Consider the following 57448-nt stretch of genomic DNA (forward strand, 5'->3'; position numbering starts at 1 on the left):
AACAGACAATCAAAATATATTTATCAAAAACGAATAAAGCTCACGTACTAGGTTTTATGTTTTATTCTGTTTTACACGCTTGTCTTTAGACGGGACGTATTGTGATATGGCGCTGTCTTTAGGCGGGACGTATTGTGATATGGCGCTATCTTTAGACGGGACGTATTGTGATATGGCGCTGTCTTGAGACGGGACGTATTATGATATGGCGCTGTCTTGAGACGGGACGTATTATGATATGGCGCTGTCTTTAGGCGGGACGTATTTTGATATGGCGCTGTCTTTAGACGGGACGTATTATGATATGGCGCTGTCTTTAGGCGGGGCGTATTATGATATGGCGCTGTCTTGAGACGGGACGTATTATGATATGGCGCTGTCTTTAGGCGGGACGTCTTATGATATGGCGCTGTCTTTAGGCGGGACGTATTATGATATGGCGCTGTCTTTAGACGGGACGTATTATGATATGGCGCTGTCTTTAGACGGGACGTATTATGATATGGCGCTGTCTTTAGGCGGGACGTATTATGATATGGCGCTGTCTTTAGACGGGACGTATTATGATATGGCGCTGTCTTTAGGCGGGACGTATTATGATATGGCGCTGTCTTTAGGCGGGACGTATTATGATATGGCACTGTCTTTAGGCGGGACGTATTATGATATGGCGCTGTCTTTAGACGGGACGTATTATGATATGGCGCTGTCTTTAGGCGGGACGTATTATGATATGGCGCTGTCTTTAGACGGGACGTATTATGATATGGCGCTGTCTTTAGGCGGGACGTATTATGATATGGCGCTGTCTTTAGACGGGACGTATTATGATATGGCGCTGTCTTTAGGCGGGACGTATTATGATATGGCGCTGTCTTTAGACGGGACGTATTATGATATGGCGCTGTCTTTAGACGGGACGTATTATGATATGGCGCTGTCTTTAGGCGGGACGTCTTATGATATGGCGCTGTCTTTAGGCGGGACGTATTATGATATGGCGCTGTCTTTAGACGGGGCGTATTATGATATGGCGCTGTCTTTAGACGGGACGTATTGTGATATGGCGCTGTCTTTAGACGGGACGTATTATGATATGGCGCTGTCCATGCGGCTGTATGACTGATTGGTTGTCCGATGTCGTTTCCGGACTTTTTTTCCGTAACGGATGCATGTACAGCTTTGAAATTTGGTCACAACTTCTCCCTCAAGAAGCGTAAGGATGAATTTGCTTTTCAGTTGAATTGTTGCACCGTGATCTACTTTATGACTGAAAGTAGGCCAAACAGTTTTCCGGACTTCTTTCATTACGGATACAGGTACATGTATTGACCTGAAATTAGTCAAAGCCTTCCTCTTGGAGGAGTACAAGTTCAGTTGGTATTTCAGCTGAATTGGGCCGTCCGTCGGTGACCTACGTCTGGGCTAGAAGTAAGTCAAACAGTTTTCTGGACTTTTTTTTCATTACGGATACATGCAAATGATGCATTGAAATTTAGTCACAATCCTCCTTTCGTAGGAATATAAGTTCAGTTTGCATTTCCCCTGTATTGGTCCGTCTGTCGGTGACCTACTTTAGGGCTTAAAGTGGGTCAAACAGATTGCCGTACTTTTTTCCTTATGGATACAGATGTTGCACTGAAATTTAGGCACAAGCTTCCTCTTGGAGGAATATAAGTTCAGTTTGCATTTCAACTGTATTGGTCTGTCCGTCTGTGACCTACTTTAGGGCTAAAAGTAGGTCAAACAGTTTTCCGGACTTTTTGCATTACGGATACAGATATTGCCCTGAAATTAAATTACAAGCTTTCTCTCAGAGGAATGAATGTTCAGTTTACTTTTCAGCTGGATTGGTGCACATGACCTACTTTTTGGCTAAAAGTAGGTCAAGTAGTTTTCCAATTTTTTTTCATCGTGGATACAGGTATTGCTCTGAAATTTTGTCACAACCTTCCTCTCAGAGCAATACATAATCAGTTCACATTTCAACTTGATTGGTACTCCGTGACTTAATTTGGGACTGAAAATAAATCAAAAAGTTTCCTGGACTTTTTCTCACCATAGATACAGATATTGCAACCTCCCTCTCAGAGAAATACATTATCGCCTCATATGTCAGATTGATTAGTGCAGCATGACCTACTTTCAGGCTTTTCTATTCAGAATGTGCGTGATATCAATTCAGAGTGCACAATTTGCTTACAGGTTGATATTCACTGTTCGACGGGTGTATGTTGTACCGTTTGTTCTTAACTGAAACAGCTTGTTATTGTTTTAAGTGATTTACAAGAATACATTATGAAACATAATGAAAGTGTAATTTATTGAAAAAAACAAATGACGAAATAATATTGACAATAACAGTAAAACTTTGTTTGCAAGTTTGCTTTACACCCAAATTGGTTTGAATTGGTTCAGCCTTACTGGCTTGAGATATTAACTATATTTTACAGTTCTATCATACCCCCCCCCCCCCCCCCCGCAAACGAAGTTTGGGAGTAAATTGGAATCAGCATATCCGTGTGTCTGTCCGTCTGTTTGTAGATATGATTTTGTCCATGCATGTTTTAAGAAACTAGTCCATGGATTTTTCTGAAAATGTGTACACTCATGACTCACCATATGAAGATGTGCACGTGGTGTTGTCATATTGATTGAGCAATATTTCTTTAATTTAGCAGGCTTTTTTCAACTTATGGACTTTAAACTAAAATGAGTATATCTTAAATATTTATGAAGAAATTTGATTTGATTTAAATGTTGTAAATGCATTATCCTTAGACTGAAGTTATGAATTTTTACTTTACATTAGAATATTTAAAGTATTAGAAAGTTGTCCTAATTTCTATGTTGTTTAAAGGTGTCTCTTTGTCTGGAGAATATTAAAAGGTTTGAATCAGACCTTTTACATACATCTTTTATTAAAGTAAAATAACATTTATGTACCTTGCAATTTGATTTCAAATGAATCATTTTCTATTTGTCCATTTTCTGAAATAATAATAAACGATCGAATTCTCTTTCGCATCACCGTAACTTTTTTAAATGTTTGATTGATTCATTGTTTTTTTAAAGAAACTTTTTCAATAAAAAAAGATATATACTAGATGACCATTTGAATAGACAACTTCTGGTTTGATCTGAGGAAGTCTGTTTTTATTCATTATATAGTGTGTCCCGCGGGGGTATCATTCCCGAAAGCACGATTCTATTTTATACATGTTATCAAAATTCACATGTTCAAACATAAAACATTCAGCTTTATTCAACAAACCAGGAAAATGTCAGCCCATTTTGAACTGGAATTTTGCAGCAATGAAACAAATTGCATTAAAATGAATACATTCTCTCATCCATTAGTTTAAGTAAGTTTTATGGGCCTATTTAAAAGTTGTTATATGTAATTAAAATGTATGCAAAGAGAGAGAACTGTATTTGCAAAATTTTAATTCACCTGTACACCAAAAGTGCGCTATATAAGCTAATTTGTATGGTACGCCGTTATCATATCTATTTATCTTTAAAGATATCTTATAAATTTTATAAGATATCTTATAAAACATATAACATGTTATGTTTTATAAGATATCTCATAAACGTTACAAGATATCTTATCACTTTTATAAGATACACGTATCCTATAACTTTAGAAGATATCTTATAAAAGAAAGCTTTTAAGATATCTTATAAGTTATAAGAGATATCTTATAACTTTTATAAGATATCTTATAAAACACAGTTTATAAAATATCTCATTCATTTTATAAGATATCTCATAATTTACAGTTTATAAGATATTTCATAAAATATATAAGATATTTTAGAAACTAAATAAGATATCTCATAAACTTTATAAGATATCTTTTATAAGTTATAAGATATCTTATAAAGTTTACATGTACATGTATGAGATATATTATAAAAATTCTTTTATGAGATATCCTATAAAATACTAAAAACATCTTACAATTATAGTACATGTAACTAGAGTTGAACCAAATAGCGAGTTAAGTTGCAAGTGGAGATATCTACAGAAATCTATAAAGGGTACTTTTTTCTGTTTTACGTCATTTCATGCAACGATGTGTTTCAGGATTTTATATATATATATATATATATATATATATATATATATATATATCTCTATTTATCTATCTATCTATCTATCTATCTATCTATATATATATATATATATATATAAGAGTGAAATTTTCTGTACTTTATATTAAACATTTCTTCACTTAGGTCAGTTATGTTCATTTAAGAATTCATTGCTATTTCTGTGCTTTATATCTAAAATACTTTGTATGCAATGTGTATCATGATTTTTCTGTGATGTAAAGGAGAATGTGTTTTCATGAATTATATATACATGCATAGTTATTTTTTTTTCTGTGTTTATATATATTCATCACATATTTACCTCTATATAAATTCATTACATATTTACCCCTATATATATTCATCACATATTTACCTCTATATAAATTCATCACATATTTATCCCTTTATATATTCATCACATATTTACCCCTTCATATATTCATCACATATTTACCTCTATATAAATTCATCACATATTTACCCCTTTATATATTCATCACATATTTACCTCTATATAAATTCATCACATATTTACCCCTTTATATATTCATCACATATTTACCCCTATATAAATTCATCACATATTTACCCCTTTATATATTCATCACATATTTACCTCTATATAAATTCATCACATATTTACCCCTTTATACATTCATCACATATTTACCCCCTTACGCAGTGGTCGTACTCATGGTATGTTCTTACAGGAAATGAAAACTTGTCACTGCCATCTTTCATCCCTAATACTTCAATAAAAAGCAATATAAATAATTAATATGCATAGCTGTCTAAAAGATTTAACATAAATTATCAGCGTTTCATGTTTTAAGGCACTTTATGACAATATAGAGCTTTAAGCTAGTTTAGACAGAATTAGATTGAATTTCTTAGTGCAATGGCATAGCCAAAACGTAGCATAATAATTTTTGAACATGTTTATACTTTGAACTAACCACAATACTGGTCTATTTAGAATTCATAACACTGCTATGGGTATGTTGCTATAAGGATTTTCAAAATGAGAGAATTTTTTGTGTGTTGTAAACTGTCCACTACCCTGTTTGCATCGAAGCATACATATGAATGATAACTTTACAATGTGGAATCTGATTGTCACTCCATTATTTTGTTGACCGTGAATTGGCACGAATTGTGCTCCTTTGTTAGCTGACCTGTTTTTATATTTATATGAAGCATAATTTATTAAAAACCTTCTACATGAGAAGAAAAAATATCTTGATGTGGCCTTCAATTCGACATTTTGATACATCAATGACGTTTTATCTATTAACAATGACTTTCATTCATATGTCGATTCGATATATCCCTGTGAGTTGGAAATACAAGACACCAGAGTCGTCCACTTCTGCTTCATACTTAGATGTTTTATTGAAAGTAGATAATAACGGCAAACTAACAACTCAACTTTATGGCAAAAGAGATGATATCGTCAACTTCCCATATTTATGTAGCAATATTCCATTATCACCTGCATATGGTGTTTATATCTCTCAAATGATTCGATACGCAAGAGCTTGTTCTGCTTATGGTCAGTTTTTTTTAATCGAGGCAAGCTACTGACAAACAGGTTGATGGTACAAGGGCTTCAACAGTCTCGTTTAAAGTCAACATTTCACGAATTCTATGGTCGTTATAACGATCTAATTTGCCAATACAACCTATCATTGGGTCAAATGCTGTCTGATGTGTTTGGTAGGCCGTTTTGGGGACACTGATTTTGACTACGAATAACGCCGTTTACCAGATCAAGCTATAGGGCTCACGGCGGTTGTGACTGGTCAAAAGGGGATGCTTGCTCCCCTAGGCACCTGATCCCACCTCTGGTGTATCCAGGGGTCCGTGTTTGCCCAGCTATCTATTTTGTATTGCTTATAGGAGTTATGAGATTGATTACTGTTCGTTATCGTCACCTTTCATTGATAAAGCTACATATGGATATAGCTAAATATAGAGATTGTGTTGGACCTGCTAATACATACACAATTAATGAAATGCAAAGATAGAGTACTTGTAAGAAAAAAACTATTTCAATAGATAACATGTAAATTAAATTGTCCTGAAATATTTGACCTATCGAAACCGTCAATTTATGCTTTGAAGTAAGCGGCCTACGAAAATCGATTTTATAACCACATTCGCATGTTTGTTTTGTAAATGAAACAGCATTTAAAAGCAATGGTTTATGTCAGAGATGTTGTAGAATATCTATCATGAAAGGACGTACATGATCTGTTTGTCTAGAATGTACTTTCAGTGAGAAAAAAACCGCTAACAAAAAGATGATCATAACTAACGAAAACGACTGTCAAACTTTGCGCCATGTAGGAAGCAGAAGTTAAGGTGAAGGGCAACTTAGCGCATGTGCCTAGTCCTAAAGTTTCAAATAGTGAGATTCCATTTATATGATAGGAATCATTTTTACGAGGTCACGTAGTCAGTTTCAACTATCCATCGTCTAATTAAAATGACAAACTGATTTACCATGATTTTCATTTTACCAATTTTCTTTAGTATTACGACTCTTCCAACTCATCTCCGAATGGATAATGATAGATTCATCATACTGAGATCTGATATAGGATTTGCCCCTGTTAATTTTCAAAATGAGGTAGAAATTTGCCGATTTCTGATTTCCATGAACTCTAAAAATAGAGTAATGAGGAAATGTAATAATTTTTCCCGAAAAATAGATGTTTTTAACGAAGAGAAAACACCCGGCTCAGTTTATCAACATTGTATTATGAGTTTATTGTAATAAAATGAAAATCGGGTTACATTATGTATACAATGTACATGTAGGCATTCACCCGATATTTAGTAATCACACGTGTGTTTGTTTATGTTGACATCTAACTCGAAGAGCATTCCGGTAAGAAACGCTGATCCCGGTCTAAGTTGTTGACAGTTCAAGAAAATTTTCGATAAAGTTATCGTCATTTATCGAGAATATTTGACTTTCCTTTCGATTATTCAATTAGTAAAACGTAAAAACAAATTAAACATGACATATATCAGGGTCATTTGATGTTATTTTGAGCAATGTGAAGTAGGTAACTGTGTAATTTCAGTTGCATTATCTATTACGTAACGACATCGATTGTTGTGCCGAACTTGCTATCATGGAACAAAGCAGAAAAGTGCGTCACTTTGGGAAAAATTTTGGTTCTCTAGGAAGGATCTCAAAAAGAAATAAGTCATATTTTTTATTTGACATTTGAACGTTCTTAATTGTGGAATTAAAATAAAACAATTTATGTTATTGTACATGTACAAATGTAGTTAGTTAGTAGAGCAAATGTTGTAGGAAAAACACTTGTTCGGCTTGTGCATAATGTACAATGTATATATGATATGCAATTAAGAGATCAACAATTCAAGAGATGACAATTTTGCAAGTTAAAAGGTAATCGAAAACTGTAAAGAGATGACATGTAATTTTTGAAATAATTTGAGCATTATTTGCTTCGACGACATGGAGTTGTTTTTTTTAGGTCACCGGAGTAAATTCAGGTGACCTATTGCAACTGGTCAGTGTCGTGCTTAATAATTTAACTTTTTTAACTTCTTCAATTTTTGATAACTGCCCTTCCAATTCTTTTGAATTAATGAAAAACTTAATTGAAGAAAAACTAAATGCATTGTGATGTACACTGGTAAGCCTCTACAAAATTTGTAAATTTCATAATCTCCGGAGTAGATGTTTTCCAACTACAGGGCTGGACTAAACTTGGTATTATATAGTCTTTACCTGTAAACCATTTCAATGATATCTTCTTTAACATTATTGATATTAAATTGAAACTAAATGGATATTTTGAAGGAGAGATAGCCATTTATTAGAATTGTAAATTTCATTATCCCAGGGTTTGGTACCAAGGTGAAATCAGATTGGTCACAGTGTCTTTACATGTATCATTTAAAAGACTTCTTTAATTTTGCTGATTCTTTATAAAATTTAGAAAAGGCAGACAGGGATATACAAAAAGTGTGAATTTCGCAACCCAAGGGTGGATTCAAAATGGTCATATAGTGTTAATGTAAGATATACACGTATTACATTGTGTGAAGTCTTTCATCACTAGGAAAACTTTTGGGGGCCTTTGTGTGGCTATTTTTAAGGAACGCATTTTGTTTTATACTGCTGCTAAATATAAAAATTTAGCCCATATATACAGAGCAGGAAAATCATTGTAGATTTCGTAGCCCTTGGGACTAGTTATATATACTTTTGAATAATGCTCATCTGACCGATAAGATCTGTGGGCCTTTTGTTTGATGTTGTCTTGCGTGGAAAAAATCACTGGGAATTTCAAAAATCCCACCAATGTGCCCGATGAGTGAAGTAAATTTCAACCCGTTTTCAGAATCTTTATTCGGAAATTTATTCCGGTATGGCAATAACTCGATCCCTAGTTTTCTTTTTGCTATGGTTGTTCAGTTGATATTAAGTTTTAAAATAATGTCCTTAGAACAAAGAGTGAATGCTGTGAAAAGATACTTGATTGTACTAAAAATACTGAGACGAAAACACAACAAAAGTCTAAGAGAATTAGAAGGGAAACAAAAGGAGATTTCTGTAGAGAATGTGTAACTGCTAACATTCACCAGGGAATTTTTATACTTTGTCCGAAAGAAACTGTGAAACAAATTCACTTCTTTGTATTGCCCATAAAGAGATTAATGAAAATTCTCTAGCAGAGTGGATCGCTCCAAGAAAGTGATTTGTTGTACAGGTATGTCTTCATGTACATGCATTGCTTTTATCATTTCTACCTTCTATCAAGATCAATTAACACGTATATCAGTATCGAATATTTACACGGGTGGTATGATTGATGATTTTGAAGACAGTGATCCTTTCCTTTCTCTTGCTTCTATCTAAGTCTCTGCTTTGCAATCAATCAAAAGGATCGGTTCAGCTGCTATATTTACCATGGATTTAAAATTCTATGTATTTAATCCTCAATCCATTTACAGTAAAGCTAAATGCTAATCTAAACAATGACACCATGTGGATTTTCAAACTTAGATTTAAATCTGTTTCCTATTGTTTGTCTATTGTAAATGTACCTTCAAGGCATCAATTCTTCTCTAGGAACATAGGTTGATTGACTGATTGAGGTCTAACACTGTATTGGCAATATTTAAGCATTGTATTGGAAGTTAACTAAATAAAATATGATCGGTTTTGAAGAGTGTTCGAGCAACATAGGAATTAAACAGAATAGTTATACAATCTATACAGCATTAGTATCTTTGTAACATTTTGAATCGTTCCTCACCTCGTTTCAGTACTTTCAGTACTTTGATTTTCAGCTCTCAGCTACATTTGACATACATCCAAAATTATTTTTGCACATTTGTACGTTTGTAATATCATTTCAGATATTGGGTATCTCCATTTTTTAAGAAATCTTACCGGGCCTATAGTTCGAATAAGCCCTCGAACTCGCAGAAAATCGTACGGTGATGGACGATTTGACTACATTGCACCAACATATAACCATTCCATATATTTTCATAAAATAATGATATCATGAGATTGGTTTTCAATTGTATGTTTTTATGTGAAGTGCTTTATAGATATCAAAAGCAGAGATATCGGAAATGTAAATGTCAATAGAAATACGGTATTTTACAAAACAGCGAGTATATTAACATCGCAAAGATTTATTTAAGTTATGATAGTTTTGTGAAATTGTATACTGTTGTTTCTCATGATTGTCAAAAATCAGATCTTAAGACATCTTAATCAGAATCTTATACATGTCCATGTATATGATCTACTTTATAACAAATCCTAAGATAGAAGTGCCAGGTTTCTTTCTTGATAGAAGGTGGATCGCCCTGATCTATCAGATTTTTACCCCCGGGAGGCTCTAATTTGTTATGCAGCTACTTCACACAGAACATTTCTTGCCAGACGAACAAAAATTGCATTTAAATTAATTCGTGTTTTGTACATTGTACATATATACATCGCATTCACACGGAATTTGACGTTTAATGTCAATTAAATTTAAAGCGTAGCAAATTAATTCGTATTTTATTAAACATCTGAAAATGTAGCGTATGTTGTCATCTGCTCCCTTTAACTCTATGCAGATCCAAATTAATGCAAAATTTGCACTATTTGTGAATTCGTGAGATTTGGTTGTCGACTGCCTTCTTCACACGCAGGAAGACGGAAACCTCGGCACAGAACACCTTTCTCCCTTTCCAAAGAAGTATGAACTAACGTTGTGTGTATGTGTTTCATGAAACGAACTGTTGCTATCTTAAGAACATTTTCAGAAAAAGATTTTGCGCATACATGTGCATGTATATTGTTCACAGTATTCAAATACATTTCTTACCGTATGAAAACCCTAACAAAACCATCAAGCTCTACTCATGAAAATAAAATCAATACATTTCTTACCGTATGAAAACCCTAACAAAACCATCAAGCTCTACTCATGAAAATAAAATCAATACATTTCTTACCGTATGAAAACCCTAACAAAACCATCAAGCTCTACTCATGAAAATAAAATCAATACATTTCGGGGATGTTCAAACCCTCTCTTCCGAAGTTCATGTTTTGAAATAGTTTCGTTGACGAGTTATTTTCTCGTATATATTTGATACAGATGAAATGTACTTGAACAGTGACTGTTAATCAAGTACTTTAACAACGATGAATATATACATTGTATTTAATTAAAGGTGACACTTCGAAAGAAATGGTTCTGTCGTCCCATCGTTTAATCAGATTAGCGTGTGGACAGCAACAATGGAACTTCAGAATGAATTGTTTTGATATAAATAAAACTTCCTGCATTCTTTTTAAAAAAAAATCAAAATTGGTAAACATAGGCCTACATGTAACCCGGACAGGAAATGAGGAGATTTATTACTGTGCTTTTGGTACATGATTTTACCATATAACCCCACATATATTATACATGTAAAACTAAGATGTTATAATACTATATCATATTACTAAAATGTTTTCATATCTCAGTAATCATAAACATTTTGTTATGATCTATTGCAGGAACATTGTTCGTGATCTCACTGATTGGTTTACTTCACGTGTTCTACTGTTGGCTTTTGTAAACTGCAGGTGCCCGGCACAACTACATCAAGTCTGAAAACAATAAATAAAAACCTTGCATAAAAATGTCATGGAAACGTCTTACACATACAAAAAATAAATAAATATCTAAAAAACCTTTGTAAATCCAATGTCAGGGCCGTAAATTACATGGAGGCGGAGGAGGCAGCTGCCTCCTCCAACTTTTGAGCCAAAAAAAAATTAAAATTTAAAGTTCATTAGAATTTATGTTGTTTCCATTAACTAAGAACATGATACCTCCCTTAAAAAGCATTCCAAATCTTTCTTTTAAAATGAGTTAGTCAAGTAACATCTTAGAAGGCCCTAGAATCAAGGATTTTGCACGAAACGTGTTCAGTGTGCACAAAATGTGCTCAGCGTCTGGGGGCCTGGGCGGCCCCCAGACCCCCGCCTAATTTCCTGCCTCCTCCAAATTGAAGGTTAATTTACGGCCCTGAATGTAACATAAATAAATGGTGGCCAGCCTTTGTGTCACAACATATATAGAGATTATAAAATCTATTCCGGGATGATTCGATTGATTTATAGATAAGCAGATAAAATAGAACAGCAGTTTTACTTCCGCAAACTGATTCTGTTAAGAAACGTCCTGTGCAAGGTAAACTAACCACATCAAAGAACATTCATTCACGAATGTCATCTCTCCAATAGAATTAGGTCGTTTACATTTGGAGTTCGTATGAATAATGCAGCATCATGCATTTTAACGTGATAAGTGTGTTATGCAATCATTGGCAGTGTTTGAAAGAAGTGACGCAGATGACTTGGCAAACTGAGAAATCGGTGATTGGTCGTTTCTTGCGGTTTCTTTTCACCCCCTCGTAATTCAATAGAATGGGATAGCGTGGCATAATACAGGTAATTTTTGAGTGGACGAGTGAGTGTATGTGTTACAAGCTACCGAAGCTAATGACCAAAGGGGTCACCAGAGATATCAAGTTCAGTTAGTTTCAACGTATTTTATCTAAAAGGTTGAAGCAACTTTACATGTTCACAATTTAAATTATTTTGAATTAAAATTAAAACAGCCTCTTTGTTCGAGTGATAATCACAAATCATGAACACTGACCCCCGAACCCCGACCCCTGATTTTTTAAAAATTTCAGTTTAGTTAACATTTCATTTGTAATAGTGTTTGATGTTTGATGGCATGATCCTTCATGTTATCTCGAAGGACTGAACAATGAAATATGATATCAATCAACAAAAGAGATCTTTCAAAAATAATTATTATATAACAATATTATTATATGTACTGCTTAAAAGTATACTGAGACTCGTACTGTTTGTACATATGCTATGATCTATGTAGGGTGAGAGAAGAATATAGTTTTTCAAAACTTGTGCCTAATCTCATTGTATATCATTGATACAATAAAATATGTTCAAATTCAATCAACCGTGCATGCAATGTTCGGTTTCATTGATGATTTATTTATACCTATGGAAGTTTTATATGATTGAATAAAAGACGAAACGGTGAATATTATGACTTTTTAAACGCCCTTCATGAAAATTGGCTTAGATGCCTTATCCATAATTTTCAGAATTTAAGTTGCCTCGAGCTTGTTAAATGAAGAACAGTGATACATCTCACAAATCCCATAAGCAATACAAAATTAAGAGTAGAGCAAACACAGACTCCTGGACACACCATAGGTGGGATCAGGTGCCCAGGAGGAGTAAACATCCCCTGTTAACCAGTCACCTATATCTTCATCAGGTAAATGGAGTTATCCGTAGTCAAAATCAGTATGTAAAAAACCCCGGAATAACAGATGGTATTGTAGCGGTCAATATAAGAGGGAACTTATACTGCCTCGCTAGAGAGCTAGCTTTTCTAGTGATGTGGTAGAGTGTCTCTCTTGATCACGCAAGTTAAGCAACGGCGAGCGTGTTCAACACTTGGTTGGGTGACCGCTACACGTTACAAATTGGTGGCAGCGTAGTGACTCTGGTGTTTAGCGGGAGACCTGCTTCAGGTAGTCTCTTCGGAGCTCTGGGTACGGACGTGGATTCGTCCGGGGACGACGGTGGTTGTCGTCGGGAACGGCGGGTGCCGTTACTAAGCATGTGTCAAATACTTAGAGAGGACTCACACTAAGCTTCGGGACGAAGCTTCCCCGAATGGGGGGAAGTGTAGCGGTCAATATAAAAGGGAACTTATACTGCCTCGCTAGAGAGCTAGCTTTTCTAGTGATGTGGTAGAGTGTCTCTCTTGATCACGCAAGTTAAGCAACGGCGAGCGTGTTCAGCACTTGGTTGGGTAACCGCTACACGTTACAGTATAAAACACGTCAGACAGCATTCATGCATAACGACAGGTTGTATAATAAAATCATTATTATAATAATAACGATCATATAGTTTACGAATGCTGACTTTAAACGAGACTGTTAAAACCCCTGTAACATTACTTTACTTGTCAGTAGCTTTTCTAGATCTAGAAATTGATCATATGTTCTCGCGTATCGATCAATTGAGAAAAAATAAACACCATCTGCAGATGATAATCCAATATTGTTACATAAATATGGGGAGCTGTCGATGGAGAAGTTGAAATCCTCCCATTTGTAATAAAGTTGAATTTTCTGCTTGCTCTTAACACCCATGTTCAATGAAAATATACAAAAATGACGCATATATATGGAAGACTTTGTGGTATCCTTTATTTGGAGTTCACGTAGATACATGGAATCAACATGTGAATGAGAATGAACGTTATTAATAGCCGTCGTCAATATATCTAGATATTAAGTTAAACGTCACTAGAAGAGGTTTTTCTTCTCATGTAGAAGATTTTGAATAAACTCTGCCCCATAATAATATGAAAACAGGTCAGCTGATAAAGGAGCACAGTTAGTGCCCATGACATTCCAATAGACTGATTGTATATCTCCAAAGACCACGTAGATATTGTCAATGAGGACCTCTTTTGATATCAACTTCACAGTACTTGTGTGCAGAATCAGAGTAGTGTTGAACAAAGTTGAACAAAGTAACCTTTTGATTGACAGATCACTAGATATGAATATTTCCTTTTTACATTTTTATTAAAAAAAGCAGCCTTTTAAATTGTCAAATAATCTATTCTTTAATTTTTGTGAGGAATGGTCGTGTAAAAACTCATACGTTTTATACATTTACTAAAAGCTCTTTGGATTTTTTTTTATTTACACCACTTCTCGGATATGTCAAACAATACTGGAAATAGTCTGATCTTCTTTAAAGCGATTAATATTTCTGTGAGAAGCAAAGATGGATTAATATATTAACATTTACTGGATCCTGCCATGCATTTCTGTTAATAATGATATTGTGAAGCTTAGGAGTCCAATATAGGCACTGTAACTCATTCAATTCGTTCCATTGTCTGGGACATTAAATGTGCTGATGTATGAATTTGAAGAATTTCTTCTTTATAGGGGAACTTGGAATTTAAGTAGAATTGCCAAATGTGGAATTAAAAATCCAAGTTCGTTTAAAATACGGTTGTAATAACGAGCCTTACAAAAACAATATTGTTACAATCTTTTTCACATGTAACCTATCGATTTCTTTCATCCCTTCTGGCTTACTAAACACAGAAAGATAGATGGTACACACTTTTGTTTTAATGTATCTTTTACGAGCTTTTGATACTCCTCTAACAAGATGCCAAATTATCTCATTTCATATCTAGCCTAGTCTGACATAATCTTCGACAGGATTCATAATAGAGATGAAGTTATGTCGCCAATATAACAGTTTTCAGACATATCTATTTTAACAAGGGCAGACAACTCTAAATTTTATAAATTTCCAAAACAGGTTACCATAATAAACATCTACACCAAATTGATTTCCATAATTTCGCAAATTATCGCTTTCTTTCTGATTTACTGTCACGGGAATGGACGACTGCAAACGCCCAACTCGTGGCCGTCATTCGATGGATATCTCAATTTTAGGTATGAATTAAACAAAAGATGACAACAATTTGAAAAATATTCAGAATTGATATCGTGAATAAGAAGGGGACGACAACACTTAAACTTCAGAACTAATTTACACCAAGTGAAATTCGAAAGAGCTTGGGGCCCTATTTATGCCCAGTTTTCACCTAATGTTGTCCAATGGTGGATAAATCTAATTAATGCTAGAACATTGCACGCATATATAATGTTTTGGCACTTTCGTTGATTGTTTATATCATGCGTCACAAATTGCATCGTAACACTTGAATTTTGTCAATTCAATTATAAAAGTACAATGATTAGTACAGTTTTTATATGCTTTAAATTGTAACACATTCAAACAAGTCGAAATTCGAAATTTTGAAATTTGTAGCTGTTTTTAGAATTATTATCTTTTGTAAATTTTTGGTCTACTTGTTTTGATGTGCTCTCAGACAGTCTAGAAACCGCAGGAAATTACCCGATTAAAAAAGGGACGTCATTGGGAGAAATCTGATCATCTATCGATTAAATAAATTACAAGTAAAGGCAAATCTAAAAATGACCTGAAGATGAGGAATATTTTTGAGTTAATGGATAGTTGATGGTTCCAACTTAATTTTTTATTTGAACTTAACAACTGCATAATTTTTTTTAGGAATGACTTTCAACATTATATATGTAATGCTATTTTTTTTAAAAATCTGTGAAAGAATACCCAGCCCTAATTTTGGCTAGATATTCTGAGGTCCATGGACTACACCTCAGGGTATAATTTACATTAAGGAGGATTTATTATTACAATTTCGTGTAATGGTATTTTTGTGAGATACCGTACTAGTATCCTAGCCTGATTTCACGATTTGATCAAATATGTTAAAAGCCTGATGTCTTATAATTATGATAGATGTACATATTATGAAATGTGAAGATAATAAACAGTGATCAATCTAATAAATTCTATAAAGAGCACAAAATTAAGAACAGGGCAAACGCGGACCCCTGGAAACATCAGAAGAATCCCCTGATGATCAGCTATACCCGCCGTGAGCTCTTTGTTTTGATCAGGTAAACGGAATAATCCGTAGTCAAAATTAGTATATGTAAAGAACAGCCTAACAATTGGTATAAAACACGCCAGACAACACCTTATGACAGATTAAATCAAAGATGCCAGATTGTGGTTAATTTCTAAAATATAAATACAGCCAAAAATTTTCATTACCTCTTTGTTTGAAGTGTATGTAGAAAAGGATGTGTATACCGAACCCGATTGCCAAGGCCGAGCTCGAGCAAAATGCCAATAGCAGTTTTCCTCATAAGATAAAGGCATCTATATTGTATTTATATAGATGATTGGACGAATTTGGCTCCACTTTTTTGGCTATATTTAGCTCTAAAACTTCATAGTTATTTCGGATTTCAAACATTTCGGTTGAGCATCACTGAAGAGACATTATTTGTCGAAATGCGCATCTGGTGCATCAAAATTGGTACCGTATAAGTTTTACATTATGACTGACCCCTGGGTCGAGGCCTCTGCTGGTGGACTGTTAGTCCCCGAGGGTCTCTACAGCCCAGTAGCTAAGTAATTCGTTACTAGCTTGAAAATACGGATGTATATTTAATTGCTGTTATGAAATTTAGAAATTCATTTCAAAATTAAAGATTATCTCCCTCATGCATAGCTCTTATCCTTGGACGAATTGGCTCCACTTTTTTGGCTATATTTAGCTCTAAAACTTCATAGTTATTTCGGATTTCAAACATTTCGGTTGAACATCACTGAAGAGACATTATTTGTCGAAATGCGCATCTGGTGCATCAAAATTGGTACCGTATAAGTTTTACATGCTACTATAATAAGATCATAATAACGACCACAGAATATGCAAAATGTTGACTTTAAACAACACTGTTGAAAGCTCTATAGCCTGAACGTATTTAATAGTAGTCAGTCTCGGTTTAGGAATTGATTAGACGCAGATCATGCTCTTGCATATTGAGTCTGTTGAGAGATATAAACAAAACGTGCAGGTGGTAATGGAACATTACTACATAAATATGGAAAGTTGATGATAGAGAAACTGAAGCCGGAATTTGACCTGTTAGTTTACCATTAAAACACCCCAATATGAAACAGAAATGAAATATTCTGGTGCCATTACAACTGGTGCCTGTAGTTTAATTAGATTCATGGTTTTATATTCATTCTTTAAGTTGATAGATACCATGGTCAGGTTATAATATTCACTGCAGTTTCAATTTCACAGGTTTAGCGCACAGTGTAAAGAGCAAAAATTAAAATATTGTGGCAATGAGATTGTATGCATATACAGAATCCTTTTTCCTTGACCCTGGAGGTAATTATTTTCTCTTTATAAATTTCATCATACATTGTATACATATATCACTATTTTACGCGGTGAGTGTTATGTACTATGGAATTTCCATGTGAAAATAGTCGTACGTAAAGAATAGAGATGTTTCCAGCCTACACATACATCAAAATTAAATCATCTGACGTAAAACATTAAGTTTTTGATACAATCCAGACTCATAGTGGTTTGGATGATAAATTTGCACTGAATTCCGCATGGAACCCGCTAACAAGAGGACAGAAACTGTTGTAACAGCGTATAAAATGTCAGTAGTTACTTGTCAGCCTGATAAATCGCGCGACCTCACAGTGCTGAGAATGACAAATTCCTGGACAGTAGCATACCAAGACGTTGTTTACAATCACAGACATTGGTGTTTTCAAGCGACATGATTTATGAAACCAAAACACATATAACCGGCCGCATGGAGTCCGAAACTATGTAATTAGCGAACGGTAACTCAGAGACTTTTGGTGGTTACTTTTTACAATGATGGCTGTACGGAAGTCAGTGGTAAATAAGGATTCCTAGTGCAGGAATATTTCACGTAATATTCAGGCATTAATTCAAAATGACCAGCTACTCGTGGAGAACAAGGAAGCCATGTGTTATAACGTTCACCCGAGTCACCGTATTCCACAAACAAAGCACGTTACGGCCGAGAAAATTGACAATATTTTCAGTATGGTATTTTGTGTTTATCCACAGGAACCGGTAATTGTGCCTCTAATAATAACCGTACGGGTCTGTACCATACCACCCCTAAATAGATACACAAGGAATGAAACGAAATTTGTACTAAAAACCTCGATTCAAAATAGCTCTAAAGCTGTGCTTTTGTCATCACCCACCACAAAGTTCTTTCTGATCCAGTAGTTTATACCATTGATCCACATAAAAAAATATTCTTCATCGAAGCGTACAACTCACAGTATTCGATAGTTTTTTGCGACCACTTTTTGGCTCATTTTCTTGTTTGTCCTGGTGGTCATGTAACTATGCAGCATTTATAAATGAATACCGGTAGATAGACTCCTTAAGTCGTTTTTATTAAGAACACTAAAACCTTGGTTTTTTTCAGATTCATTATTAGCTGACCTGTTTCTATACTCATATGAAGCAGAATTTATTTTAAAAATCTTTTACGTGAGAAGAGAAAATCTCTTGCTGTCGCCTTCAATTCGACATTTAGATATATCGACGACGTTTTGTCTATTAACAATAATAACTTTCATTCATATATCGATTCGATATATCCCGGTGAGCTCGAAATAAAAGACACCACAGAGTCGTCCATTTCTGCTTCATACTTAGATATTTTATTGAAAGTAGACATTAAAGGCAAACTGACAACTCAACTGTATGACAAACGGGATGATTTCAGCTTCTCCATCGTCAACTTCCCATATTTATGTAGCAATATTCCATTATCACCTGCATATGGTGTTTATATCTCTCAACTGATTCGATACGCAAGAGCTTGTTCTGCGTATAGTCAGTTTTTAAATCGAGGCAAGCTACTGACAAACAAGTTGATGGTACAGGATTTCAACAGTCTCGTGTCAGCATTTCGCAAATTCCATGGTCGTTACAACGATCTAGTTCGTCAATACAACCTATCATTGGGTCAAATGCTGTCTGACGTGTTTCATACCGATTGTTAGGCCGTTCTTGGCACACTGATTTTGATTACGGATAACTCTGTTTACCTGATCAGGATATAGGGCTCACGGCGGGAGTGACCGGTCGACAGGGGATGCTTACTCCTCTTAGGCACCTGAACCCACCTGTGGTGTGTCCAGGGGTCCGTGTTTGCCCGACTATCTATTTTGTATTGCTTATAGGAGTTATGAGATTGATCACTGTTCGTTACCTTCGCCTTTCATTCATCATACAAGACATTTTAAAAAAATAAAATATCTTTACAATTGTTTATTGAACTGTTAAGTTCTAATCTATATAGAAAGGTCGCATCATCAGGCTCCTGTGAAACGAACATTTGTGCATGCTCAAGTTGACCTTTTCCCATAGCATCCGCTTTATCCTCTCTTATATATTTTCTGCGTGGGCCTCAGGGTCACAATAAAATGCTTTCTTTGTTGTTTTATCGGGTGATGAAGGTAGCATCCTTGCAGAAAACATTCATAACCAACGTTAGCGGTTTCCTGAAGAAAAAAAATTCTACCTTTATCACCCCATAAAACACCTAAGAAAGCATTTTATTGTTCATAATTCTATTTTCATGTATTTTTGAAAAATAAAAACTAGATTTAAGTGCCATGATATCACTTCGTTGACCCATTCCTTACTTTCAATGGAAATACACCATATGACCTTGACGACGCTCAATATACGGTAATGATTTCGTGGTGGTATTAAAAACCAAGATCGAACTAGTTTGCAACAAACATCCATTCATTGTCACAGGTGAAACAATGTCAATTTTAAAAGAATAATACGAGAAAAGATTTAGTGAATGCAAATATAAATATGACCAAATCTGAAAACTTGTATGGAAATGACATAATATTTGATATACCGTATAAGTTTTACATTACGACCCTTGGGTCGAGGCCTCTGCTGGTGGACTGTTAGTCCCCGAGGGTCTCTACCGCCCAGTAGCTAAGTACTTCGTTATTAGCTTGAAAATACGGATGTATATTTACTTGCTGCGATAAAATTTAGAAAATCATTTCAAAATTAAGGATTATCTCCCTCATGCATAGCTCTTATCCTTAGACGAATTTGGTTCCAATCTTTGGCACTCTGTTTTTCTTATTTGCTCTTAGAAGTTTATTGTTATTTCGGATTTCCAAAATCTGGGCTTGAGCATCACTGAAGAGACATTATTTGTCGAAATGCGAATCTGGTGCATCAAAATTGGTACCGTATAAGTTTTACATTACGACCCGTGGGTCGAGGCCTCTGCTGGTGGACTGTTAGTCCCCGAGGGTTTCTACAGCCAAGTAGCTAAGTACTTCGTTACTAGCTTGAAAATACGGATGTATATTTACTTGCTGTGATAAAATTTAGAAATTCATTTCAAAATTAAGGATTGTCTTCCTCATGCATAGCTCTGATCCTTAGACGAATTTGGTTCCAGTCTTTGGCACTCTGTTTTTCCTTTTAATTTTTTCAAGTTTATTGTTATTTCGGATTTCCAAAATTTGGGCTTGAGCATCACTGAAGAGACACTATTTGTCGAAATGCGCATCTGGTGCATCATAATTGATACCGTATAAGTTTTACACATAGTGAAGTCAGAGGTTTACATTATCATCTGCAAATGGTGCTTGTATATTTCAACTGATTCGATACACAAGAGCTTGTTCTGCGTATGATCAATTTTTAAATCGAGGCAGGCTCGACTAATGTATAATCAGGTATTATATGTTACCTGATAAAATGTTGAATTTATGAGGTAACAAGTTAATGGTACAGGAGTTTCACCATTGTGTTTGAAGTCAGCATTTTGCAAATTCAATGGTTGTTATAATTATCTAGTTTGACCTATCTTTGGGGTCAAATGCTGTCTGACGTATTTCAAACCAATTGTTAAGCCGTTCTTGGCACACTGATTTGACTACGGATTACTCTGTTTACCTGATCAAGATCACAATTTAAGGCTCACGGCGGGTGTGACCGGTCGACACGGGATATTTACTCCTCCCAGACACTTGATCCTATCTCTGATATATCCAGGGGTCCGTGTTTGCCCAACTCTCTATTTTGTATTCCTTATAGGAATTATGAGATTGATCGCTGTTCCTTATCTTCACCTTTCATTTCATCCGGGGTTTTTTCCAATGTAATATCAGTAGACTTAGATAAAATTAGATATTTTCACATTCACTAACCGCTTTCAAATCCTGCATACATAAAATGAACCTAAAGATCTTTTCCAATTGGTAATTTTGTGGCGGTTATTGCGTGTGAATTTAATTATTTCTATAAACAATGAGTCCGAAAATAAAATTGCAACGTTATCATTTGAACGTTTTACATAATGATATATTTTCGTTGTAAACGAACGCAGAACAGCTGGTGTTTTGAGCGATGAGAACTTATCTTAAAGAGTGAAGGCCCCAAGGTGGGGTATTGGCTGAAATATGCCGCATTTCAATACTTCATAAAACTCAATAGGCTAAAAAGTAACGAAGTTTGTGTGGAAACTTCCGTGTACATGTTGCAAACCACGACCCGGGACCAAGACGGGGCACGCTGGGGAGTTTAAACCCTCCTCACTAGCCACGCTTAAATAACTGAGTCCGGGAGTACCTACCTCAAACCGTGTCTGTATGATAAACGAATCCTCGATTTTCATGAATATTTATGAAGTGACACAATCATTAATTGACCAATCACATTTCCGATGACGGATTTTAATATTTTAATGCCTAAACCCACAGTTAAACCATGTAGCGTTTGCTTACAAACAATAACAAACAAAAACGTTTACAGATCATTGTTTAGAAGTAAGTTAAGGATATAGCTACAATGTGAAATAAAATCCGCCTATACAACAGAGGCTATGCTTGTAAATTCTGTATAAATAATTAAAACGTATTTTTGATTGTCGGTTATACTCAATCGGCAATCCTCGGATTATTCCACTACGAACCTCGCGATGATCTCGGAGTGTTTTTTTTTTAATTCCAAATTAAAATTAAACCATTAATGGAAGCTTCCCGATTGGTTGATAGATGAATATTCATGAAGTCGAGGGCTTTCAGGGCTATGACGTAGTGTGAACGGTGAATATAGGCGTGGTTTGCGACTATAGTTTATTAAATAAAGAGAAGAATATGTCGACATCAGCGTGATGAAAATACATTATAAAACTGAAAAAAAAATAAATGACAAAATGTAATAAGTGTAGAAGTTTGAAATAAAACCCGACTACTTTATAAATATATATGAATTAATTGTGAGTATCAGGGAAATAATTCTACATGAATATAGACATACAAAGAGAAAATACCTGAGTACTGACCTTGACATATTTAAGAATATAGATATTCGATTAGTTTTCCATGTATGTTTAGTTCCTTTGCTATGAAAAAATTATGAGAGATGTCTAGTCCCTTTACTATGGAAATGTGTCATTGATATTTTACTTTCTGCAGCAGCCATTTTTGAATGTACATGTAGTTCACCACTGTTGAGAGGTATATAGTGGGGTTTTTGTACTTTGATATTGGATGCTACTTCAGCGATTGGATTTTTCAATAGGTGCTTTTGTATGTACACTACTCTTCTTAATTGTCCTTTATTTATTTAATAAATGATTGTTTTTACCTTTGATAAGAGTTTGGCTTATTTGGGGACAGGCTGACATAAAATCGATTATTTTTTTTAGAAAACTTGAACTTTATCAGTATCAAATACATGTACACTGTAGATCAACGAATCTATTTTCGAACTTACCCAGTGAATAAAATTCCTACACACCATTTATTTCTATAATGCACAAATTTTAATTAATCAAAAGGTTTGCAAAAAAACTATGACGTTACATGAAGATAAAATTACCGTAACATTTTTCAAGACGTACTTGATTACAATTTGTCAAAATTCTAAATATGTATCGTAATTTCAAGTTTTTTAAAACAAAATTCTATTGGTTTTAATTCAGCGTTCATGAATATTTTTACTCTTAAGAACATAGCATCCTCGCGTAGTGTAGATTCAAGATTAATCAAACAATGACCCTGGGGATAGGATGGAGTCCCAAATAAGCTTTGATATCTAATGAGAATTTGCATAGTTGCGTATTGGTATCATTGATCTCATTTTGCTTTAATACGCAAGGTAACATACGTGATCAAACGTGTAAATTCTTGGAAGTTTTTGAAGATTATCAAAGGAGCAAATACAAATCGTGTTTATTTCCGCCTTCATTTGCATACACACGGCGGACCAAACCTCGCTATTTACAGGTCCTGTCGTTAATCAACAACTGCTGTAATTTGAATATTATGACAGCAAAAGTCGCCCTTTTTATGGGCAGCAATACACAGCACTATGATACGTGGATAACTTAATTAATTATTAATAAATCATAAAAAGGAATGAAAATAAACCATAGCACCAGATTAGTCACGTGATGAAATCCTGCCATGTGATTCGTGTTCTAACTTACAAATCGTGTTGACAAAAAAGAATTGACATGATTGTATCGATGAGCGTTGGTTTAGCATGATAATGAGGGACGGGAACTAGATATGGGGGTCTGGACTCGCAGCAGTATTCTTATCTCAGCATGTGGAAGAACCAGTTGACTGTTATCTTGTTTATCTTGGCTACCACCGCTCTCACTCAATCCAGGTAGGGTGTTCTTTATATCTATAACCTTATCATATTTCTGAGAGAGAAAAAAAGAAAAAAAAAAAAAAAAAAAAAAAGAAAGAAAACAAAAAATGAGGATAATAAACACATATGATATTACTGAAAAATTTCCAAATCAAAAGAAGCATTGCTATTAATTCTTAATTCAGTATGTACATTAATTATGCACTTCTAAATGATTTAGCAGCACGTGTGAGTGATTGAATTTCGTATTCCCGATCTTGATAGACATTGTTTAGATGAGACATTGGTGACAATATGATACATATAATTAAATTCTGTTTCCTGTGACTGGCATGTTTTCACTATAACTTTTATTGACAGATAATTATTGATACAGTAAACCGAGAAAATGTGTATATACATATATGATTTACAATGCGGTCATCTCTATGTAGTTCATGTCTAAGGGCCGCTAAATAGTAAAAGTAACCTTCTCTGCGCAAATAAAACAATAAGCAATAATTACTTGTTACATGTACATGAATTTTAATGAACATTTCTAAATAGATAAATAGAGGGCGTGACCTACTACATACAAGAGATTGATTATTGTCACGTGACCTACCACATACAAGAGATTGATTATTGTCACGTGACCTACCACATACACGTGATTGATTATTGTCACATTACTGATCTTAAATATATTTTAAGGTCAATGTTTTACAGACTCCGATATAAATCATTGCGTTATTGTAGCACGGTTTTAGCTCTTAGAAACCCACTTTTCACAAGATAACATGCGTGTATATACATGCGTGAATGAAAAAAAAAATCTAACCGGTTTCAACTTTTACTTGAAGTACTTTCATATTTAAGTATGAATTAGGTCAATGAATTCAAAAATTGTAACAACAATAAAAAATAAAGAAGATAAAAAAAAGAGAGAAAGAAAAGAAAGATAAAACGAAGATGAAGTGTACACACTTTTAGCGACTTACTGGAAATAATGTCACCTCAGGTTTTAAGGTGAAACAAATGTTTTAAAGAACACGGGGTTGCACTGACTCTTCATGGACTCTCATTGTTTGTCTCTATAATATTCATAATTAATGATGTATGAATTTGGCATTTTCATTTTTGGTACTATAGTGGTTTCCTTGTAAGTTGACTAAAAATGAAAGTTTTTTGTTTTTTTTTAATTTCCATTGGCTCTCTTGATTTGAGAGATGAAAATAAGTCTAATAAAAGATTTATATTTCGAAAATGAACCCAAGATATTTTATAATATATGCTTGTATCACTGCAAACCGACAGATCTGATAACTATAACGTGTAGATTGACTAGTGTAACAACTATTAATGGCGTCCCCATCAAATTAACATCCACTGACTGTCACAGAGGTCCTTAGTTTTATTTATTTCAAAACCCGTAATCAATCATTTGAAAACTATTATCAACCACCTGTCTAGTGATCTCACTCAGCCGAACACACTTCTAAAACAAGATAGGACGAAATTATAAGTCATATTACAGAAGCGCGTCTGAAAACGTTGACTGTTGGCCGCCGTCTTTGAATTGTCCGTTTACCTTGACCTTCTGACCTTAACATTTAAATTGTCTGTTCATGCTATAATAACCTTAGCTGCTGGCTTTACTCTTTAATTTGTCTGTTCATCCCGTGATAACCTTGACTGATGGACTTAACATTGCGACTGTGTTCATTCTCGGACAGCTTTTAAGTTGGCTGTTGAGAATCAATGTTCTGATGCTTAGGTGGTTGAGGCTCATTATGTACAATTTCTCATTGGGTAAATTCAGTTAGTACATGTAGCTGGTTCCCCGGCCTAATTTAGACTGAATAGCGATACCTGCAGACCATTTTCCTTGTTACTGAATTCGAAAACGCAAGTACGCAGTATCCATTTTTAGCACTACATCGTGATAACGAAATAGTTTGCCAGTACAACCTATCATTGGGTCAAATTCTGTCTGACGTGTTTCATGCCGATTGTCAGGCCGTTCTTGGCACACTGATTGTGATTACGGATATCTCCGTTTACCCGATCAAGATATAGGGTTCACGATGGGTGTGATCGGTGTGACTCCTCCTAGGCACATGATCCCACCTCTGGTGTGTCCAGGAGTCTGTGTTTGCCCAACTCTCTGTTGTATATTGCTTATAGGAGTTATGAGATTGATCACTGTTCGTTATCTTCGCCTTTCATGTAAACAATCCATGGCCCATGTTTGTAACGCTCTCTGACCATTTGGTTCAGAAAATAAAAAGCTCCCCTAACAGAAAGACTGGAGTTAAATACTATAACACATTAACAAATTTTGACATACCATATCGCGACACAATTTTGATATCAAGGATCGTCTCCTAAACACAATTTTAGATGTAAATGAATACGCTGAGACTTTTCATAGTTAGTATTTTATGTTCTGCTTTGTAGAAATGATACCCGCTGTGACTGGAACAGTCCTCCTTTACATGAAGGTAAGACACTGTTATTGTCGTTATCTGAAATATAACAATGTTATTGTCGGTATCTGAAATATAACAATGTTATTGTCGGTATCTAGAATATAACAATGTTATTGTCGGTATCTAGAATATAACAATGTTATTGTCGGTATCTGAAATATAACAATGTTATTGTCATTATCTGAAATATAACAATGTTATTGTCGGTATCTAGAATATAACAATGTTATTGTCGGTATCTGAAATATAACAATGTTATTGTCGGTATCTAGAATATAACAATGTTATTGTCGGTATCTGAAATATAACAATGTTATTGTCGGTATCTGAAATATAACAATGTTATTGTCGGTATCTAGAATATAACAATGTTATTGTCGGTATCTGAAATATAACAATGTTATTGTCGGTATCTAGAATATAACAATGTTATTGTCGGTATCTGAAATATAACAATGTTATTGTCGGTATCTAGAATATAACAATGTTATTGTCGGTATCTGAAATATAACAATGTTATTGTCGGTATCTGAAATATAACAATGTTATTGTCGGTATCTGAAATATAACAATGTTATTGTCATTATCTGAAATATAACAATGTTATTGTCGGTATCTAGAATATAACAATGTTATTGTCGGTATCTGAAATATAACAATGTTATTGTCGGTATCTAGAATATAACAATGTTATTGTCGGTATCTGAAATATAACAATGTTATTGTCGGTATCTGAAATATAACAATGTTATTGTCGGCATCTGGAATATAACAATGTTATTGTCGGTATCTGAAATATAACAATGTTATTGTCAGTATCTGAAATATAACAATGTTATTGTCGATATCTGAAATATAACAATGTTATTGTCGGTATCTGAAATATAACAATGTTATTGTCAGTATCTGAAATATAACAATGTTATTGTCGGTATCTAGAATATAACAATGTTATTGTCGGTATCTGAAATATAACAATGTTATTGTCGGTATCTGAAATATAACAATGTTATTGTCGGTATCTGAAATATAACAATGTTATTGTCAGTATCTGAAATATAACAATGTTATTGTCGGTATCTAAAATATAACAATGTTATTGTCGGTATCTGGAATATAACAATGCTATTGTCGGTATCTGAAATATAACAATGTTATTGTCGGTATCTAGAATATAACAATGTTATTGTCGGTGTCTGAAATATAACAATGTTATTGTCGGTATCTGGAATATTTATAGGTTATAGACTTTGTATGCGAGGTCCGTCCGCGACAAAAAAAAAAAAACGAGGTCGTCATATTTTCCAATACAAAGTCTATAACCTTTTTAATATCTACTTTCAATTTCATTTAGAAACTAACAATAATTTCATTTTTAACAATTTCTTTATTGGTTTAACTGAGTAAACGATAAAAAACACAAAAGATTTAAAAATTAAAGGCATAGTAATTTGTGAGTGTGATAAAAGCAACGACTTGTGTATTGATTGTGACGTAATGTTTGCGGGCCGGAATGTTTGCGGGCTGGAATGTTTGCGGGCATAATATCGTGTGATATATGCCCGCAAACTTTTAAAGAAAAAAGAAGAGATGAAATTGAAAGTATATAATAAAACAATGTTATTGTCGGTATCTGAAATATAACAAAGTTATTGTCGGTATCTGAAATATAACAATGTTATTGTCGGTATCTGAAATATAACAATGTTATTGTCGGTATCTAGAATATAACAATGTTACTGTCATTATCTGAAATATAACAATGTTATTGTCGGTATTTAGAATATAACAATCTTATTATCAGTATCTGAAATATAGCAATGTTATTGTCGGTATCTGAAATATAACAATGTTATTGTCGGTATCTAGAAAAATATAACAATGTTTTTGTCATTATCTGAAATATAACAATGTTACTGTCATTATCTGAAATATAACAATGTTATTGTCGGTATCTGAAATATAACAATGTTATTGTCGGTATCTGAAATATAACAATGTTACTGTCGGTATCTGAAATATAACAATGTTATTGTCGGTATCTGAAATATAACAATGTTATTGTCGGTATCTAGAATATAACAGTGTTATTGTCATTATCTGAAATATAACAATGTTACTGTCATTATCTGAAATATAACAATGTTATTGTCGGTATCTAGAATATAACAATGTTGTTGTCGGTATTTAGAATGTAACAATCTTATTGTCAGTATCTGAAATATAACAATGTTATTGTCGGTATCTAGAATATAACAATGTTATTGTCGGTATCTAGAATATAACAATGTTATTGTCGGTATCTAGAAAAATATAACAATGTTATTGTCGGTATCTGTTTCGTACACATTAAAATTTGGCACACTAAGAAACAGGACTTTGGAAGGTGAGAGACTAATGATACATACATGTACAAAGGTCACTGCCGCCCTCGCAGGTAACACCTGTTCTGTGAAGCGCTCTCCTTTTTTTATTTTAGGTTTACCTTCATGAATAAAATCTCGTACAATCAATTATTTTTATTAAACAGGAAATTAAAAAAAAAACAAAAAAACTTGGATGACAATATCTGATACTGATTTTAAAAATGTCCCCAGGGGATGACAATCTAAAGCTCAAACAGGTTGTAGGGTTTGTTCCCCATTCCTGGCTAACCGTTTTAAAGCAGTAGACTGTTAGGAGAAAACAAATCGGGGGGCGGGGGGATGTGAAATAGCGAAACTCTATAAGGAAAACACATTCTTACCATCCTACACAGAAACGAAATTCCCGAAGATTTTCCTTATTTTGAAGTGCTAGCGTATAAGTGACGAACGAAATAGATTAATTAAAATCTATTAAGGGGTGATATTTTATTCCTGTTGTTCAGCCGAAAAGATAAAAATGGAACCAAACTCTTTTTTCAATTATACCTCACTGCATAGAGTTTGAAGAAATTGGTGATCGTACGGGATCAAAATTGTTTGGACGGTCTGAATGTTGAAACAGGTGTCTAAAATAAGAGTTTTCATTCATAACAAGCTCATGATTATAATACATGTTTCACAAATGCGAAGGGAACCCCTGACTCTGCTAAGTTTATCATCTTCTTCCTTAATTTAGTTAAATTTATGTAAATTAATGTGAAAAAAATCATGGTTTAATTGTCAAATCAATTAATCCTTGTCCCTGGCGATATACATCAACCAATTACTTGCCTGTTTACCACAAGACGATGGTGACAAATTAAGCAGAAACCTGTAACGTTGTCTCACTCTCCCGGGCAGCCTGTGTTGTGGACTGGTAAATAGTATTGATATCATCCAATCAGGATTAACCATTTACGTATCTGTATGCTGGACGTCATGCCTGAAGTTTCAACCTACAATACATTAAACAAAATAGAAGTCTAATGCAGCACTGAGAGTAACGGACTGTAATGTCACGTAATGCTAATGTTCACGGTGTAGATGTGGCGGTGTTTGTCTCCAGCTTTGTAAAGTACCTTTATTTATTCAGTGATTTAAGATTACGCAATTTGCCAAAATTTTAATTCTTGCTAAATAATACTTATCACAAACTTTCGCTTTCATTTGAATGCAAAAGATCTAATACTGATCAAACTTCCGAGTGACATAGATTTCTAAAGTAACTGCTAGCGACGATTCCTTGAAGGTCATTGACATGTCAGATGAATTTACGATAGAATTTTATATGAATGTTTGTACAGGCATTTCAACTATTCATCTATTCATTATATGTTATGGTGCTTTTTCTGAAGAAACCATTCAAGCTTGTATCATCCACAGATTCTCATAAAACTTTCCTTACACCTGTAGCATTAGGTACAATGATATTTAAAGAATACCACTATAGAAAATCGTCAACATTATCCGTGGATAAATTGTCTGCCATTGTATCAGCGTGAAGTTTCACACCGTACAGTTTTCAGTACTTTCAATATGACCTGTTTATCATGCCTTGAGAATTACAAAAATGTACACCACTCGTACATGTGTACATGTACGTATTTCTATAAATATATTCCAAAATTAACTAGGGTTTAATTTATCATAGAGACACGATTTCGATAAAGGAATAATTTATATATTCATCAATGTAAATTACATGACATCAATAAATGTCAATGAAGGCTGACATCTGCTTTAGATTTATCAACATTTACAACTTCTTCCAAGAAATGTTATCTACAGTAATCTATTACAGAAGCACGTATTCCGAGTCAAGTCTATAGCCCCCCCCCCCCTCTCTCTCTCCCAGTAAAAATTCACAGTGTCCGGTCCATGCATATTGAAATTAAAAATAAAAGGCAACACAAATGTAAAAATTTACCGCTTTCATTAATATCTTCAGATGTTTAACAAAACAATTAGATAATAACACATTTTATTGTTTGTAAAACGACTGAAGATGTTAATGAAAGCGTTAACGTTTTTCTTTCGTGATACTTTTTATATATATTTATTGATAAAACTTTTTCGTTTGTACTGAGGAAGGCAGGAGTCGTCCCTGGGACTATCTCTCTCTATATCTATTTATCTATCTATTATGAAAGGTTATTTCCAATACCACAAGTCAATTAAACACATTAAATACTGAATGTAAATATTAAAGGAATTGCGCAATGCACATTTTTCTTTCCTGGTGTAAAGGTAATAACTATGACGTCACTAATGACACATTCGATCTATGGCAGACATTGCATGTTTCTGTATCAAGGTCTTGCTTCAGGAAATACATGTACTACAACGAAAACATTGCAACTAAAAATAAAATACCTCGCTCCATTTTTAAACAAATACCATAAAACACTTGTTCAAACTAAATACGGAATATTCATATCAAAACTATGAAACGGAAAAGTACATACAGTGTATATATGTAAATGTACCGTAAAATTTGAAACTTACGATGTATACATGTAGTCGGCATTTAACCTCTCTAATTTTTATCTAAGTTATTTCTAAACATTTAACTTCTCTAATTTTTATCTAAGTTATTTCTAAACATTTAACCTCTCTAATTTTTATCTAAGTTATTTTTAAACATTTAACTTCTCTAATTTTTATCTAAGTTATTTCTAAACATTCAACCTCTCTAATTTTTATCTAAGTTATTTCTAAACATTTAACTTCTCTAATTTTTATCTAAGTTATTTCTAAACATTTAACTTCTCTAATTTTTATCTAAGTTATTTCTAAACATTTAACCTCTCTAATTTTTATCTAAGTTATTTCTAAACATTTAACTTCTCTAATTTTTATCTAAGTTATTTCTAAACATTTGATATTTGTACATGTATAGTAAGACGGTAACCATTACTGTGGAAACTCATAAAAGTTTCACAAAGATTAGAAAACTATGAAAATTTGAAGACCGAAAGTTAGAAAAGACCTATGCATCGATAAATATATCACTGCAATTAATAAAAAGCAAGACAAAAGTCATCGTAACCTATGCATTTCTATCAAGGCGTATCATAGGCTACTTTGACAAAATACTTAGGCCGTACTTCCTGTTCTATCTATTGCGAATTTTCTCTATCAACAAATTGTGTGGACATCATCTCCATCATGGCATGTTAGAACGACAGTTCTACATCATGATCTTTTTGGCCGATTGCTGACGTGTTTTAACTGAAGGCAATGGTGTTCAAACTATCTCCGCTCCAAAAAATGATACTCATTGATGTTTTTAAAATATAAATTTAGGTCATTTTTGCTGTGTTCAATGGAACTTTATTTATCATGAAATAAAAGACTAACTCCTAATTGCTACATGTAAACATTATATATGAAAGTTTTGATTTAATTCAAGAGTATGACAAATAACTGAAAGTTGGGCCCCAGGTCCTTTTAAATCTTTCGCTATCAAAAAACTGTATATTTTCTTAATCATGCCATTGTTTTAATCTGACATTTTAGAATGCCCCGTCAGTCAACAAGAGCTGGACTACATGGCGGATCACTTAGTTGTGCAGGTTAACAGTGTAGACAACCTAAAAGATGACGGGAAAACTCACAAGATACAAATCCGCCTCCATAACAACGGAACGCGAGTTATTCGGAGGAAGGGGTGGGAATTGTTCTTTCATAGCTTCTTCATGGTAGAGCCCGACCATCTGCCAAAAGAAGAAGTATATATTGATGATGACTTCAAAGTCGGATATAAACACGTGACCGGAAGTCTGTTCTCTATGGTTCCTGCAGAGGGATTTAAGGATATTTTACCCAATAAAACCCGAACTATAGAACACAAAGCTAAATATTGGGCTGTGTCAAAATCTGACTTTTTACCTAATTGGTATATCGCGGCTCCGACCTTGCAGCCGCGACTCATCAAGTCCACAAACAGCAGTTCGTTCACTGGGGATATAGTGTCTGCCAAACAATGGAAAAGGTTTAAATATGACAGTTACAATCCGTATACCTCCCAGGATAGATATGAACGCTTTTACACACCTCACAGGTACACCAACGGCCCCTCTGTAATCCCTACTCCCAAGAATTTCTTTGAGTCCCGATCTTTTGGCCGCTTTACAGTAGACGACACATGGACGATCGGCGCCGACAAAGGAGCGCGAGCATCGGCAAAACTTCTCTCTGGTACGTCCAACAATGATAACACCTGTCTTTGAAGATTAGCTGTTGGCTATTTTTATAAACGTTAATTTCTTTTTCTTTTTCTGCAGGCGAGCTGAATCTACCTCTTGAGGAGCGTGTTAACGGTCATTCGATATCCCTTCGTCTGGTTGATAATAACGAGGGACCCGAGTGGTATTCCATAGAATCCAACATCAACGCCCCCAGCATAATCATCACCGCTAACTCACAAGCCGGACTCTTCTACGGCGTCCAATCTCTCCTAAGCATCCTCGACCGATTCAAAGAGACACGATCTAAATCACTGTATCCATTCTACTTGGAGGACGAGCCTCGGTATGAGTATCGTGGACTCCGACTGGATGTGGCGCGACACTTTCGTACAAAGGAGGATGTTAAGCGTTTGATTGACTTGATGTCTATGTACAAGCTGAACAAGCTTGGTCTCATGTTGTCTAACGATGAGGGTTGGAGGATAGATATTCCTTCCTATCCAGAGCTGGTTAAGGTATACTGGCTTATTGAAATTGAAAATAACCAAATTTTCTAATATGTCTAGGTTTTTTGCATATTTTAAAAGTGAAGAATGGTATGTGCAAAGGTTAGCAATATCCTTTTTGTCTATGTAGGTCGGTGCTAGGCGGTGTCATGATCCAGAGGAAGTTGTATGTCTGTTGCCACAGATCGGAAATCCCATTAATACTGAGCCAGAATTCTACACTGGCTCCGACTATGTAGAAATCCTCTTGCATGCCAAGCAACGAAACGTTGAGATCATACCGGAAATCAATTCCCCAGGACATGCGTATGCGTTAAAAAGAGCCATTGAATCGACTTATAAAAAGAATAATGCCACCCTTTGGTCCCCGCCCGGTAAATCCCAGCTATCTGTACAAATGTTTGACGACAACATGCTAAACCCATGCTCAGATGCAACATACGAAGTTCTGAAGACAATTATTAACCAGATTGGTTCGTATCACTTAAGCGCAGGAGTGCCGCTCCTTCACTTCCACACAGGCGGAGACGACCATTACTCAATGGAACGATGGGTGAATTCCACCGATTGCTTAAAACTAAACCTTCGTAATCCTCAGGCAATACAGAACATGTTTGACGATAGAGTCTCCAGAATGATAGAGAGTAGCGGCGCCAATGTATCAGGTATGATATTTGTATCTAATGAGAAATTCACACAGTAAAATTGCATCTACTAAGGAATTCCTTGTCGCAACGCTATTAAATCACTCACACACAATACTTATTGGACTTGTAGGTTTTGCTGATGGTTTCATGAACGAAAATGGTGCTCCACAGGACATGAAGCTTTTCCACACACCGGAAGTGACAGCACATTACTGGAAAAATGATCTCCGGTCCGACTTTTCTAGGGTCTACAAACTCGCTAACGCCGGATACAAGGTGATCATTGGGTTTTGTTTTTAATTTTTAAGATTTAGCGCATGTGGAAATCGTAAAACTTCTATCCAAAGAAATTGTTATGAAGAATACTAGAGCTATAGTGTGCTTCTCGGTAGTGTTGTGGGGCTGTTTTAAAGCTATTCCATGGTATGTGATGCATTATATTACGTCTAACAGTCATCTAGTTTATTCAATATTACCCTGTTAATAAGTTTAAAAAACCATGATGTAATGTAGAATTCTAATTACGAGTTAATCGTTCGTATTCAAGGTGGTTCTAGGCCCCGCCTCCCATTTGTATTTTGACCACCCCTATGAACCAAACCCAGAGGAGAGCGGGCTCTACTGGGCCACGCGCTACACGGATTCCAGGAAGGTCTTTTCATTCGAACCGGAAAACATTTACCGGGACATCACGGAGAAAAAGACTGGCGAGTCGATAGATCAAGAGGAACTGTGCGGGGAGTTCCGAGAGAGATGTCCGCGCCTACAGCGACCGGAAAATGTCAAGGGTACGTATCTGTTTAACGAAAAGTTTTTAAAATTCCAGCCTATCCAATGATGTGATAAATGGTAAAAGGTTTTGGCTTCTTAGATTGTTAATTGTGTAGTAAACTTTACAGGCGTGGAAGGAAGTGTGTACGGAGAACTGATTAGCTCACGTGACTTACTGGATTACATGCTGTTCCCTAGACTACTGGGTCTGGCAGAGAGGGCTTGGCACAAAGGCGTCTGGGAGGACATTGAGGACGACAATAAGCGCAACAAGGCGATGAATGACGACTGGCAACGATTTGCCCGGATCGTGGGCTCACAAGAGCTTAGACGACTGGACGATCTCGGTGTTAGGTACCGCATTTCTCCAGCGGGGGCGAAGTGAGTAAAGATAAAGGTTATGGATGATGAGAAATGAAAACAAGAACGCAAATCTGAAAAGTTTTAGAGAATATTGAGGTAAATTGTGTTTTCTTGGGCAGATCTGACGGATTAAAGCGGATGTACACTAACACGGAATTTCCGGATCAGATCGTAGAATATAGCACTAACTCTGGGGAGAAGTGGAAATTGGTACCCGAAGACTGGCTAATGAAGTCATACAACAGCAGAATACTAGTCAGGGCTGTGTAAGTACCATGTCATGGCAACCGGTACAACACAAATATAAATGATACCTCACTAAAAGAGTTAATGAAATATTTTGTAGGCCGAAGGATGGAAGGTTTAAAACTAACACAGATCATTTGACAGAAAGAATGGAATACAGTGTAAACCAAGGGAAGTCATGGAAGATGGTACCGGACACGTGGCCACTGGCCAGTTACAACCCAATCCTTCTCAGAACAAGGTCAGGATAATGCTTTTGAATTTCCATAGAATATGTTTTTCAGACGTTTATTTGTGAGAATTCAAAGTAACGTTATAATTTAACGTGATTGTGTATAACAGTAGGTAGATTTTGTTGTATTTCAAAGGTCTGCGGACGGAAAGAGACTCAGCAGAGAAACCGAGTTTGATCCGCGTAAGTGTTTGAAAAATTTCCAAACATGTTAAAGTTTTAAATGGAGTCATCTGAAGGAGTAAACATTTCCAATGTTGTTTTAGGTGGTGTAAATCCTATTCCAAATCAAGCAGACGTAGAGAAAATCGCCAGGAATCTGCGTGTGACCTATGAACTGGAGGATAACCTTGTGGATCAAGAAGATAGTTTTCTGCTCCGGGTGACCTTACAGAATACTGGGAATGAGACACTGGCATATGGGAACTACAGTATTTATATGTACAACATCCGTCTGTTGCAGCCGAAGCAGAACCCCTATCCAAATGGCTACAAACTCCATGACTGTAGTCTTTGGCTGCATCATGTAGGGGGCAGTCTCTACAGGTAGGCGTTTTGTACAGGTAGACAGTATAGGTACATGTACTTGTCAATAGTGCAGACAGTTTGTACAGGTAGACAGTATAGGTACATGTACCAATCAATAGTGCAGACAGTTTGTACAGGTAGACAGTATAGGTACATGTACTAGTCAATAGTGCAGACAGTTTGTACAGGTAGACAGTATAGGTACATGTACTAGTCAATAGTGCAGACAGTTTGTACAGGTAGACAGTATAGGTACATGTTCTAGTTAATAGTGCAGACAGTTTACACAGACATGTAATCTGTGCCACGAAACAGTCTTCTTTTTTTTCTTTTTCTTTTTTTTACGTCCCTTCGGAATTTTTTACTCATATTGAGACGTCGTGGGCTTTAGGTAAAGTACCTCAAAATGTTTAGCGCTCAGGGCCATAGCAGTGAGAGTTCTTTAACGTGCATCGCCTGCCGCGGCCTCCGTTTTTAAAATCATATTCGAAAGACTCGTGATTCTCACTTCCAAATATCAAGCTTTTGGCGACGAATCACTACCTATTTTAGCGTCTTAGGTTATACCCGGTCATGTCATGAGCAGGACTCGAGATCACGACACCCCGGTCAGGATGTACAGGTTGATACACGTAGTATGACAACAACAGAAGTTTCCTACAGTAGAAAATTATGATGATTTATATAAAAAAAATCTACGTTTCAAGAATTGTTTGTTTGACACTTTTTGCCAGATTGTACCCTAAAATCAATTTCATTACCATCTCTAGTATCAACGTCGTCCATATCTATGATATTGAACCAGCAAGTATGATTCTTTGAGAAACATTGGCTGTGATTTTGAAAGGATCTTTCTTGAATTCAAAACAATCTTTTATGCAGACCACCCTCTATTCAAGAAAGATAGTAAATTTCATGGTAAGATTTTCTGTTATTTAGATTAGACCCAGAGCAGACAGACTTTAAGATTCTCCCGGGCCAGTCGCTGTCCTGTCTAATATCAGGGCAACACTGGCAGGTCTCACGGACGGACTCCATGCCTAATTGGTTCGTGGCAGCTGAGGGAATGGATCCAGTGGTCATTGATAACACTGCCTCGGAGAATCTTACATACGTCAGTCGATTTGACACGTCTAATAAATGGAAAAGGTACCCGGATGATCAATACAACCCATATTCCCCTCCCACCCGCTACGGGATCAATAAAGACATCGCCGATAGAGGGCGCGCCATCAAACCCCTCATTCCCTCCCCAAAGAATATGACCATCAACACAGAGAAACAGCTCAGAGTAGGTGGACCAAACAACAAATGGTATATCGTGCGCAACCGGAGATTCAGGAGAGCTTATCGAGACCTGGCTAGTAGGTGTCATTCTGTACCTCTTAATACATACAAAGTCATCATCATCCAAACTGATTTTTCTCCTAAGCATCGGTTCACTCTCACTCTAGATGAAGGATATTGCCTTGATTACTAGCACTGTGTGTGTTTCACCAGGGTCCAATTTAACTGGTCTATACGTCCCTGATTCTATTTGTAGAAGAATAATTATAATCATTAGATAGTAAAGAGTAAAATGATATTCATTATTTCTTTTAGATCATTTTGGTGTGGTTAAAACAAATGTCAATAAACGGCAGAATATTATACGACTGCAGAAGATGCCGATGTCAAACAATAAAGAGGGTTACAAGATGGAGATCGACCCGGCAACTAAAACGATCACTTTGATGGCGACGGATGACCCAGGAATGTTTTATGCCATACAGAGTCTCAAGGCCTTGGCTCAGAAAGATGGTGACGCGTTTGTCCTCCCGGAAGTGAGTGGATCTGATGCTCCAAGGTTCCCGTACCGAGGCATGCACTTGGACGTGGTCCGAAACTTTCAACCCAAAGAGGAGGTAAACAATCATTTATTATAGAGGAGGTTACTGATGATTACAGAGGAAGTCACTGATAATTATAGAGGTCACTGATCGTTGTAGAGGTCACTGTTCATTACAGAGGTCACTGTTCATTACAGAGGTTACTGATTATTACAGAGGTTACTGATTATTACAGAGGTTATTGATTATTACAGAGGTTATTGATATTTACAGAGGTTATTGATCATTACAGAGGTTACTGATTATTACAGAGGTTACTGATTATTGTAGAGGTTACTGATTATTACAGAGGTTATTGATTATTACAGAGGTTACTGATTATTACAGAGGTTACTGATTATTACAGAGGTTACTGATTATTGTAGAGGTTACCGATCATTATACAGGTTATTGATTATTACAGAGGTTACTGATTATTGTAGAGATTACGGATCATTACAGAGGTTACTGGTCATTACAAAGGTTACTGATTATTACAGAGGTTATTGATATTTACAGAGGTTATTTATCATTATAGAGGTTATTGATCATTACAGAGGTCACTGATTATTACAGAGGTTACTGATTATTATAGAGGAGGTTACTGACAATTCATTACAGAAAAGGGTTTCCGCCCTTTGGTGGCTCATTGATACTTGGCTCCAAATTATAAAAAATTGTCACAAGAATAATCACTAGGACCAATATTTCTGATACTTGTGAATAGGAAAAATATCTGAAATTTTCCTGTAGATGATAGTTAATTTGACCAGGATTGAATTGTACGTAATCTGCAATGAAATAAAAAAGATTAGAAGTAATGTTTTCAATTTAAAATGCTGATTTCTCTGCTTTAATTAGAGTTATCGTTCGCTTCACGAAAATCTCTCTACATAAATTGGAGTTGACGTGAAAATGGTATAAATGTTACGTGGGGAAGAGCATGAGCGATTTGACACATGTAAAACTTGTGCAACAAACATTTATCGACACCATGGCTCATCACAATCATTAACATTTGTAGAATTTATATAAGTATTTCTTTTTTGGTATCTTGCCTAAAATTCCAGTCAGCTTTATCAGATTAGTTTGCTCATAGTCTGTCTACTTTATTGTCTTTCACTTTCAACGTTTTAACTTCTTTTGAGACCATAAGGTCTCAACAATTTTTAAAACACTCTTAGGTATAAGAATTAAGAAGTCCCTTGTCAAAGTAGTTTTATCTGTTATTGGAGTTATTGTTCGTTTCACGAAGCGCTGTCGATAAGAAAATGGTACCTGTATTACTGGCACGTTCTCTGTTGATGTGATGTTTAACTACCCTCAAATAAAATATCCATCGAAGTCTGAGGGTGAAGTAAATATTGCATTTCGAGGGTTGCTAAAGCGTCTTATTGATTGGAAACATGTCAGTAAGTGTTTTATTGTATAATTGAATAATTCAAAACAACTAAACTTGCTATTAGAGTCTACAAAACGATATCTGGTCAACCGACTAGACAGCTATACAGCTAGAGTGCAATTAATACTCGGTTGAATAAGATAAGAAAAATCGAAACCGGCTACTAAAGCTCACAAAACTATACCTTGATTGGCCATCTTTAAATCGGATTCGATTGATTGATCGATTATTTGTGGTTTTACATCATTTTGACAATATTCCAACCATTTTGCGGCGGTTAACTAAATGAATGATGTGCAGTTTTGAGTTTTGTAGTTACTCTGGCGGCTCTCATCGTCGGAAACCCACGGTCGGTCGCACTTATTGTACCTCCCGTGGGGCACAACACCGATATTTTCGCATAACTCATTTAAATGCATGACCTTGCATGACCTATCGAGGACCAATGGGAATTGCCGTTAGTATTCCCGAAACTCTAAGCGTCAGTAGTAATGCCGGCGCCCATGAAAGTGTGTGTGTTTTGTTGTGCTGCCATCAAAGATCAGGGTTACAGGGCGCTGTCGTCAAAAACTTCACTTGAACAGTACACTGAGTACAGCTATGCAACTTTCATCCAACAGACGCATCATTTGCGTGCAGCCTTTGTACAAATAAATTAAATCGAGTATGCAAATTCAATGAATCAATGGTCACGATAAGTTGTTAGGTATGTTTGTTTTTTAATAGAATTAATTTCTAAACAAACTGACAAAGAAGGTGTAAAGCATCTCACTGAAAGCTTTGTAACTTGTCAAAATCTTCGCTTCGAAAGCCATGTTTTTATATGCTCTCGAACACTGAAAGAAGGGGGCTTTTTCATTGGTTGAATATCGCAATTAGGAATGGTAAAGCGACCAATCGCATAAAGAAGCTGAGACACACCTTCCAGCGAAAATATCGGCGTTGTGTCGCAGGGGGGGGGGGGGGGGGGGGGGGGGGGGGGGTAAAAGAAGTGCGCCCGACTGTAGGTTTAGACGATGGCCTGCTTCCAATGAAAGTATTATTTTTCGAAAATCAGGGAAACAATCTTTTGCGTGCAAAGGGGGTTGACACAAGGCACCCTTTAATATCCTACCCGACGGACATATAAACTCAGGTTTAAATACGATTGATATCATCGTGTGGTTTATAGAAAATCTTAATGAGAATTCCAAAAAACGTGATACTTTCAATGAAAGATACCCATCCTACATGATTTTTTTTTCCAGTAGTCTAACTAGTTTGACAGTGACCGAAAACAAACTTCTGGTTCTCATAGCAAATATACATTAGATAATATTGTTGTTATTTGCATATCATAGCACAAAGTATGAAAGATACCCATCCTACATGATTTTTTTCCCAGTAGTCTAACTAGTTTGACTGTGACCGAAAACAAACGTCTGGTTCTCATAGCAAATATACATTAGATAATCTTGTTGTTATTTGCATATCATAGCACAAAGTATGTGACCAATACCCCATTTTAAGTCCAGAGCACACTCAAGATTACGGAACAAAACATACAAATGTATTCTGAATACCCTATATCTGTTTTTAGGTGATGAAATTGTTAGATCTTATGGCAAAATACAAACTGAACAAGCTACATCTCCACCTAACGGATGATGAGGGCTGGAGGCTGGAAATTCCTCAGTTACCGGAACTCACTCAGGTAAGACAGATTCACACAGGTATATGATATATTGATTAAATCATTCACAAATGATAATTTGACAAAGGTATCGGACCTCTGGAACCAGTTGTGCAAAGGTTAGTTAACTTTAGCTAACAGTTAGCTTGTCATTAACTCTTACATCTATATAACATTAACTAGACTTTAACTGTCAGATAAAGTTAACTAACTTCTGTACGGGTCCTGATCCCTCCGATCCCAGAGCATGCCCCAATTCAGGTGTTCAATAGAACAAAATGCCGTCTGCTAACTAATCAGTTGATTTAGTCTACATTTGAGGACTAAAATTTAGTAGATACTTAGAGGCGGTCTTATATTTGAATTTTAATATGTAGAACTGTAGCTCTCTGGGAAAAATCGGGGTAGACCAGAGAGCTATATGTACACATCTGCTCGTTATAGATACCACCCATTTCGAGGTGACATAGCTACATAAACATGTGAACTCTCTTGAATTGCAATCGTTCAATATGAATGGGGCTTTGTTGAATCTGCAATCTTTTAATATGAATGGGGCTTTGTTGAATCTGCAATCTTTCAATATGAATGGGGCTTTATTGAATCTGCAATCTTACAATATGAATGGGGGTTTGTTGAATCTGCAATCATTTAATATGAATGGAGCTTTGTTGAATCTGCAATCTTTCATTATGAATGGGGCTTTGTTGAATCTGCAATCTTACAATATGAATGGGGCTTTGACAAGTGTTTGAAAGTATGCCCTGTCACATATGTGCCTTGAAAATACGATTTTGTTTTAATCATAATACATGTTTGAGGAGGATATATGAAAATACAAAGGTATAGGACCTTAATCGCGCACAGATAACGTTGTGCTGCAATCAAAGTTTGTTTTCTAATAGTTGGATCTGTAGCTTAATGGTCTGTCCTAATTTTTCCTAGAAAGCCACGCTTTCTCCTCTACTTGAACTGTTTAAAAACACAAGGAAGGAATTGTTAAGTGTCACATGATTCACAAATAAATTCCAAATGCTAAAAAGCGTTGAAAGTCAACTTTATGATAATGTAAAGTGAAAAGGGGTCTACCATTTATCACAGTTAAAAATGTAAGTTTTTAAAGGAGAAAGTACAGATAATAGCCATTTATGGTCTCCATTTTGAACATCCCCTTGTATAAAATGTTTATTATATTTAGTAACCCAGGTCATACATATCTTAAAACAAAGACGTTTGCAAAGTTATTAATTATTTTGTGGTCAAAATAACACAGATGAAGCATATTTTGATTCAGAAAATATAGAGCGCACACTTGCTTTCCTCTCAAACTATTGTATTTTTGTACAACTGTCTTCCACTGCAACTTTGGTATGAAAGTTTTATATGGGTAAGCGTGTGTACATGTTTTCGATAGCAAAATGTATCCAAAATTTCAGAGAAAAACGTGTCATTTTTTGTAAGAAAACCCGAAATTTGCTCAAATCTCTAACATTTTTGCGACTTTAAACACTTACATTTATGATAATAATTATATATTTTTACTGAAACATCATCTTGAAATATGTTTGTACAAGGATTCACGGTTTTGAGGTTATTTTGAGATAATTTAAGCGAAAATTGGGGCCACATGGGGTCCATACCCTACATATACATTGTCCAGTATAACAGTTTTTAAAATAAATTAGTCTGAATTTCTTCTGTCACTCTAACAAAAAGGAAAAGTAATCACTTTCATCACATACTATCGAAATTCTGTAAATTATCCTTTATTTGAACTTCAATGTCGGTAGTATACCAAGGTTATCTGACATAGAAAGCTAAGATCACGTAATGTTTATTTCTGAATTCAAAGGCATTAAGAACGGGTGGGGGTGTCCTTCCATGGAGACAAATATCATATGAAGAACTCAAGCCCTTTCCCAAGTGAGGCGTTTTCCGCTTATCATGGATGGCAACCACTTCGTTACCCCACTTTTTAAAAACAAATAAACTGGATTTTGACGACCATGAAGATCACTTTATTTACAAAAAGTTCCTCTATAAATACGAGGCCTAACTAATTCTTTAATATCTTGAATCTTTCTCATAACAATGTCATCCATACTGTGGACTTTAGTGCCTATACAAGTCTTTCATATTTATGCAATAGCAAGGTTGTTTTATAATATAATTCAAAGGAAAGAAAATGTCTCAGGTTTTTTTTTTTCTTTTTCTTTTTTTCTTTTTGGTGTTTGACCAAACTGTAATAATAATGCTAAAAACACCCAACACTCCTGTACAGCATCTGTTGAGCTCCCATTGAATATGGTATTAATTGATGTTTAAACAACGTTAATTATATATAATATCACGTTTTATCTTTATACGAGTTAATGATGTTTGTAGCTATTCTCACTTCTAACATGCTATATACATTATCTGAAACAATTGCATCATTCCTTGAAAATACTCTCACACGGGGATACAATTACTATACATAATGTACATAGTAGCGCCAAGGCTAATCGAAAAGCCATTAGTCACATTTTCAGAAAAGCGCTAGTAATGTATGATTACAATGTTATGAGATTTATCTTCACCTTTTAGATAGATGTAAGAAAATATTGAATTACACAGAAAACGGTATTTAGCTTTCGTAGTGAATAATTTGAAGCTAAAAACTCCAAATAGCCCTTTGAAGTACCTTTGTTTTTGGAAATAACGTAATTTAAATTTTCATTGAAGTTTCCTTAAAACACTTTGTATTTTTGTAAAGTGTTACATGTAGGTGTACCTCAAATATTGGTACATGTATATTCCTTGTCCGGAGAACATACTGAAATTGAACTTCACACCATTATCGAGAACCGGTCCAACCTATGAAGGATGCATGTATTCCACGATGAAACATCAGTACTAAATGTACATTGCAATGCATTCAAAATGAATTCAGATGTAGATATGCAAAATTTCTTTCATGATTCTATTTTTGGCTTGTATCCCTTTTTCCTCTGTATCGCTTGTCCTACCCATGCTATTTTATTACACACTCTTATCATCAATGTCTCATTTCTAGCGGTCCTAAGCTATCGTTAGATAGGGTTGTCCTTACTAAAAGTTAAATCAAGGAAATAAACGCAGGTTTTGGAGCCCGGGTAGCTTTTTGAAGTTTAATGTATTAATTAACAGATACGGTCCTGTGCATGATTAGTTAATCAGTGAGCTTGCCTAGCGCTTCTTTGTTTCGATTACATGTTTTGGTCCTATATGGTAATTATAGCTTTAATTCCCGCAGTCGTGTCAGAATTGGCGTGTATTGAACATCATCATAACTCCGTATTCCTCACCGTGCATTTTGCTGGCAGCTCCCACATAATATGTTTCAAATTCGTATGACGTTTTTATGTCATCACTGGAATTATCTTTAATTGTGTGTAGTGGTTTCTAATTGGCTTATTGATGGAGAAGGATGGTCGGGTTGAAAGAATTAACTGATGACAAACGACTGCCAACAAACCGTTCCAATCTGTGCTTCTGACAGGCTTCTATTTGGCGCTACAACCCACAATGGCCGCTGACGAACGAATTGACAGTGTGGACAACACTTACAAAGCGTTAAAGGATTTGATTAACTTTGTTACCGCTCACAGTCAGCCAACATTCGATGTCATTGATCAAGTATATCAATACATTTTAAAGACTCAACCATTCAGAGAGGCATTAAACAATCCGCCATGTTTTACACCCGGCACAAAAATTACACCGCTTCTGTATATAACCGGTACCATGAACAACAAACAGGTTTTTTTTCGCTAAGTTTGACACTTTGATATCTTTACCAGCTATTTCTTCATCGATTTGAACAATGTACGTATGAATGTTGATGAAAAATATACAATGTAGTACGATTATTTTAACGGCTGGGAATATTCCGACAGAACAAAAAGTAAAATGTAAATGTAAAAACATAATGATGAGGGTATGCACAGCAATGCTGCAGGCCAGCATACTTTTCACGAAGCTACCATGCTTCATGATGTATGCTGGCGTAAAGCGTCGTAGTGTGTGTCCTCATGTATTTTCAAAATTGAAATTTATTTCTTAAATAATATAATAAAGGTAAAAAATTAAGTTTGACGTATCGGGAGAACAAACGCTAACTTTTCATTATCATCTTTAAACCGAGATAGAATTAGTTAAAAACATTATTCATTTGAATTTTATGATAATAAGATATATATACAAAATATATGTAATAAATATTTCCTGTCTTTTCTAAAAGAAGGACATTCTAAAACGTATTGAAACTCATCCCCAAGATATTTTTTTCACACCATCTACATATTTTTTCAAGGCATCACCCAGTGTCGATTGGTAAACAGTGATTAGTTGTTCTATATTTAGACAACAAAATGCCGACGTCCGTGGATTCTGAAGAGCCAAACCAGTTTTAAAAATTTGTAACTAATACATTTTGAAGATTTTTCTACATTTCTGATTCTCTCCTCCTTCCCTACTAGATAAATTGACACACGTGTGTCTATGAAAGATCACACTCTGATAGCACTAATCCAACAGCTTGTGTAAACTTAAACCATAAGTGCACAAATGACCCGTCATTTAATATCAGTGCATTGCGTTTACTATGGATACATGTACTTATATTAGATTAAGATATCTGAGCAATCTTAACTTCGGTCTCGACTTGAAACACCCGGCACATATACAAAACAACAGCAGAGAATAGCATGCAATCAGCATTAGTACAGAAATCAGTGGTACATTGTATTCTGTTAGTACAGAAATCAGTAATATATTGTACAAAATGTATTTAATGGAGTAGAGAATAACATCGCCAGTGTTTTAAATATACACAAAACAGCTTCTCACATCATTCCCGTTGTCATAGCAACCACAATGCGATTATGCCAGCTTTTCATCAGAATGTATTCCCATTAGCAGTGTTTATCGCATTTTGAATTTAATTTATCTGTATTTCCTGCACAGTAATGAAAATTTGCTCCTTTTTTCAAATGAACCAGTATTTCTGTCAATTTTGATATCTGATCAAACTGCTACCATGGTAACATTAATCACTCATATCAGTGATGTTCAGTTCTGGACTTCGGATATTTGTTGTTTTTGTCACTGCAGAAAAATCACAATGGGGAATGAACATATATCTTATAATTTGTATTCGTTTCACGTTAAAGTTAACAGGCGTGGCTGTATACCTGAAGTTGACGATTTTCAATCTTTTTTTTTTAAAAAGTCATACTATCTGTCTTCTTGTGTTGAATTTTTGTTGCTGTAAAATTGTGATTTGCTATTTCACTGACAGACAAAAATAAGTTTCATAAACTTTTGTTATTAACATTTGTGTTACAAAACCTATATGGACGGCGGAAAAAGCAAAAACTACAATATAAGAGAAAATAAACACTTAATTTCAATGATCATAAAACAGTGTACGCATCCGTTCATTAGGGTTTATGTCTACTCACCGCGTGTTTATGTATCTTAATTTATATATATATATATATACATGTATATATATATATATAGATAGATAGATATATAGATAATAGTTACTTTCGCAATGATCGGTAAAAGTATAGGTAAAAAATAAAAATGAAACACGAAGACGTTTATTAAAGCTTTAGCGCTTTCATTTCAAATCTTCAGAAGCTTTACATTTAGTAAAGATTTGAAATGAAAGCGCCAAAGCTTTACTAAACGTCTTCGTGTTTCATTTTTATTTTTTACCTCTCTCTCTCTCTCTCTCTCTCTCTCTCTCTCTCTCTCTCTCTCTATATATATATATATATATATAAAAGCACTAAAGTTCCAACAACACCCGATACCTCAGAGTGTCGGATCCACAACATGGATACAAGGTCAAATACAAAAAATTACACAAAGCACTAAAATGACCAACGACACGAACAACGAGATTGTCAAATTTTCGGGACCCCCCGTCCCTTCTTCAGGACAAACGAAAAGAATTACATAATGTGGTCAATATCAACAGAGCATAATAACAAAAACTACATATAAATACATCTAGCACTACAACTACACTAATCTACAAACGTATTTACAACGCAGATAATAAATATATGCTACATATATGTAAAGCTATATATATATACCGGTGTATATGGTGAGGAACCGTTTATCTTAATTTCATTGTCATTTATTTGCAAAATAACGCTATTTATTCGGCATATTATTCGTTTGCTGTATTAAGTGAATATTTTTATGTATTGTTAATTTTGCAAAGGTAACCGTTCGTTTTGCAATTTCGTCTGTTTGTTACGTTTTATGTATATTTGTTTTGCAAGAACTAGAGGCTTTCAAGGAAGCAAAATGAATTACATTATTGTCCTCCCGTACAAAAAATTATATCTGTATAATGCTATATATTCAATAAAACTTAAATCTTTATTTTGATAAAATCTTAAAATTCGTCTGAAGTTAATTAATGCTAATGGTTAGATTTATATACAAAGCCATCAAAGCTCATTTTTACAACAAAAATAATATTTTCAGAATCAGAGCTACAATGTATGTGTAGCATATATTTGTACGAAAGAAAAATATTTATAGTATATACGTGGCAAATATTTTAGAATGTCGGGTTTTTCTTGTCAATTTGAAATATTTATATGTTCATTTTCATAGAAACAACTGCATTATATAAATATTCACATTTCTATCGTAACATAGTGGTACGAAGTGGTAGATATCAAAGAACAGTTGGTGGTCCACGCATTTACGCTGCTGCAAAATCTCACTTCCAAGTAGGAAAATTTAAGATAGAGTGTATATTAATAAGCACATTATCTTATAAATTCCTTGCTATGGCAACTAAGTTGCATAGCAACGTAAATGAGGTAAACAGTTGTTTCAAGCAAAAATTTCTCACGCTGAATCATGTGTGAAGAAAGTGGAAGGCTGTGTGTTGCACATTCTCTGTACAAGAAATCAGAGTTTTAAAGAAAAAGCTTGTTTTAAAATATCATCCTCATCGCATCATTATCACAATATATTTCAATTTCCAACTGTATCCTTTATAACAATCCTTATATACAACAGGATGGAAATTTCTCATTTGCATGTAAATGTAGGACGTCAGAGAGCGGGTAATACGAAAATTGACATAAGATGTCATGCATATTTTAATTTCTATCAAGCAATATTTTTATATGTCGATTTCATATTTTTATATTTATTAAGATATAATTGTAAGGAATAACTCTAGTTTTAGGGTATTTGAGGTGTTTATATACAATGAAAATCGTGATATTTTATACATAATGGCTTCGTCCTTTCATGTACACATGTACTAATTACTCTTGTATGTTGTATTCGAAATCACTCACATTAATCCGATTCGATGAAAATGCATATTTTTTGTAAACTTTGCAACTGCCTCAACTGAGCTTTTTATTTTATGGCATTTACAGCTAGCAATCAAATGATTCAAATACCTAATTAACGTACTTTTATATATACGTAAATTTATGTTTGGTGAAAATATATAGGTGGCGATATCGTGTGTGTGATTGCTTTCATGACGTCAGAAAAGATAATTTTCTCGGAATTTCATTAAAATGCCACCAAAAGTTCTAAATGAAAAAATGAAGATCACACATTTTGTTTTAAAAATAAAACAGCAAAGGCGGGATTAGACACCGTTTTCTCACAACTCTAAATCATATCATCACGTTACAAATCATATAAGAAAACAGCGTCTGTCAATGCTTGTGTAATACAGCTTCAGAATTGAAATACAGAATCTACTCCTAAAAGTGGACCTTTTCAAACATTTAAAAACAAGTATGCTCTGGATTTTCCAAAAACTTTCATTATTTGATGTTGGTTGATTTTCACTAGATTTGCACAGTTAGCATTGATTCGTTAGAGCATGTAGAGACTCGAGTAAGTTATGCCGTGTCGTAACTTTCATCCCCTCTAACCAGCGATGAACACGTCCAGATAGTGCCTAGCATCAAGTAGTTAGAATAATGATGACGTAACGTCAAGTAGTTAAAATAATGATGACGTAACGTCAGGTAGTTAAAATAATGATGACGTAACGTCAGGTAGTTAGAATAATGATGACGTAGGTCATGTAGCTATAATTATCTTATTCATAAATAAACAATAAATGGAAAAACCGTTTATTCGTTTCATATGATACTACTTACATTTAACAAAATTTTCTGTATTGGAATTGAGTTTTGAACGTAGAAGTTACTGACGTCCGCCGTCGTCCGCCGTCAGTTAACAATTGAATATTTTCAACCTCTAGATAACTATCTTTAAATGTACTTATATGTATATTCTCAATATCTTTGTACTATTGGTTAGGAGAATATTGAATTGAATTGAATATTGTTATAAAGCAAGTTTTGGGACAAGGGGGCATAATTTTTAAATTTCAGGATTCCTGCAAACCTGGGGGTTTTAAGATGGAGCAAAAACTCCCCAAAATGAACCAATTTCGAAAGCTCTTGTTTGTTTTAGTGGACGCTTGTATCGTGTATGTTCTGTATCAAAGAGCAATATATCCAAGTGCACTGTACTCGATGTACTAAGTTCAGTTCCCTAAAACGGTATTTGCCAACGCCTGTGCCATGCTTATACAGAATATCGGGTTTTTTTAAACAAGAGAAAATTTCGTAATGTTCGTAACGTTTTCCGATGTCATAAAAAGTTTTAATAAATGTGCTATTCCTAAGTTTTAAATAGCAATTACACACTTCTATCTTAAAATGTAAGGTAGCATGAAACAGTGCTGTGTATAGTCTTTGATAGAAAGGTTGAAACGGGGTATGTGATAAAGGACACATACATGTATTTTGTTTTACCTAAGGTGATGATCTGTTAAAAGTGACAAAATGTATTATTTGTGTTTTACGCATTAAAATTAGTGTAGCTATGTTTTAGTATAGAACCAGGAATATATTTTCTATTTCTAGATTGGTTCACAGCGATGCTATGATTTAGATGAAGAGGAATGTATCCTACCCCAGATTGGATCCGCCCCAATGCGTCCTAACACGGGATCCGGGTATTACACAGCAAAAGACTATCGTGATATACTTCGCTACGCATCGGACCGCCATATTGAAGTTATTCCGGAAATAGATACCCCCGGTCATTCCCGTGCCGCAATAGTGGCTATGGAGGACAGGTACAAAAAATTCATGAAGAGTGAGAACGTGGATGAGGCTAAACGTTTTTTGTTGAGTGACATGGACGACAGTTCCCATTTCCTGACGCACCAGACCTACAAACACAATGTCATGTCGCCATGTCTTCACACGACGTTCGATTTCCTGGAGGTAGTGGCCAATACTCTTTACGACATGCACAAGGACATCCAGCCGTTGAAAATGGTACACTTTGGTGGCCCTGGGGGTGATGAATTCTCCTCCAATGTGTGGAATAACTCCAAAGCTTGCCGAGAATTGTCAGAAGCACTTGGTGTCAACATTGTCGGCCAGCTCAAGGAGCAGTTTGTTGATAATGTGGCACAGAGACTTCCGGAGAAAGTGGCACTGGGCGTGTGGGAGGACGCTGTGATGGACGCCAAGAGACCTTTTTATAGATACAGCAAAAATATGGGCAGCAAGTAAGCTCGGTTTTATAGATACAGCACAAATCTAGACAGAAAGTAAGCTCGGTTTTATAAATACAGCACAAATCTAGATACAGCTTGGTTTTACTGTATGTTTGAAACGAAGTTGAATGAAACCACATTAGATTAAAAATTATCTATCTATCTACAGTATATATATATATATATATATATATATATATATATATATATACGTATAACTGAAGCTATTTTTGTCTGTCTCCAAAATCCATATCGCTATTCCCATCATTCAGCGCCACGTGAAGTCAGGGTCCACCATATATAGCAATGGATGGAGTGCATACTGTTCGTTGAACGACCTTGGGTATGGGCATTGAGCGACCTTGGGTATGGTCATTTCACTGTTTCACACAAGTGCTCTTTCAAGAAGGTTTATGTAAAGGAGAGCACACAGGAGTAGGTCGAAATTCACACAAATCGAATATCTCAGATGTTTGGTGTCACATTATCGCATCAGTCATGTGACACAATATTTTTTTACGTTCCTAAGTTTCTATGATAAATCCTTTCAACGCAAATAGCTATGGAAAAAAACGTAATTAGAAAGTGCTTGAAAATTGCCAGGGAATGTTACAGAAACCACACTATTGTTGTCAGGGAGTGTTACAGAAACCCACACTATTGTTGTCAGGGAGTGTTACAGAAACCCACACTATTGTTGTCAGGGAGTGTTACAGAAACCCACACTATTGTTGTCAGGGAGTGTTACAGAAACCCACACTATTGTTGTCAGGGAGTGTTACAGAAACCCACACTATTGTTGTCAGGGAATGTTACAGAAACCCACACTATTGTTGTCAGGGAGTGTTACAGAAACCCACACTATTGTTGTCAGGGAGTGTTACAGAAACCCACACTATTGTTGTCTTGTCAGGGAGTGTTACAAAAACCCACACTATTGTTGATATTTGACCAAAAGTATCAAACATTGTCATAAATCGTCCCTTCTCCTAGCAAGATTCTTGGAATCACACAAAATATTAACAAACAATACTCATCATCAACTTGTGCCAGGTAGTTGTTTAGGTACGCTTGACTGTCTTATTTCGACTGCCTGTTCAATTTTGTTTAGCGCATTGCTTATGCTTTTTATGTTCTAGGGATGTGACTGTATATGCCTGGAACAACATTTGGGAGAAAGGACAAGGGGACAACGCCCACATACTGGCCAACAATGATTACAAGGTAGCTATATAACAGGGCAAAAATCGCAGGAGAAGAACGCCCCACTCTTTCACAATCTGTAATCCTTGTTTTGTATGGTAGGTTGTCATTGCCCACGCCACGGACCTATTCTTTGATCACCCTAGTGAACCTGACCCAGAAGAGCGTGGACTATATTGGGCATCTAGATTTACGAACACCAGGAAGGTCTTTGGTTTCACTCCTGACCATCTACTACACAATGCACAGGTGTCTCGTAAAGGAATACCACTGACCAAGGCAGACATTTGCCCGGTGTTTGGATGCGTGGAATTAGCACACCCTTCAAATGTTATTGGTATATTGAATTATATATTTCTTCTGCTGTAACATGTATATTCAATAGACAACACGGTAACTATAAGAAATATACTTACCATTTGATCAGACGTATTTCGATTCTGACCACTAGTCACTACTTGCGATTACTTTGAATTCATTCCATGTTTTTTTTAAACGATTTCTCATCTAAATACTTTTTTACGGTTTTCAATCTGTCCAGTGTATACATGGGATAGCTGCAGTTGCAATTTTACAACTGGGGCCTATAGTGAAAGTAGCAAAGATCGACCTGCATTAAAAAGAAAATTATGTACATTACCTAACCTTTCTACTCGAAAACTTTCCATCTATTGTTTACAGCACACTTTTCTAAAATGCAATTTTAGCATAATGACTGTTTATGTAATCAATCATTTTATGCTTGCTCATTTTTTTAATTCAATATTTCTCGTGAAATGTACGGTTGATACTTGGTTTTTTCACCGGCAAGTGTTCAGAGTGTGATATTGAGTCTGCTCTGGCTTAACAAGACCTGAGGGTGTTTGTCTCTCACCAGAATCTCATGGTATTGAATACTTCCGTTTATAGATCATTTCACCTCAAAGTTTTCATTTCAAAATCGATTACTACTCGGCGTAACTAATGAATAAGTGTACATTCTCTACAACTAGTATATTTTTGTTAAAGTCATGTATTCAATTCTTTACCGCATATCTAAGTGAGATAAATATGAATAGGTGGGATAAGCATAATCACGTGCTGTTGTAGGACAAGATTTTAAAAAGCATATAATTATGCTAGTCTAAGACCAAGAACGCCACATTGAAGAATATGACGTAAAAACACTGCTGACGTAAAAGCGCTGATGACGAAAACATCAACACCAATTTGTCGATGTCGTAAAGTGTATAGCTGCAATAATGTATTTTATTTGACCACTGTAGGTATGCAGGGACAGATCTGGACAGAGACAATTCGGACTTCCGATCAACTAGAGTACATGGCAGCTCCACGGATACTGGCTCTGGCGGAGAGGGCATGGCACCGGGCAGAGTGGGAAGATATTGAAGATCAAATCACACGAGACCGTGAACGAGACCAGGACTGGGAGGAATTTGCAAACACTCTTGCTTACCGGGAGCTGGGTAGACTAGACAAGATGGACATAAAATACCGCATTCCTCCACCTGGTGCCGAGTAAGACATGTTGAGCTTTTATGCTAGTCTCCGTTTCTCTGGTGTAAAGTTTTTAGATATTCTCATATTTCGTTTTCTGAAATTGTTCAGTCAATTTAATCAAACCTTGCGTAGAACACATTAGAATGTGGGGGAAATGAGGTTTTCAAGGTCATCATTCCCTCAGAGCAGTAGAAGAAAGGTCATCTAGAACATCTAACAGTCATGTCACGTGGCTAATTACAAGCTTGTATGAAAATCGTAAAATCCTTGCCTTCGTGGTACACGAAGTTGAGTGACGAAGAGGAACTAAATTAACTGTTTTTGGCATTCATTTACTCTTTGGAACTCGTCGTTTATCCTGGAAATGACACATTGACGTTGAGAGAAATGTAGCAGAGAAATTTCTACTTTCTCTTTTTCATAATGAGTTTCTTTTTACAGAATTAAAAGCAGAAAACTGCATACAAATAGCGAAATCCCTGGTCTTCCCATAGAAATCAGTCTAGACAACAAGCGAACATGGCAGCCACTGAATAACAGCATACCAGTCACGGACAACAAACTGATACATTTACGGACAACGTAAGTTATACACAGAATAACGTACTTCTAAATATAAATTTTTTTCATGGGGCCAAAATTTTTTGTGGTTGAAGACTTGTCATGATGTTTGTTACTTGCGCCTGTCCGGGGGTGGGGGGGGTGGGGGTGGGGGTGGGGGGGGGGTGTCATGTGTAGTTCCGTACACTACGGAAGACGGACACCGACAACAAAGCTGTGAGTTTATAGAAACGATTGTCGTCGTGGTGTGTTGTGATGTAGGATCAACAATTAATGAAAAGTATAGGTGCTTTTAGTGTCTAACTGTTCTATAGTAATGATAAAATTGAAGTCAGCAAGGGAGTTTAGCTCCAGTACAGCTTGTTAAGTCGTCTGTTATTCTCGTGCTATGTCTGTAATTCTCGTGTTATGTCTGTTATTCTCGTGTTAATTCTCGTGTTATGTCTGTTATTCTCGTGTTATGTCTGTTATTCTCGTGTTATGTCTGTTATTCTCGTGTTATGTCTGTAATTCTCGTGTTATGTCTGTAATTCTCGTGTTATATCTGTTATTCTCGTGTTAATTCTCGTGTTATGTCTGTAATTCTCGTGTTATGTCTGTTATTCTCGTGTTATGTCTGTTATTCTCGTGTTATGTCTGTAATTCTCGTTTTATGTCTGTAATTCTCGTGTTATGTCTGTTATTCTCGTGTTATGTCTGTAATTCTCGTGTTATGTCTGTTATTCTCGTGTTATGTCTGTAATTATCGTGTTATGTCTGTTATTCTCGTGTTATGTCTGTAATTCTCGTGTTATGTCTATGAGCAATGTTGATCGCTATGAAGCTCATTATGGCACTGAAACCAGATTTATTAGATATTTGTCGATTTCAGGTCCCCGGATGGAAAGCGGCATTCTCGAATTGTGACGGTGACCCCTGCTATATCCCGGACCGAGCAGAATTCCGTGTATAGGATGGCGTTTTTGGAGCGCTTCCTTAAATACCTTGGCTTGTCTCTCATCCAGTAAATGAAATTCACCACGTCTACTTACAGTCCCAGGCTAAAAATAGCATTCATTCGCCACACATCACATATATTTCATAATCATCGCATTCATGGATGTTTATTAAATTTTTTGATAATTCGTATTCGAATATTGCATGACAGTATTCGAATATTCGTTTAAAGGAACACGCCTTGTTCTACCCTTCTAGGTGTGGTCACCCTGAACACATTAAAAATGCATTTATATCCCATTTGTTCAACTATGTCGAATATTCGATTTTAAAAATACTCTCATCAATGACATATTCCAATATTCGTTAACACCTGTACTGATGCTTCAGGTGCATCACTTTACAATAAATGAAATAAATCACGATAAGCATCATATTATATATTGCATCCTTTTGTACTTAATTTATATATAATATAGGCACTTGTTATTGTTGTATATTATTTGTAAGTAAAAAAGACTTTGTACGTATACTTGGCCTCTGTCTTCTTTTACACTGGGAGCCTCCGTGCCCGAGTGGTTAGAGCATCGCGCTCAAAATCACGCGGCCTCTAACCTCTGTCGGCGCGGGTTCGAATCCCGCTCGCGCCGGTAAGTGAGAAAGTTTCCCAGTTTACTTTCGGAAGGTCGGTGGTCTCAATCCAGGTACATTGTATCTGGGTTCTCTCTTCCACCAATAAAAACTGGGCGACACCAGATAACTAAAAAATTGTTGAGTGTGGATGAAAACATCAATCATTCAATCTTTTACACTGTGCCACTCTTTGATTTGATATGACAAGAAGGATTTACCCAGAAATCTAAGAACCAACAACGTTCTGTAATATAACAAAATAATACTTGTTGACTTATTGTAGTATACGAACTGATATACATATTGATTGACATTGTATATGACATGGTGTACTTTGTTTGTCTTTATGACATCATGCGTTCTTAACTTCTGGAGACAAACAGCTCCTCCACAAGACACAGGGTCATGCACTGAAAAGAGCTATGGAGAAACAACAAGATTGTTTACCCACTATCGTCATAATTGCTGCGCAAATGTCATCAGTTCATCGGATAGATAATGATACAAAGATTTAAAATTAAATTCTAGATAATCAATACAATAAGTGAAATGAAAACCTTCTCCATGGTTTTGATATTTATGACTGTTAGAAATGTAAATATGAATAGACGTGGAATAGTCTTGAAAGCATTAAACAGGTTGAGTCCGATCGCCTTAGAATCTTTTATTTTATCCTACAAATGAGAGATTATCGCCCAAATGGGATATGTGGAAACTTCAATTCTGAATGTTATAAAAATCTAATTAATTTGCGGTATTCCAATGCTAGAATTGAAATGTAAACAATTTCTTAATTTGATTTCCAATGTTGGAGCCAAAGGGACCAGAAAGTCTTTAAAACTAAGTATTTCATAGATTACCACGCCTACATCCAGCATATTGTACAGAAACAAGTTTATTCGATTCATAAAGACACACAAACGTATTGTTTTACTTAAGTCAGAAGTATTTCAAAACAAAATGTATGTTATGATAAATAAACGCTACATTCTGAGGGGCTGTTGTCTATATCTGCAATATACTATTCCGATGTTGTTAACATGGAGAGGAAAATTCGCGTAATAAATGAATAAAATCTATAGTTCTGGTCTCAAAATCCCTCTTAAATAGTGAAATCAAATTTCATATGAAATGCTTTAAAAGTAGTTGGATAAAATTAGTACACGCATGTCTGTATAGCCCTCTCTGAGATTCATTTAGTCTAATCAGTGGAGAAATTATGATTTGATCCACCTATCTGTTATGTAAAGGATATACGCATCAAACTGTCTGTTCTGTGAGAGAAAGAGCTGATTGAGGCCCTACTGGCCTCAGTCAGCTCTTTCTCTCACAGAATGGACAGTTTGAGGCTTATATCCTACTTAAAACATTACATCTTTTGTTCTAAGAATGGAGAGGCTCAGGTAAACCCATTGACAGGTGATAATCATGAATAAAGCTATTTTTGAATAGTCTGACAAGACAACCAGTCTTGCGTAGAAGTCTTTTTCTTTTGTTCACTTATTGGACAGTGTCAGGTAAGTAGTCTTCTACTGCAGGTTTTATATTCTCTCTTTCTATAGTACTGAGCCATATCAACATGTTCTCTGATGGGGAGAGCATTTTCATTGCACAATCAAAATTTAAGGATTTTGATAATATTCTGGATATGGAGGTTGAGAAAGTTATGGACTAAATTTTGATCTGAAAAGCATCCGATCTTGTTTTCGAATATTTGGCTGAGGAAATTATGAACGCCAACGAAAAGAACCCATTGCGCCCATCTCGTGAAATTAAATTATTCATGAAAGCGAAAATAATAATTCAGAATTAGGATATGCTAATAAAG

The 57448-nt window shown here is 35.3% G+C and overlaps 1 protein-coding gene and 1 long non-coding RNA gene across 2 annotated transcripts in view; both read left to right on the forward strand.

Moving 5' to 3' along the window:
* The window catches only part of LOC125662693 (uncharacterized), a 1278-nt gene extending 1226 nt beyond the window's left edge, over positions 1–52 (forward strand). Inside the window, exon 2 of the long non-coding RNA XR_007365476.2 lies at positions 1–52. This exon is cut by the window's left edge and continues 547 nt beyond it. This is a non-coding gene — a long non-coding RNA (uncharacterized LOC125662693).
* Positions 53–23676: 23624 nt separating this feature from the next.
* On the forward strand, positions 23677–55517 carry LOC125662687 (uncharacterized). The gene is made up of 21 exons (XM_048894992.2): positions 23677–23891; positions 26316–26359; positions 32272–32952; positions 33039–33457; positions 33579–34113; positions 34226–34371; positions 34643–34883; positions 34995–35247; positions 35349–35495; positions 35576–35716; positions 35844–35890; positions 35974–36253; positions 37175–37599; positions 37838–38139; positions 41085–41198; positions 50144–50799; positions 51927–52011; positions 52093–52327; positions 53256–53508; positions 53932–54072; positions 54923–55517. The coding sequence occupies exons 1-21, from the start codon at positions 23827–23829 to the stop codon at positions 55056–55058; spliced, it is 5346 nt and encodes a 1781-aa protein (XP_048750949.2). The 5' UTR covers positions 23677–23826; the 3' UTR covers positions 55059–55517.
* The last annotated feature ends 1931 nt before the right edge of the window (positions 55518–57448 follow it).

Source organism: Ostrea edulis, chromosome 8 (genome assembly GCF_947568905.1).
Source record: "Ostrea edulis chromosome 8, xbOstEdul1.1, whole genome shotgun sequence".
Lineage (NCBI taxonomy): Eukaryota > Metazoa > Mollusca > Bivalvia > Ostreida > Ostreidae > Ostrea > Ostrea edulis.

Excerpts from the sequence above, each read along its gene's own strand:
- LOC125662687 (XM_048894992.2), top strand. The coding sequence starts at position 23,827 with ATGTGGAAGAACCAGTTGACTGTTATCTTGTTTATCTTGGCTACCACC. Across the intron at positions 34,372-34,642 it reads TCGCTAACGCCGGATACAAG|GTGGTTCTAGGCCCCGCCTC; the intron begins GTGATCATTGGG and ends TTCGTATTCAAG. Across the intron at positions 34,884-34,994 it reads GCGACCGGAAAATGTCAAGG|GCGTGGAAGGAAGTGTGTAC; the intron begins GTACGTATCTGT and ends TAAACTTTACAG.